The sequence below is a fragment of the Zootoca vivipara genome, chromosome 15 (assembly GCF_965207765.1).
Source record: "Zootoca vivipara chromosome 15, rZooViv2.hap1.1, whole genome shotgun sequence".
Taxonomy (NCBI): Eukaryota; Metazoa; Chordata; class Lepidosauria; order Squamata; family Lacertidae; genus Zootoca; species Zootoca vivipara.
The window spans coordinates 31,429,537-31,501,625 of NC_142598.1; the positions used below are offsets into that span (position 1 = coordinate 31,429,537).

The following is a 72,089-nucleotide window of genomic DNA, read 5'->3' on the forward strand; positions in this document are numbered from 1 at the left end:
TTTTCTTTTCTTTTCTTTTTACAGGCTCCTTCCACTCCCAGGTGCCAAGCCAATGTAGTCACACATCAAAGGGATGAAGCACATTCTGTGGAAAAAGTACAGAGAATGTAAATACCACTTCTGTGAAGGTAAATATGGATTAAGTAGGGGACAAAATGTGTCTTTCATGAGTGGAAAGAGCAAGATTTAAAATGAAAAAGATTTATGAGGTTATAGGAGTGCATTTTATGAGCGTTTCAGAAAAGATATATTTTGCGCTGACGTAGTGAGTGGGGAGGGGGGCGCAACTTTTAATTCCGCTCTCTGGTGCTCAGGGTTTGTGGAACTTGAGGGAGGTGCCTCATTTTTTCTGTTTCAAAGTTGAACTTTTGAAAAAGTTAGAAGTTGCAATGATTCCTTCTGAAGGGACGTGGTTTGGAGAGCTGCCAAACTCAAACCAAAATAGCACCTGAACAGCTTCGCCTCCATTAGCCTCCATGGCTGCTCTTCTCAGGAAGAGACGGGAGGTGAAAGGAACCCAGAAAACATGTTCTTAGCAGTGTTTGCAGATGGATCAGAAAGGAAGGAAGAGGAATCTCACGTTTTAAGGAATGATTATTATTAGATTTCCATTTCACCTTTGCACACTCAAGAGGTCAAGGAAGGGATAATCTCTCAGCCATATTAAACTTTTGATTTGGCCATCATTGTAGGACGGTGGAGATCTTTTGGTTATTAAGGGCCTACCAGGATTGGGAAGAGAAAGAATCATACAAAAGCAATTTGCAGTTGATTCCACTCTCACTTTCCTAAGGTTTCCCATGTGGAGGCATATCTTATACAGTGGTACCTCGGGTTACAAACGCTTCAGGTTACAAACTCCGATAACCCAGAAATAGTACCTCAGGTTAAGAACTTTGCTTCAAGATGAGAACAGAAATTGTGCTCTGCCGGCTCGGTGGCAGCAGGAAGCCCCAAAGTGGTACCTCAGGTTAAGAACAGTTTCAGGTTAAGAACGGACCTCCGGAACAAATTAAGTTCTTAACCAAAGGTGCCACTGTATAAGAAGTAACCATGAAAGAATATGATCTGAGTTCCCTCTTGGGGGGCAGAATAATAAATACTGTACATGCTAAACAGAGGATGTGTGTTATAAAGAATGAAAACCTGTACAGTTCTGTTAGACGCACCCAGAATCTAACAAAGGGGAGTGTTAGATTTACTGTATATTCCTGCGTATAAGACTACTTTTTAACCCAGGAAAATCTTCTCAAAAGTTGGGGGTCGTCTTATATGCCAGATCGTATTTCTTATACGGTGGGTATATCCCAAACTCTATAATTTAACTGGAAAAGTTGGGGGTCGTCTTATACGCCCAGTCGTCTATGTACTAACACGAATTTGCAGCTCTGTTCTCATCAGACACATCTGTGCATTTAGAAATGGAGTAATAAATGCCAAGAGTTGGTTGTACATCCTGTGTGAGTGATATGTGCAATTTGCATAGCAGCTAAAGGTTGGTCCACTGTGCTGTACCTGAGTTTGTAGTGTGTCAGGTTCAATGTCTGTTCTGCATTGACCAGTGTCTTTTTATTCCATGTTCTGTCTCACCATAATTTATAAGCTTAAAGTTCCCTGTTGCACCCTCACATAACAGCTCCACTAGATTAGGCTGCATACTTGCCGCTTACAAAGAAATGATGGTCCTTAATCCATGCTGCTAGATTTTGATTTTGCACTCAGTAGATGAATAACATGTTTATGGTTGGTTTGGCATTTTTGTTCTCAGAGTAAAACACCTACGTAAGTGCAAGCACTGTTCAGAACCTCCTAACCTGCCCCCACAAAATCCAGCTACTTTATTCTGTCTAATTTGACTACAACTGAACCTTTGGGATGAAGGGATATATGTGTTTTATAAATACACAGTGGAATTAGTAAAGTCTTCAACGTTAAGAAAAAACACAGCTGCAATATTCCCCCCCCCCCCCACAGCAAAAATGGCATAAAATATAGCACTCACATTTTTTTAATCTGCTAAGAGCTTGATACTTTAGCCCTTTCTCCCCCATTTTATGGAATCTTAAAAGCCTATATTTAGAAATGGAGTAATCTATCTTTAAAAGATTTGTTTCCTCAGCATACAAATGCAACATTCCTCTTATTTCTTGTTCTTACATGTTTTAGTGCCGCGGAGTTCCCCCTAAAGTTTTGCATTTTTCAGGCACATTCTTGAAAGAATATGACCTATATTACTCAAGAACCATGTTATATCCGCCAGTGGAGATACTAGTAATAAATATAGATGTGCCTTTATTATTGTGCTTTTTTAAAAAATGGGACTGTAAGTTCTTCATAGGCCAAGGCTCTATTCCAGTTTATTCCATGATAGATGAACAGAGGCTATTTCATTAGGGCAATTTCCATGTAATTAAGGCTGTGCTGACTGAGGCTGATGGGAACTGGATTCCAAGAAACCTAGGGGGCGCCAGGTTGGCAAGAAACTGAGTACAGTTCTTAATATCGCGTGCTTGTTGGGCAACCAGATTAGAAGACAGTCATGAAATGAGCATTCACCAAGGTGGACCCCAGACATGATTCTTGTACATCAAACCATGGTTGCAGAGGAAGATCATTCGTATTGTCAGTTTGAATTCAAAATGGCGGTGCAAAGGAATATTTGTGCTCATAGCAAGCACCGATCCCAAGTGTCCTGATTTTCCAGGGACAGTGCTGGAATTATGAAAGCCATCCCAGCTTCTGCTTTGATTCTGAAATGTCCCTGTATCCCCCACCAGTGCTGCTGAGCTTGGGGAGGAGGAAGAGCCTGTGTTTGTTCTGAGCGGCGGCAGCTACGGCGGCAAGGGAGCACCCTGTTGTCTCTCCTTGGCTGCTGCAGCCGTCCTCTCCCCTTGGGCAGCTTGTAGCTGCTGTTGGAGAGTGGGCGAGGAGGAGAAGAGGCTGCCTCTGCCAAGGCCCATCCCCGTGTGATATGCCAGCTATGAGGGGCAGTCAAAGGGCAGGGCTGCCCTGGGCAAGAAGATAGCGGGAGCAGAGTGGAGAGCAGGGAAGAAGAAGAAGAGTTTGGATTTGATATCCTGCTTTATCACTACCCTAAGGAGTCTCAAAGCGGCTAACATTCTCCTTTCCCTTCCTCTCCCACAACAAACACTCTGTGATGTGAGTGAGGCTGATAGACTTCAAAGAAGTGTGACTAGCCTAAGGTCACCCAGCAGCTGCATGTGGAAGAGCGGAGACGTGAACCTGATTCCCAAGGTTATGAGTCTAATGCTCTTAACCACTAGACCACACTAGCTCTTAAGGAGTCTTGATTATTATTATTATTATTATTTATTGCTTTATGCGTCTGCATTTAATCTTGCCCCTTTCTAAAGCTTATTTGTTGGTGTGCATTTTTCTTTTTGTAAATGTACCAAAGAATAAAATAAAATGAGATTGGGATTAAGTTTTTTTTTTAAGACGGTGGAGAGCATGTGTGCTTTGTCACATTGGTGTAGTGGTGGCAACACTTGCCCTTCTTCTGGTAGGAAATTTTCATGGGGGGGACCACAAAAGTGTGGGGGGGGTCAAGGAGAGTCCGTTGGGGGGCAGGTGGGTGAGAAATGTCCCTATATTCATCTGAGGAATGTGGACGGTATGTTATGGGTCAGCCATGTTATGGGGCAGCCATCAATTCACGTCACTCCCAGGGGTAGTTGGCCATTGGCATTGAAAGAACATGGGAGGAAGGAGCCCCTGCTGAGGCTGTGGGATACCTGAAAAGTGGGATGGAAGCAGCCAGTGTGGTGTAGTGGTTAAGAGCGGTAGACTCCTAATCTGGGGAACTGGGTTCGTGTCTCCGCTCCTCCACATGCGGCTGCTGGGTGACCTTGGGCTAGTCACACTTCTCTGAAGTCTCTCAGCCCCACCCACCTCACAGAGTGTTTGTTGTGGGGGGGGGGAGGGAAAGGAGAATGTTAGCCGCTTTGAGACTCCTTAGGGTAGTGATAAAGCAGGATATCAAATCCAAACTCTTCTTCTTCTTGAACCACCTCAAAATCTGCCTTGGAATGAGACAAGACACACTTATCCCTGACCTTTCTTGAGAGGGGACCTTATTGCATCTATCAATTCCTAGGTAGATCACGTCTCACTGGTCTGACTCTGTATAAGCTTCCTGTATAATAATAATAATAATAATAATAATAATAATAATAATAATAATAATAATAATAATACCTTTATTGTCAATGTATAGCCCATGTGCAACAAAATTAACTGAGCCTCCCCCCCCCCAAACACTCAAGTTTCTTACAAGTACCACAGAAAAGGAAAGAAGAGGGCTACTTTTCAACATATTTACTCAGGCTATCTGTGTCTTATGCCTCTCTCCATCCTTTGAGGTTATTCTTTGCTGATCTTATGACTATAATGGTCATGATTATGGACCATGCCTTTCTTGGTATTTTAACAGTGGCCTATTCTCCCTCCTGCAGCATGGTTTCATATCGAAGGAAAGTTTCCTTGCTTTTGCCACCTGCCAGAGGCAAGGGCATTTGAGGGTAAAGGAAAGGGTGATTGTAGCCTTTTAGATGAACATGCGCGAAGAAAACCTGATGGCCTTGCCTGAACTTGCCTCCAGGTCAGAGCAAAGAACGGAGTGGGAGAGTTTGCGTACAGATGCCTGGGGCTGCTGCAATACAGTCAGGAAGAAGAAGCTTTTAAACAAATAATCAGAGCTTTAACAAGATTAAATGAATAAATATTGCTGTTAAGCATTGACAGCTTTGCAAACATAGCAAACCGAAGAATGAACGAGGTGCACTGTACATGAGGTGGCATGTGCCCTTCAGGTATCCTCTTGTTGACATTTGGTGGGAGGCCTGTCTGGCTTCGTAGGTATAGCCACATCATGTTGATGGAAATTGCAGAAGAGGAAGGCAACTGCAGGTCTCAGTGGGATCTGCACAATTCTTGGGTGGACTGTGGACGATAGCATGCTAGAAAAACAACAACAACAACAACAACAACAACAACAACAACAACAACAACAACAACAACAACAACAACACCCTCTACTGTTGCCATGAGAAGATGCTTTCAAGTATACCTGAAGGAGCGTCTTCACCCGCATCGTTCTGCCCGGATACTGAGGTCCAGCTCCGAGGGCCTTCTGGCAGTTCCCTCACTGCGAGAAGTGAGGTTAGAGGGAATCAGGCAGAGGGCCTTCTCGGTAGTGGCGCCCGCCCTGTGGAACGCCCTCCCCTCAGATGTCAAGGAAATAAACAACTATCTGACTTTTAGAAGACACCTGAGGCAACTGTTTAGGGAAGTTTTTAATGTTTGATGTTTTATTGTGTTTTTAATATTCTGTTGGGAGCCGCCCAGAGTGGCTGGCGAAACCCAGCCAGATGGGCGGAGTATAAATAATAATAATAATAATAATAATAATAATAATAATAATAATAATTTGCCATAAATTGCTCTGGAATCTTATAAATGCAGTAAATTATTATTATTAAGATTTATATACTGCCCTTCATCATCAGATCTCAGGGTGGTTCACAGAATATGAAAATGAAAAAAAAAAGTTGCATTTTTAAAATTTGGGTGTACATTAAGCATTTTCTTTCACTCAATGTAAGTTACAGAAATAGGGGGAAAAGAACAGCATGCATGCACACATCCCTTCTGCGAACTTGGATGGACTGAACATTAATGGGTCTGACCATCCTTAGCTTAATGGTATACTGTGTAAGGCAATTACTATGACTAGCATAGTAACTAGGGATGCCAGACTCAATAGAGGACAGGACTTCTGTGCCTTTAATTGCCCTGCTCTCTTTCGAGTCTGGAAACCTTAAAGAGAAACCAGCAGACCCTTTGCTTGGAAATTACAGAAAGGGTCTGCTGGTTTCTCTTTAAGGTTTCCAGACTCAAAAGAGAGCAGGGCAATTAAAGGCACAGAAGTCCTGTCCTCTATTGAGTCTGGCAACCCTAATAGTAACCCCAACCAACCAGAAAAGAACAGAAAAAACCCAAAACACTCTTGGAAGTCCCTTGTGGGAAAGCTATGGACATAATTCTATCACATACTTCAAATAGTTTTAAGAGTTATTCCCACTCCACAGGAAAAACCCTGGAAATAGAGTTCTGTGATCTCTAATATTCTCAATATTATGGTGCTGGAGGAGACTCTTGATCTGTCCTTCCAGTGAGCACTCAGGGCTGATTTCCTGACTCTTGAGAGTCCCATGGACTGCAAGAAGATCAAACCTATCCATTCTGAAGGAAATCAGCCCTGAGTGCTCACTGGAAGGACAGATCATGAAGCTGAGGCTCCAATACTTTGGCCACCTCATGAGAAGAGAAGAATCCTTGGAAAAGACCCTGATGTTGGGAAAGATTGAGGGCACTAGGAGAAGGGGACGGCAGAGGATGAGAGTGTTGGACAGTGTTCCCGAAGCTACGAACATGAGTTTGACCAAACGGCGGGAGGCAGTGGAAGACAGGAGTGCCTGGTGTGCTATGGTCCATGGGGTCACGAAGAGTCGGACACGACTAAACAACTAAACAACAACAACAACAACATTCTCAACACACTCCCTGCGGAAGCCAGGGAATTGAAAGAGGCATAAGAGTGAAAGGCATTTGTAGTTTAGGTGTTCTCCTTGGTACAAGTGGCTGTAGAACTTCACATTGCCATTCTAACTACAGTGTGCAATAAATAAACTTGGTTGAATATATGTAACTAGTAGACTAGAAAGAGACCATAAATGGGTACAAATCTATTATGGCCAAGATGGCTCCCAGCTGGGTTTCCAGGTGTCTTAAGACAGAGCTTAGTGGAACTTCCTTCTGAGTAGATGTAGAGCTTCTCTGCCTCGTCTCTTATGCCCACATGCTACATAATTGAAACGCTGGTGCATTAGCACAGTAACTTCCCAAGGCAAGATATTATATTTTCTAGGCAGACCATAAATATTGCATTTAGTAATTAGTACTAATCACGCAGTAGGTGGTCTATCATAGTAGTTTGGTGTCCTATAGTGAATCTGATTTTATTTTCTTGCATATTTTACTGCTTTTGACATATTCGACTGTGACTAATGTATGATTTTCCTCATAACGTACCATATCAAAATCCCAACCCCAATGCGATTCCACATGATAAAACCATTGTGCCTACTGCTACACAGTGTGGCAGAAATGCCTCCTTTCTTCAACATTTATTTGTGGTTGTGTACGGTATGTGTGGGGTAGAATGGGGGAGAGCTTCACCCCTGGAGAGGAATTGTTCAAAGCCAATGCCGTACAGAGTTTCTGGTTTAGCCGAGCTCTCTGGTAGGCTGAGGCCCACTTTATAAAACTGCCATATTTAATATATCACAACCCAGTTGACACAGTTAACGTCTCTCATTCCCATAGAGAATGCTAAGGCCATGTGGTAATGATCTACTGTCAGCTTAGAGTCACTGACAAGACCAAGTGACAAAACTTACATTATGGCTGTCTGCACCATACCTGAGGCAGCAGAGACTAAACAGAGGAAGTCATTTTAGAGCTGTGTACCTCAGAACTAAGAGCTGAAATGTGTGTGTGTGTGTGTGTGTGCGTGTGTGTGTGTGCATCTATGCTAGAATCAACACAGAGAGGAAACTGATGTGTTTCATTTGACCACAATTTTTTTTAGAATTGCAAGGATCTACTTTTCAAACAGCACCACAAGGCAAAACTCCACCCTACATATGGAGCATGCAAGAATTGTGGTTGTTTTGGTGAATTACGACACATTCAAATATTGAGCTGTTGGAACAAGAAAGTCTTGATTTTGGTCATTAACTTAGTTAAAGAAAGGGGTCCATTTTTCTTGGAAGGCGTCTCTATTCATTATGCCTTTAATTGCCCTCTTGTGTCTGGTGAGATGCTCAGGCTTTGCTGTATTCCAGATATTATTTTCCCATATGTTCAGGGGTATTTCAGTCTGGTTCTTCCATTGGTGATCTATTGCTAATTGTGCTGCGGTCAGTAAGAAGCTTACTAGTTCGCTGTGACACAGGGTGAAGCCTAAGTCAATGTCCAAAGTTAGTAGGGCTAAGGCTGCTTCCCAAATAGTACAGCAATCTATTAGATCATGAAGCGAGGAGTGCTGGAGGCCTTCAAATTGGCCACCCAATTGGAGGTCACAAATGGGAGGGTATCTGGACCACTTCCCCACTCAAAACCATCTCTGCTCGCTTACAGAAGGCCTCTCTCAAGGTCATCTTCCAATGACAATGGAAGCTGGTCAGGCTGGCAAAAATTAAACCCTCCCTTTTCTCTCTATGTTGGAAGGACCGTGGAAAGCTTGGTTCATTTATTCATGTTTGGTGGGAATGCCCTTACGTTAAAAACTTTTGGAATAGAGTATTCTCCATTATATCTGTAATTACGGCTCAACCTCTTTCTCTAAAGAATATACTGTAGTGGTATCTTGGTTTTTGAACGTCTCGGAAGTCGAACGTTTCGGTTTTCGAACGCCGAAAACCCAGAAGTAAATGCTTCTGTTTTCGAAAGCGCTTTGGAGGCCGAACGACTTCCACTGAGTGTTTCTCAATTTTCTCAATTAAATTTGCAGACCACCCTTTGCGCCTTGGTTTGCGAACGTTTGGGAAGTCAAACGGTCTTCTGGAACGGATTACGTTTGCTAACTGTACTTTAAAAAACTTAATGTGGAGCAGAAATACTTTGTACACCTATAAATCTTGAAATGTGAATGTGGGGAGGGGGATATCGCCTTGAAGACAACAAGTACTGGGAGGGTGACAACACACAGGTGGTGATCAGGAATGAACAGTACAGAGCTTTTCTTATAGATTCCTCATAATAGGGGCAATCTGAAGAAGTCTGCTTTGCTTTTCAGTGCTAGTCAGGAGTAGGGAGTGAGTAGTTAAGCAGTAAGTACTTCTAGCAAGCAGTATTCACCTCCATGGGACCCTAACCTCCATGGAAGAGTAACTTGGGACTGTCCTGTGTGTGGACTGCACCCAGAGCTGGTCCTTTCCCGCCCCGTTTTAAAAATCTGAAATGATCCTGCCAACTGGGAAGTTTACATGATGACAGTTTTTGGAACCATAAAACCGGTTTATAATTCCTGTGCAAAGGAATACTTATTACACTTGGGAAATATACGTGCTGTTTGTTTAAACGAAAAAGAAGCAATTTCCATCCTTATTTAGGGAAAAAATAGTTCAAGGATGAGGTGAGCATTCAGCACCAGTTGACAGCTGCGAGAGATGTGTATTCCCCAGCTCAGCTCTGCTCTCCAGATGCGAACGGAGGAGGGCAGTAACAAAGCCACAATTCTAGCTACATCATACCTTTAGAAACCTGTCCTTAATAAATGGCACCAAAATTAGAGGGCTGAGGCAGGTTAGAATAACAAGGCTTTAAAATGTAATGGCCTCTCATTTTCTGCATTAACTGGCTTGAGTTCATGTTTTCTGGGGGGGGGGATGAATTTATTAATATGTTTGAATGGCTGTTATTCTGGGCATAATTTTCCTGCTTAAATCCTACCGAGGGAAGTGGGATTTCATTTACATAGCTTAACGGTGTGCAGGATTGCAGCCAATATCTGTCCAGTTTACAGCTAGAAATGAACAGGCACAAAATGGCAAAAAGTTAATTCAGGAGTTAATTTTAAGTTTTATAAGGGTAATGAAGTGAGAGGCGGTGGAAAATTATTTTGGAACTCTTCCTTTTCAAGAAACTTCTTTTATTTCATTGGGGTTCGTATTCCCTGCTCTAGGACTTCTGATTTTAGTGTCTTTGTGCACAGCATATTGTCTTGGAAATAAGCTGTATAGTTATATTATTACTTTTGAAAACTAGAATTTTAAGGATCATTTCTAATATACAGTATTTTACTTGCCCTTCACCCTAAGGTCTCTGGGTAGATTGCAAGAAGGGAATATTGCTACCTAGCCTCCAATGACAGTGTTGTACCCGACACTCCTTCAAGTCAAGCTGCATGGCACCCAAGCCTTTTCCAGCTCTTTTGACACCTGTGGTATATAAGGTCCCTCTTTTCCTCCCCCCCCCAATAAAACTACAGCAATGATAAATTAGATAAGCATGCAACTTCTAAAACCAGCTGCCCGAGGCGGCTTCCTTACCCTGCCGAACGGTAGGGCCATTGTTCATGAACTTGAGTTCCCTGTGGAGCTACCACACGGTGATCATAAACAGTTAACATGCGGTGAAAATAGTAAGAAAGAAAAGACGACCCATAGTTTCCCTGTTTGGAAGCTTAGAAACACATCTGTTTCCCCCCCCCACCCCCTCCGTCTTTCTGTGCTTTGCACACTCTTGATACAGCAAACGAGTTTTTGCTGGAGGAAAAAAATAATCCCCATTTTGGTGCCTCTCTGCCTGTGTGGATTCATTTAGCTTGCAAGTCAAACAGTGGTAGCAATGGTGTGGGAATTCTTTCTGCCTGTAGCCATAAAACTTTATTTGCACTGAGGAGGAAAGGGGGGGATTGGAAGCAGCGGTTATGCCAGAATCGCTGTTGAATGTTAAATCTGCAGCAGATGCCTCCCTCCACGTCAAATGTGGGATATCTGAATGGAGATGAGGTCAGTACAGGTCCCCCCCCCCCCATCAATAGGATATGTTTTGTTCAGAAATCCCTTGGTTTTGGAGAAGCTGGACTAACGGCAGTGCAGGCATATAATTTCTGTAAGACTTGTTGTCACAGTAATGAAGGAGGCTCCCAGCAAGAAGCGCAGAGACATTATGATGCCCTGGGGGTAGGGGGGAATAAGTTAGAGTTGCAAGATAGTTAGGTAACTCGTGATTATCATTGCTAGGTGATTAAGGTTGTCCTGGAAAAGCTGGAGAATGGCACAGCATTGCAGAGAAAAATCGTTGCCCTGTGTGCTTAATTCATGCAATATTAAAAATCACGGGCAACATTTCTGCTTTTCAGATAGAAGTCGGTCGTGGCAGGCTAGAGACCATTTAGGCTCAGAAGGGCAGGATCATGTGCTTGCATGTATCCAGGGACCATTGCCCTCCAAATGTGGGCCAGAGAATACACAGCGAGCTTTCTGTTGTGCTCAGAGGTCTGGCACTTTTAGGAATAAGAATCTGAATCCAGACTATGGTTAGCAGATTTGGCATGTATAGAGTTCCTTCCTTGCACACAGCTGTATGCAGAATTGCGTTTTTCCTTCCAACATTCTCTTTGTCCCGTCAGTCTGCTGTAAGTTCTGGGCCGGAATGGTCTGTGTTATAGCTCAGGTCATTCCGAAATCCTGGTCTAGATCAAGGAATGGATCAGTCACAAATGTTGCACACCTCCCGGTGTTGATTTCGCTTCAATGCAGAGCGGGACAATTGATAGCAATTCCTCAGTGAAGTTTTCTAAGGCTGCGTACACACTATTAGTGTTATATTTATTAAATCTGTATACTGCCCTCCATCCAAACTGCAGAGATGTCCACATCATAAAAACACAACACATAATAAAATACATAATGAAACCAATAATCTCCCTCCCAGAAGTACATTTAAAAGGCTGCTGAATGGGAATCAGCCCAAAGGCCTGGTTATAGAGGAACAGTTCTGTTTCCCGCCTTATCACTAACCAATGGGATTTTTTTTAGATCAGCACACATTTAAATGAATTCGTGTGTGCAGGTGAGCTACAATCTATCTCTCCTCGTCTAGATGAGCTGGTAGCTCTAGAAACTGTGCGTGTGGCTCCTATCGATTAGGTTCTTCTTTGTGTATTTCTCATCTCAAGATGTCCATTCCTCAGCCAAGGTGACAGGTCTCTCTCTCTCTCTCTCTCTCTCTCTCTCTCTCTCTCTCTCTCTCTCTCTCCACTGAAGAAAAAGTAGGATTGACTTCAGAGTAGAACATGGCTCCCCCCAGTGTTCACAAGCAAAGCTTAAGAAAACGAGAAAGCTCTTCTAAACTATACTACCTATGGAAGTGATGCTCAGTGCCCTGGGATGACTGTCGGCAAATATACTGTGCATGGCTTTTCTATTCAGAGATTCTCAATAAGATTCTCACTAGTCAAGGCTGCCAACCAGGGAGCCAAGCCTCCCTAAAATAAATCTCCAATTGTTGTTTGGCACTTGAACCCCTTCGTACAACCATGTCTTCAAACTGTCTAATGTAGCCAAATATAGTACTGGTGATATACAGGTCCCACCCAGCCTTTTGGATGTTTAAGAGGACTTTTTTAAAAAAAAGTATTTCAAGAAAGTAACAAGAATGGAATAGTGCCATCGCCAACAAAAGCAATGCTATGAATTACCCAGAACTAAGGTCCAGAAAAGAGTGTTGATCCGGCCGTATCATTTCACCGGGGTTGTGCATCATTTGTTACTGTGTACAAATGCTTGGTACAACTGCAGAGGCAGCGGATTTGTGTGCCGAGGTACCAAGACATCCCCCCAATAACTCACACTTCACACAATATTTTTAGTTTAAGGTTTTTGGCATTAATTTTGGCCACAACTTTATTTAAATACAACTGATGTGAGTGGTTGCTTAGGCATTGGTTCCAGCCATCTGTCCCCCGCCTGGGACAGATCTGACTCCCACTAGCCTAGTAGGGGAGCCAGTAGGTAAGCACCCTCTGGGAGAGATCAGGGCAGGGGCCCACACCCTTGACCTCATCCCTCAGATGCTCCCCGAGGCTCATGCGTGGCCCTGGCCCCTAATGGGGATAAACGGACAAACGTGTAGAGCCCCAGGATTCCTTTCGAGCAATACCCCTTAAGGCAGCAGCAACCATGAGGGGCAGGCCCAGCCAAAATCCGTACCCCCCCCCCACCATCCAATTTGAACCAATGCCTAACCGCCAACCTTACAAGTTGTGACTTATTGCTACGCAGTAGGCAAAACCCTCCCAGCACCAGCCAATCAGCCAAGTGGGCAAATTCCTACCAGGCCCCTGATCCAAAATAAGCGACCCCATGAGAGGCGCAGCAAGTTCAATGCAAGAATGCCTAAAATTAGAGGAGGGCGGGTGGGAGATTCGTTGCGAGCAGCGAAGTGGAAACTGAAAGCTGCTTGCTAAGCATATATGGGGCTAAGGCTGTCAATTAATCATTTGCTACATGCAAAATTCCCCAGCTACAGTACACCCACCAATCACACATGTGGCCATCCAAACTGACCCGCCCCTCCAACCCTGGGATGTCTTGTTAACCCTTCCGCAACCCATGTTCTCCTTTAAGGGGAGAACCTGCTTTCTCCACCAAAGGTGCTCATGACATCTAATTTTAACTATATTTTCTAACTAAACCTTTCCAAACATGTCAAGTAAAAAGGAAAAAAGGAACTAGGACATATACCGTAATATGATAGATCCTTACTGTATCTGGAAGTAGCATTGATTACTAAGCTGCCATTTCCTAGTTTGGTGGAGGGGTGTGTGAACTGTTGACCTTTATTATGTCATATGACCCTGCTGTTGCAAGCTATTTCTGGAGGGTCCTGCCTCACAAAGTCTGAGAATGTCTGCATCATGGCTTTGATCCAACTTAAGTTTGTGAGCAATCCAAACCCAAGGATGAGCGGAGACTGGAATCGGATAATCTCCATCTCTGCCAGGTGAGCTCAGCCAGGGCTACACCAGCTGAAGTCCCTCATCCCAGCTCAGTCAGAGATATGATGCCATATGTCCTCCATCCCCAAGGGGGATGTTTTGGAGGGTGGGGAGACTTACCACTATTTCAGACTTTGTTCAATTGAATCATGTGACCTAGTAACTTGGTGGGGGGGGTGAATTCCATTTCGCCGCTTGCCCTGCCACTGCCGCCTTGCTGCCCATCCTGCCGCGTCCACCGCTGGCAGAGAAGCAAATGGCAGCACTGGTGCCAATTTCAGGTGAGATCTCACTGATTTGGGGCAAGTGCTCTCGTGCTGCACAAGAGACCTTCCCTGAAATGGGCAAGAGCTTGCCCCAAACCAGAGCTGCTACTGCTTCTCTGCCAGCAGTGGAAGTTGCAGGACAGGCTCTGCCTTGGGGGCTTCGGCTGCCTGAGGTGGGAGCCTCACTCTGCCTAATGGCTGCATCAGCCCTGGGTGGAGATTGTGTTTTTGTGGAAAACTGAACATGTCCCATTTCTGATCCCAGAGGAACAGTGACAGTGGAGGGTCTTTCTCCTGCTGCCCTGAAGAGCCCCCCCCCCCAGTGCTGGAGCTCACTCTCTGCCCCTGGTTAGGGACGTCCATAGCACCTTCAGTTGCCATTCTAGGGAACATAGGATTGTTTCCTAACCAGGCTGCATCCAACCCACACAAAAAAGTGAAGGCGTCTCCCGGTTCTTGTGCACACCTATTTGTCCAAAAATGTAAAGCATTCCTGATTCTTATCTGCTTTGTACTGTACAATAATAGAAAAAAATAAAAATAAAATAAAAATCTCAACATTTTCTTTTGAGAAAAACAGATGAGGGCTATTTTTCACAGCTGACAGCACCTTATGCATATCTTATTTCCCTTTATACTTGGACACCTTCAGTTCTGCAGTTCTAAGCATGAAGAATTAAGTGGTGTGTCATTAGATGATAAGTCTACTAATTCATATCCCTCCTGGCTCTTGGTTTGCAGCAATGCAGCAAACATCTCCTTGGTGTCCTCTTCAAAGGTTATTCCATGCCTCTTCACGAAGAAGTGAATGGAACTGCATTCATCGTCACTAAATAACATCTCATTCATATAACCCTTAAGATGGAAAAGGTATTCTGTCCCCGTGACTTCTCTTTTGATTTAGAACAGGTGGAGTCATGTCTGATTTGGCTCTCCCTGAGGAATGGCATGCAAGCACTTTTTGATAGAATTCTAGAGACAGTGGGAAATCTAGTTTCATGTCAAAATGGACTGATTGAATGAGAAAGGCCACAGTGTAAATATGCATACCAATTGCTCCATGGCCCAAAGGGCTGCAACCATAATGCATCTCTTTTCCAGTTGCATTGTGGGTTTTCAGGGCTGGATCAGGCATTGCCAGGGAATGGCCTGAAGATGAGGACTGGGGGAATCCATTCTATGGCAGACCAGCTTCTCTCCAATGGACAGCAGGAGGGGGAAGAGTCCCTGCCCCCCCCCCCGGTTCACAGCATGTTTAGAAGCAGAGAGACAGACAGAAGCTGAACAGCTTAGGGAGGAGTTACCCAGTTACGAGATGATGACAACAGAACCAGAAGGGAGGGGGCAGCTAGTTGAGACGTCACTGGAGAGCGTGGGGGACCCCACCACCACCACAGACTCGGAGGTCCGAATGTATCAGAGAGCAAAGGAGTCAGAGGGAGGGAGGAACTTCCCCTTGGCGCCCAAAATGCAGCAGAAGTTGGAAGGAGGATTAACTAGCCAACTGCACTCCTTATGGAGAGCTGTGTATTTGTGCTCACAACATGATGCTGTAATACAAGGACTATAAATCTATCAACTGCTTGTTAATTCTTATCTGGGACGTTACCGAAGGGAGGGGAGGACTCTCCATGCCTGGCAGGCATGTGCAATGGATACTTCCTGGCAACAGTGGTGGTGAGAACATAGGGACAGAAATGGGGCAGGGCCCGACTGGAGATCTGTAGGGTGGCTTCAACCCAGAGTTTCCCTGATCTCATTGCCACCATTTTGTACTGCCCCCATTCTCATCCTGATGATCAAAACACTGCAGCTTGCCCCTTGATTTTTTTTTTGGAGGGGGAGGTTAGGAGTACACATTATCTAGTGTTGCAGTGTTGAAATATATTTGTCTGTGAGTTCTTTAGATGTCATGTAAAATATAGAAAGTGACAGGGAGCAATCCCACTGCTCTGCCCAGTCCTGAGTTTCACTTGTTTGTTGAGTGCGTGAATGGGCTTGGTATAGCATGCGATGATAAAGGAGCTAAAAACATTTCTTGGCTCCTGTAACTATGATTGCTCTTAATATGACATTGCAGGAACTACTTTTGCATGGTTCTCTGTTGTTGGAGATATTTCAGCTTCTGTTACAGCCCGAGTTACTTTGGCTTAGCTGATATGGGTGGGGGATCCCAATTTAGCCAGATGGCACAGCATTGGATTTCAACCAAAAGGTCGTATTATTTTAGAGGAATGTTCATTTTAGTTACTTTTAAACCAAATGCACGTGCAAAATCAAATGATACTGGGCTATTTATCAAAAGTTCAAATTACACCTTTGTGATGAAGGTATGAGTAATGGCTCAGCTTGACTAACATCACTCATGGGCTACTCAGCAGCATATTCAAAGATGTTTGTTTGCAATCATTCAAAGCTAATTTGCTTCAAGACCCTCAAAAAAAAGCTGTCATGACTCTGGTTCAAAATATCCCCACCTGCAGGATTTTAATTACACCCCTAAGCCACTCATTGGCCTGATTCTCATGTTACTTTTTGATGTGCTTACTTTTTCCTGGGACAATTTTAGTGTGTGTCAGTTTTGCATGGTGAGTATTTCAATTCAGCTATGCTCTCACTTGATGGCATTTGGGGTTTGTCATGTTAAGGTGAGTTGTGGATTTCAGTGGATTTTTAACTTTTATAGGAAAGAGCAGGTTTTCCAATCCTAAAACGAGATGTTCACCCTGTAGAAACCGATGCCAAAAAAGTGAAAAAGGAACTATTTCAATAAGTAACATGAGATCTGGGCAAAAGCCTGGCTGCTTGAAAATCAGGTTGAACTTCAAAGCTCCTTACAACACAAAGGAGTAATGAATGAGCAGGCAGCATGATATGCTTGTAGCTAGTTGGCTATAGTTAGCATACCAAGGAGAAGACAATGCCACTAGGTTTTTCCTGGCCTGCACAAGGAGGAAATTTGAGACAAGGGGAAATAATTTAATCACATGACCACACACCCCCAATCTGTATAACGAAGTAATACAGCCCTAGTCAGTGTAGTGAGTTTTTAATATTTGTGTACTCACATTGATTTCTGTCAGGAGTTTCGTGAAGGCATATTGTAAATTGGACTGGATGAAACAAAAACCAGAAGAGGTCGATATTATAATTATGGTTGTGTATGTGTGTGTGCGTGCACGCACACACACACGCAAGCAAGGGAGGTGTAATGTCAGTTCATGAAAACATACCGTATGGTGCTTAAGTGTATATTTCCAGAAGCAGGGAGAAGGAATTAAGAATGAAAGAATCTAAACTTTCAACATCATCACATGACTGAGACCAGTGTCACTTAGGGACATCACAGCAGAGTCCTTCATCTAAAACCATAGCAGCAAAGACTCTGCAATAGTTCCATTCAACCCAATGTGTGCCAAATTAAAATGCGGAGATACAGTATTTAAGAACATTGCAATCTGTTGGCCAACATGATGACAACTTTTGAATTAGGGTGGATTAAAATTTCATTCTATGGACGTAAACATTCGTGCCTGCATAATAACACATATATTGAGCATGGGCAAGTACATGTGAATTTATGGATGAGCATTAGTTAAAGAGCAAGTAGGATCAATATGGATGACACAATCTAAATCCACACAAATGGTCTCTCCTCTCCACCCTTTCTGGTTTAGTGTTAGAGTCACTGAAGGGATGAGTCTAGCTGGACACAGCGCTGATGTCTGTAATACAAGTAAGGTAAAAAGGTAAAAAGTTAAGTCCAGTCAAAGGCAACTATAGGTTTGCAGCGCTAATCTCGCTTTCAGGCAAGTTTGTGGTTTGTCCACAGACAGCTTTCCGGGTCACGTTGTCAGCATGACTAAACCACTTCTGGTGCAACAGGACACTGTGAAGAGTGCCAGAGTGCATGTAAACACCATTTACTTTCCCACCACAGCAGTACCTATTTATCTACTTGCACTGGTGTGCTTTCAAACTGCTAAGTTGGCAGGAGCTGGGACATAGCAACGGGAGCTCACCCCGTCACAGGGATTTGAACCGCCGACCTTCTGATCCGTAAGCCCAAGAGGCTCGTTGGTTTAGAGCACAGTGCCACCCGCATCCTTTGTAATACAAGTAGACATATACAGCACTCATTAAAACATTGTATGGTATTAGGGAGGTTCCATCATACGTATAAGATAACTCAGTATTCACATATTTCAAGGGTAAGGAGTACGCCATGGGGCCAGTGATTTCGCCTTAGAAGCCAGTGATTTCGCTATAGCCATAAGCTCTCATGGAATTTTCCTTTGTCAGAGTGGCTCAGCCAATTTTAATTTTGCCTAACTGCATTTTGGCACAACTGCACATCCTTACTGCTTCTTATAGGACAAGCATTAATCTTCTAGCTGGATTGCAGGAATATGCCAATCGATCCATCTAAAAGTGAACATGCAGTCCTTCTAAAATTGCCTTCAAAAAGCAACGTACAGGCGCTTGTTCATCCACTCCCATTATGAGGCAGAGTGAGGCACTTGCCTGAGGCAGCAGAATTTGCCTGTCTTGGAAGGACAACAATTCATTATTTAATTTGCGATTATTGTGGGTTTTTTTGCTTCCAGGAAGCGGGAGAGGTACTTGTGGGATTTTCTGCCTCAGTTGCCAAAAGAACTTGGTTGGTATTGGGGAATTTTGCACCTTGACTTCTCCAGTGGGAACAGGGTGTCATTTGATCATCAGACTCAAGCAGCAAACTGTCTTGGTCCAGCCAGGCTCATTCATGAAACAGATATCTCTTTTGAATGCTAGCCATGCGGTTCCTAATGCGCTGTTCTCGTACAGGCCAGGACTCCATGGCAGATTTGGCTTGCAATACTTCAGGGTCTTTTATATCAGATACGTAAACTTAAAACAGGATTGGAAAGAAACTGCAATCTTGCTAGGTTATGGGTTTTAAAAAATCAGCCACAGCTCTTTGCCTTTCTGTTGTTGTTAAGTCCTTTAGTCATGTCCGACTCTTCGTGACCCCATGGACCATAGCACGCCAGGCACTCCTGTCTTCCACTGCCTCCCGCAGTTTGGTCAAACTCATGTTCGTAGCTTCGAGAACACTGTCCAACCATCTCGTCCTCTGTCGTCCCTTTCTCCTTGTGCCCTCCATCTTTCCCAATATCAGGGTCTTTTCCAGGGAGTCTTCTCTTCTCATGAGGTGGCCAAAGTATTGGAGCCTCAGCTTCAGGATCTGTCCTTCCAGTGAGCACTCAGGGCTGATTTCCTTCAGGATTGATAGGTTTGATCTTCTTGCAGTCTGTGGGACTCTCAAGAGTCTCCTCCAGCACCATAATTCAAAAGCATAAATTCTTTGGCAATCATCCTTCTTTATGGTACAGCTGTGACTTCCATACATCGCTACTGGGAAAACCATAGCTTTGACTATATGGACCTTTGTCGGCAAGGTGATGCCTTCTGCAAGGTAGATATTTTGGTTATAAAAGCCTTATATCTAGGGATTGTGCTTTAGCCATAGGGAAGCAATTTTAGGCAAAGGCAAATTATATATATATATCCCTCTCTTTTAAGTATTTTTATTATAAAAACCGCATTTGTCAAATACTATATTTAAACTTGCGTGCGAGGATTAGCATTTCCAAGAACAAGTGTGGTCTGGGATTTTTGGATGCAATCCTAGGCACCCTTAATTGGGAGCAAGTCCCATTGAATCACATAAGCCTCTCTCCTAGTGCTCGCACATAAGATCTGGTTGCATGCTTGTAACCCTTAGCACTATTCTTCGGAACTAAACTCCGTCGAAATGAGTGCAGCTTTCAGAACATGCCTGAGAATGCGATGGATTTGGGCACGTCATTCAGTCACAGTTTTGGAAGCCATTGCCATGGAACAAACACTTCAACAGAAACAAAATTACATAAAGCACCAGCTGGAATGCCATAGTCCAGGGTAACCAACATGGTGCTCTCCATTAGCCTCAGCCAACATGGTCAATGGCCAGGGATGAGGGGAGTTACAATCTACAGGAACTGGAGGAACCCATGTTGGCTACCCCTGCCAAAGCTTCTAAGTTAGACCTACCAATGTTTTTAATAAAACAAGAAGATAGCTTCCTAGATGCCACAGCAAGTTGGACTACTGTACAAGCAGTGTAAAAAAATATTATTGGCCAGTTGTTCCACCACTACATCCTGAAGTGTTTGGTCTATATGTTACTTGGGAATATATATTGACCTTTTGGCACCTACCATTTATCGAGGTACAGGTGCTGTTTGATATGATGGTTTTGGTCACATGTTGCTGTTATTAGAGAGTGGGTGCAGGGTCTTCCTTTCCACAATAATGGCAGGTTGGGCCCAAATGGAGAAAAGTACTGTAGCTGTCTTCACACTGCCTACATGCCCTCATGCTCTTCTGGACAGTAAGTAATTGTGGTATGAGCACAGTCTGCCATCTCAAAGACCAAAAGTCACGAACTGATCATAGAATCATAGAGTTGGAAGAGACCACAAGGGCCATCCAGTCCAACCCCCTGCCAAGCAGGAAACACCATCAAAACATTCCCCACAGATGGCTGTCAAGTGCGCACTTCTGCGCATGCGCAAAGCATGCGCGCCACTTCTGCACATGCGCGGGACTCACGCGCGCCGAAAACACTTCCGTGTATGCGGAGTTTGTAACCCGAACTGTTCGCAACCCGAGCGGTTCGTAAACCGAGGTACGACTGTACAGTGCAATTCCCTGAAACGAGAGGTAATCGGAGAGGTATTCACATACGTTACCGTGACTGTCTTGTTTGCTACTGGGCATCTCCAGGTAGAGCTGGGGGCAGGCAGGAATCCCCGTCTGAAGCCCCCGAAAGCTGGTACTAGTCTAGGGTTGCTATATTTCTAGAAGTAAAATTCAGGACATTTTGCCGAAATTCTGGGCGCCTGGCAATCCTGCAGTAGACACTTCTGAGCTAGAGAAGCCACTTGCCTCCGGTGTCCCTAAGTAACAAACAGGTTCCCAAGGATTGTGAAACCTTTAGAGCAAGACAGCTCACAATTATTTGGAGCAGCGGATATAAAATATTGTGGGATTTATTTATTTTTTATTTAAATTGCCCTTTACAATAGAATCCCTTTAAGGTTCAGAAATGTAAAATCACACTTATTTACACTGCACCTAAAGAAGAGGGCTTCAGAATGGTGTGCACTTAATACTCTCTCTCTCTCTCTCTCTCTCTCTCTCTCTCTCTCTCTCTCTCTCTCTCTCTCTCTCTCTGTGTCTGTCTCTCTCTCTGTGTGTGTGTGTGTGTGTGGTGTGTGCATGCATGAAAGACATTATTAAGCCCCCCCCCCCCCCTGCTTAAATAATGTGAAGGGTCTGGCTCAGCCAGACAAAAACCAGGAAATTCACAGTTCTGCCTGGCACTTCATTCTCTTCTCGCCCCTTTGTGCTTTCCTTTCCTCTCAACAATGGGCATGATATGGGATGAAGCATTAGCCTTACCTTTGAATTTCCTGGCTTTTGTCATGTTTAAGCCAGACTGTTGGCGTTATTTAAATGCCGGGTTTCTCCTTGCCCTCCACCCCCTTATTCAATGTTATTTTTAACTGACCTATCTTGTTAACCTTGGGAGGGACATTGCTCTGGAGCTGAACACCATTCAAGTAATAATAGCTCGACAACTCACTCCCTGTGGACAGCTCTGCAGAGGCTGTCTGGATTTTTTTTTCTTCCCCTATTTTATTTTATTTAAAAAAAACACCCATCCCTATTCAGAGCTAGTCCTTTTCTTTGCATCTGTGCGTGGAGTTTCTCTTCTAAGAAGCAGTTTTAGCAGAGGGAGTCCCAGACAATTGAAACACCCAGAGTCAAAAAGAAGGGTCTGCCTCCACACTAATTAAAACAAAGCTCGTTTGTATGAAACCTGGTCCCCTGCTTCCCTCCCTCCCTTCCCACACCCCCAAATGAAAGTGGGCAAACAAACATTAGGCTTTTCTCTCCACACCGGGCCCTATAAGCTGCAGGGAGCTATATTTTTTAAAAAATATATAATTAAAGCAAATGCCCCTTTTGTTTATTATGCTGTGCTTGCCAAAGTTGACTCCGGCAGAACCTGCCAAATGTGAACTTTAAATCTAGTATGACCAGCCCGTTTCCAAATGTTGTCATGCTCTCCTGAGTGGAGGTGGGGGGGGGGGTTGAAGCAAGCTCTGAGTGCCCCACGTCCAAAGCATTAGCAACTCGCACAGCTATGATAACCTTTCCGCAGTTTCTATGTCAGCATTTCGATCAGGCTCGGACAATTTGAGACCAATTTTCGGAGGATGACCTGTAGTTTGACTGTGAAATGCGTTTAAAATAGAGAAAGGCAAAGGAGCCTGAAAATGTCCATTTTAGTAACAATATACCACTTAGCAGATGCGCATGCTTGCTACTAATTCAAACTGTTCTATCAAAGGGATGTGAAATGCACAAACTATGCCTGTGATATATACGTTCTTCTGTTAATAGCATATTGCGTTACAAAGGACAGGTGAGGTTCATTCCATTTATCCAGGCCTCTCTCTCTCTCTCTCTCCAGTCTGATTTACTGGTGTCCATGCTGACTTCTAATTACCTCTTCTTCTTCTTCTTCTTCTTCTTCTTCTTCTTCTTCTTCTTCTTCTTCTTCTTCTTCTTCTTCTTCTTCTTATTTTGTTTTTTTCGTTTTTGTTTCATCTGATTCCTTAATGTAGATTTATTATTTCAGCCCCATTTCTGGTGATCAAGAGGAAGCATAACTCAGTGCAAAAGGGAGCAGAGGCGAAGCCAGGGGCAAAGCATAAAATGAAATTAGAAACTTTAAGGCTGGAATGAAAGGCGCCCCCCCCACATCCCCATTAGGGTTGAAATCATGCTTGCAAAAACTTTGCTTAAACGTGAGTTGGACTCCCACCAGAACTTTGAATTTCAGACTCCTTTGAACTTCTGAGGGGGGCTGAATTTGAATCCCAGGGTCCAAACTTGCCTGGAGTTTCTTTTCATATACGTAACTGGTTTTATTTTCCCCCTCTCCCAGCTGAATTTGATTGTCAAAGACCTCAGGAGTTATCCATCTTTTACGGCATCGCCAGTCCAGGATCCTTCTCTTCCCACAGGGCAATAAATGTTCAGAGAAGCATTGCATTCTTCTCTTTACCTTCCAGAGATGCTTCTGCAAACAACATCCACCTGTGTCTGCACCTTTTCACTCTTCAAAATCAAAATGCAAGATCGCTAGTGTCAAACAGTCGTTTCCTCCTGCACCTGAGGCTTTGTGAAGAGTGGAGGCATTTCAGAAGTCACAGGATAGGGAAGCGCACCTAATAATTTGCTTTTACTTTTCTGTTTTGTTTTCATCCTTTGTTTTTTAATAGGTAGAGGTGGAGAAGAAATTCAATTGAGATCACATTTAAATACAAACCTAGTTTAGACTTCCCAAAACAATATACGAACCAAAACGTAGCCGTCCTTCAAAATTCCCACCAGTCTGAATGCTGCTGTGGATTTCTGCAGCCATCAGATTCATATATTGGGGAGAATTTGCGTTAAAATGCAAATATTAGTAAACAAAACAAAAACCGATGTGTTACATTAGGCATTAAGTAGCAGAAATGTGTTCTTCTTGTTGGTATCCGTCTGTCTCTAATGACAATAGAGTGTCCGTCTGGGGGTGAAGTCAAACTGCTGGAGAATCACGGCGCCTGCTGTGGCTGCAGAGAGCAGTAACTTGTAGCTGCTACCAGCCCTGTTGCTTTTGCTGAATTTGCAGCACCGAAGGAACCTCTCTGGGGTGCAAGCCTGGACGGTATGTATGGAGGTCCTGGGTTCCCCCACCCCTCAACCTCCACCTCAGCCTCGTTGATGTGATCCAAAAGAAACCAGAACAATACATTTGGCACTAGCATGGCTGCAGGAGTTGTCAGAAGGAGGCATACAAGTCACCACCCAAGCTTATATTATTGTTGTTGAAAAATTCACAAACAGTTGGCGAAATGTGGTGAAAAAATGAGAAACTGAGATATACTGAAACTGAAATATTTGTCATCCGTCTCTATTCATTGGGTTGTTTGAGACGTTATTGGGTGAACTTTTCTAACATGGAAGGGGGTCTTTGGAAAGAAGTTGGAATAAATGGACTGTTCTCCAAATACTGAACCCGGAGGGATCTTAGTATAATCCTCCTATGAGCCGTAATGGGACATGTGCTTCTTAACTTGTTCATTCATTACCTAGAATTAGGGCTGAGCAGTAAGCTGGCCAAGTTTGCTGATGATACTTAATTGTTCTACGTGGTTAAAACCAAAAGCGGGGATTGCAAGGAGCTCTAAAAGGATGTCTCCACCTTGGTTGAATGGGCGATAAAATGGTACATGCAATTCAGTGAATGCAAGTGTAAAGTGACGCACACTGTTGGCAAAAAAAATCCTAATTTAGCACATGTACTCACATGGTCTGTTGGTGAATGCTCAAGAGAAAGTTATAGCAGGTAGTTCAATGAAGATGTCAACCGAGTGTGCAGCAGCTAAGAACAAAAAAGGTGAATTCCATGTTAGGGGGCATTAGTTAAAGGGAAAAGTATAGAGCCCCACAAATGTTTTTGGAAATAACTTGAAGAAAAATCATTTCAAGAAGATATCGGTTATTTCCACCCCAGGCCATGTCTGATTGGATCATAAGCATGTTAGGCTACCCGCCAAAATATAGGTAAAGTGTTCTGTTTATTTATGAGTTAATCTAACTTCTGAAATAAGGTACCGAGCAGCTGTGAACACGCAATCCTAATTTCTCTCCAGTCAGAAAAGCAGCCCCATTCTTTCTCACTTCAACATGACCTAGCAACAGCAATGGCGGACCAATGGCAGAAACAAGACATAGGGGGAGAGAGAGAGAGAGAGAGAGAGAGAGAGAGAGAGAATGCAGCCTGGGGAAATGTAGTTTTTGCAAATCCCTTGGACAAACTACATTTCCCATGTAGCAGATGGGAAGCCGGAGAATTGTAGTAATGAGGGACTCTGGGGCCTGGTTCAAATAGGATGGATGACTTTGGCAATTTGTGTTTCTTTCGGTTACTCGTTTTCCCACACTTGAAGATAGTTTGCCACATTTTCAGATCACTTCATGAATTTGCAAAAGAAGTCCCCATGTAAATTCACCCGCATTTTCATGCAGATTTCTTCCCGTACACATGTTTGCATGCAATTTTGCTCCGAACATCTATTCTTGCAAAGAAATTACCCCTAATACATTTAGTATGCTATATTTATTTATAAAAAAATTTATAGACCACCCCTCGTGTAAAATATCAACACCAGTCACCAAGACATGAATTTTTATGCACACTTTCACAGCAGTGTATGCATTTTCGTGCACAGTACTTGATGATAGAATTGCATCGCAAAATTCAGAAAGCTGCAAATTTCGCGGTGCGGCTGTGTTTCAGTTCTTGTATTGCTTGGGAAAGAGTGAAAGTTCACCTTCAAACATGAATTGAATAAAATTTCTTCTCTGTCCTTTAATTCAGGTGTGTGGGGTTGTGTGTGTTAGAGGGGAATTCTCCAAGTTAAAATCCAAGCCGGGGAAGAATTTGGGACCTGTGATGCTCATCTCATAGTTATATTGACTATTGCCAGCAGCTTGGCGCCCAAGCTTGGAATTAAAAGATCAGAAATATCTCTACTTTGAAGGCTCTCTCTCTCCACTTCCCTTCTCATGGTCCATCTACCCAAAGTCACTTCCAAGATTGATGACCTGGTTCTGCCTTAATTACTCCAGCAGGATACCAGTAAATTTGCTGGGGAGCTCTGGTCATTTCTTACCCACAAGTACCTCAATACTGTCACAACAATTCTGGGCCATTTCTGCCGGTACAACTTTGATTTCTTTGGTGTAGGGGAGAACTGCTCTTGCTGTTTTAGCGATTGATTTTATTTAAAATTGATGCCTGCGCAAGTCCATTTAGGAAATTTGTTTCCTTTCAGTGAATTCTCTGAATTATTCCTTTTATGCTAAGCTCACGGTGTACTCTCACTCATGCTGAATAAGCAAGTCTGGGTAGACGGCAGCAGTTTTTCTGTCACTTGGTGATTGATACTTCCAGGCGATGCGGACTTTTCATTGACCTCTGCTAACTTTAGGTACTGGATTTGAATTCTAAGTCACGTCCTGCACCAGCAAGCATTTCAGAGCCTTGAATTATGTAACTGCGGTTGCTGCCGCCTGCATTTAAGGTACCCTCGTGTAGATGGGCTGGGATGTACAAATCCATGCACACTATACACGCACAGAGTGAAGACATTTAATTGATTTGCTGTTCTTTGCCAGTGGCAGGATGTGGTCATGTGTGCACTGCAGGAACCGGATGTGCCCTGAATGCTTGTCAGGCTCCTTTAAGGCCATTGCGTGGGCTCAGGAAAGAGATATTCCTACACTGAGATTTCTGCCATGTAGGGATGGGGTTGGAGAACCCTTTTCATCCCTAGGATGGCATTCCTTCAGGGGCAGCTTTCCAGGGGCTGCATGCCACTGATGGCTGGAGTAGCGCTGGGCAGTATCTGGTTTTCAACATCATGATACTGCACCAGCTAAACATCGTGATATATCGATACATCACAATATCTGAAATAAGGATGGAGCTATGTAGAGGCATTGGCTGGCTTCCCAGTTTTCTCCGCATTGTGATATTTTGCTGGCAGCTGCTCTTGTGATGTGCTGCGCCCCCCCCCCTTGCAGGAGACAGGGGAGAGCTGAGCCAGCAGAGTTAATAGAGGTTGCAGGAATCAAGAGAAGCATTGGCTGGCTTCACGGTTTTTCCCACATGGTGATTTTTTTGCATAGGACCCCCCCCATCATGATTCACGATACATTGCTGTGAGCAGCTGTGAGGTGTTGAGGCCACTCCCTGCAAGGCCCTTTCCACCTGGCCAAAGGGGCAGGGCCCACACTCATTAGTCCTACAAAAGAGGCTCCTCATGAGGCCGGAGGAACTTCGCCCGGCTATTGTTTTATTCATTTATTGATTTAATATGCTGTACACCGCTTTGAAGGGGTACGGGTGGTGCTGTGGGTTAAACCACAGAGCTTAGGGCTTGCCGATCAGAAGGTCGGCGGTTTGAATCCCCGCGCCGGGGTGAGCTCCCGTTGCTCGGTCCCTGCTCCTGCCAACCTAGCAGTTCGAAAGCACGTCAAAGTGCAAGTAGATAAATAGGTAGGAAGGTAAACGGCGTTTCCGTGCGCTGCTCTGATTCGCCAGAAGCGGCTTCGTCATGCTGGCCACATGACCCAGAAGCTGTACACTGGCTCCCTCGGCCAGAAAAGCGAGATGAGCGCCGCAACCCCAGAGTTGTCCGCAACTGGACCTAATGGTCAGAGGTCCCTTTACCTTTACACCACTTTGAGGTTTTTTTTAATTAAAAATATAAAGCGGTATAGAAATTGAAAAATAAATAAATAAATTGCCAGGTCAAAAAATTATGAAACCTATATCGCAATAGGGACTTTAAACCAGTTTGGGATGATATATTGATATATCATCCAGCCGTAGGTCGAAGCCAGAGGCACAAGTGGGCAGTGCAATGGGTGGGACTCTTACTGTTGTAAAGTGTCAGGAATTGGAGTCAAGAGGGCGAGGCGGATGAGGAGTGGTAGAGATCACACACACCCTTCTCCTGGTGTGGCAGGAGAAGAAGAACGCAGCCTTGATTTACAGCAGGGGTTCGAGGGGCCTGAGGAAGGACACAGCTCAGAGAGAGAGAGACGAACAAAATAGTTGGGAAGTGTTAGAAGAAGGGGAGGGGAATTGCGACAGAGTAGCCAGCTGTCACGTTGTCACTGGAGAGTACTTCTGATCCCCCTTCTCCCAGAACTCGGCATTCATTAAGGGCGCAGGAACAACAGAATCAGAGACGTTTGGCCACAAGCAGCCACCGTAAAGGGAGATGCTGTTGCCTACGGGCGGCACAGCACGCCCCCAGAATGCACGCCAGCCCCGCCCCCGCCTGCTCTCCAACCCCAGTGCAGGAGCATGAAGCTCCGCCACTGTGCAGGAGGTTGGACTGAATGACCCTTGGGGGCCCCCTTCCAACTCTTAAGATTCTATGACTCTAAGACTTCACAGAACAGCTTTGCTTTATTTTACAGTGAAGAAAACCACACTGGAATTTTACAGAATGCAGAAGCAAATTAGCTAAAAGAAAATAACTTTAATGAAATTATAGTCATACCTCGGTTTAAGTACGCTTCGGTTTGAGTACTTTCAGTTTAAGTACTCTGCAGACCCGTCTGGAACGGATTAATCCACTTTCCATTACTTTCAATAGGAAAGTTCGCTTCAGGTTAAGTACGGACTTCCGGAACCAATTGTGTACTTAAACCGAGCTACCGCTGTATTGTTATTTTGTTCTGTAAACATATTACGTGACCAGCAGGAAGTGATGCAACACTAAACTGAGTTATCAGCCTCCCAGGGAATTCTCCCAGTGTGAGAAGTGGCCGGTGACAATATCCAGCACTGTGTCCTATGCAGCTTACAGTACAGTTAGGCAAACTTACTTGGTGTGATATCCTCTATAAAACAGTGTCTGCTAGTGGAGTGAAACAAGCTGTGATTTCAGTGCCTCTTGCCCCTCTCCTGAATATGCCTGTCAGCTGCACACACACACACACACACACACACACACACACACACACACCAACATTTAATGAAAACAAGAAAGGAGTTTTGGGGTACCCTCCTATTCCATCAGAGGTGTGAGTGTCAAAGCATCTTGCAACACATTGGCAGGTTTAAAGTAGAAAGCACAGTTTTAATGGACCTGAAGATACGCTGATCACAGACGGTATCTCTTCTGCTCCAGCCAGAATTACTGAGATCCCAGTTCCCATTGCAGCCCTTTAGATTGCAGCCTGTACATTTTGATGTAACCCTACCAGGGTAGCCGAAGATATCTAAAGCTTGAGGATTTATTAGATGTGAATGTACATTTTGTGTGTGTGTGTGTGATGTGTGTGTTTTGTTTTTACTGGTCTGGTGCCAGTAAATAAGCCACCAACCCCCTGGCTGAGTGTCATTTGATAGGAAAAGGCTGGGATCACAAGGAAGCCTTCTGTCTTTTCACAAAAAAAGAGGAAAAAAAGAACAGGAGGGAAAAAAGTGCTGAGGTAAGCAGTGTCAACCCCAGCTGCATCAACATGATGGTGGGAAGACAAATGAGAGCTTTCACTGCTGGATATGGGGGATAGAGAGCCCACAGCTCTGAAAACCCTCTTCATATTCCTGAAACAGCTGTCATAACTGAAACTGCCAGGGACTGCTTTTTAAATGACTCCCTTTGATAAGAATTCTCTCACCAGCCCTTTCTTTCAGCTTATAAACACACTTGCAGCAACACGTAGCTCATCGGAGAGGTAGCTGGAGACTTGAATCGCACTTGGCTCCTCTCTTTCTGCTCTCATCCTGAGCCACAATTATCACTGCCTACTAAAACGGCAGCTCCCGGCTTCATTTCCCAGGGCAGTAATCTTTGGGGCATAAGGTCTAAAATCACATGTCCTAGAAACTAAGCTTTCTTGGGAATCCATCATCCTTATCCTTAAGGCCTATCTTTTGTAGGAGCTGGTTAGCCTTTCTGACTACCTCGCACAGGGCCGACGCGCTAATAAAGGCAAACTAGGCCACTGCCTAGAGCACCGAAATTGAGGGGCGCTGCGCTGGCCAGCCTGCCCACCACCCGCCACTGCCTGCAGGGCCATCCCTAGGCTCGGGCTGGGGGGCGCCAGGGCACCTGGAGAACAGGGGCACTGTGGGGAGGAGGACGTGGGAGGCGATCCTCCTCTGAGGTCGCCGCCACTGTGCGCGCCTTCTGGAGGCTGGCCTGGGCAGCAGACACTGTCTCCGTGCTGCTGCCGGCGTCGCTTCTTTCCTGCTCTTGGCCGCTTCCGGCTGCTTCCTCCCGCTCAGCCCAGAGGCGCCCGCAGCTTCTGATTGGCTGCAGGAGCACCTCTGGGCCGAGCGGGAAGCGGCCAGAAGCGGCCGAGAGCAAGAAGGAAGCGGCGCCGGCAGTGGCACGGAGACAGCGTCTGCTGCCCAGGCCAGCAACATGGGCTCTGTGCCCCTTTTCATCCTTCCTGCCATTCACACTGGGGGAGGGACGCACCAGAAGGTGACCTCGCCTAGGGCGCCAAAAACCCTAGCACCGGCCCTGATCTCACATGTGCCAGCGCTGAGCTGTGACCTTGAAACTTTTAAGGCGACACTCTCCTGCTTACATGAAAACTGTGCTCTCCTGCGGTACATCTAAAATGCCCCCCCCTTTGTGGGAACTGTAAAAGGTAAAGGATCCCTGGATGGTTAAGTCCAGTCAAAGGCGACTATGGGATTGGACTCCTGGATGGTTAAATCCAGTCAAAGGTGACTATGGGATTGTGGCACTCATCTCATTTTCAGGCCGAGGGAGCCGGTGTTTGTCCACAGACAGCTTTCCAGCTCATGTGACCCGCAGGACTAAACCGCTTCTGGTGCAACCAGAGTGCACATAAATGCTGTTTACCTTCCTGCTGCAGCAGTACCTATTTATGTACTTGCACTGGTGTGCTTTCGAACTGCTAGGTTGGCAGGAGCTGGGACAGAGCAAGGGGAGTTCACCCCATCGCACAGATTCACACTGCTGACCTTCCAATCGGCAAGTCCAAGAGGCTCAGTGGTTTAGATCACAGTGCTACCTGCGTCCCCTGCTTTTCACTGGCTGTCTGATAACATACTGTCACAGTTCAGTTGGCTTTCGAACTGCTAGGTTGGCAGGAGCTGGGACAGAGCAACGGGAGTTCACTCTGTCGTGTGGATTCGAACCACCCACCTTCCGATTGGCAAGCCCAAGAGGCTCAGTGTCTTAGACCCTTACGCCACCCATGTCCCCCCTCTGGGAACTGTAGTTTACCCATCACATGTAGTCTGCTATTTCTATCACCCTTAACTAACTACCATTCCCAGGGTTCTTTGCGGGAAGATATGCCCTTTAAATGTATGTTGTATATACCTCCTAAGATCCCGATAGCATCGATTTCTCTCCGGCATCAACCCTACCCTGTGCAGCCTGTCATTAAATGTGTTAAATGAGCTACCATGGCTTTTAAAATTATTATTAAAGGCAGTGACTCATTGAACAGACGACAATGGAATCGTCAAAACGGATAAATGAAAGAAAAAGCAATGGAACTTTTTGCAGAATTAGGTTGGCCTGTCCCAGTGTTCCTTCCTAGGAAGGCATGTGGTGGTTTGCTCAGAAATGCGGTGGTGTTTTCGTTTTGTTCGGTGCCCGTGATCGTGACCCGCTAAGTGGCAAGGAGCGGTGGAGGCAAAGGAAGGTGATGTGCGTCTGGGCAAGCATAGGGAGGTGTTTTGCCAGCGAGACAAACTTGAGACGGGGGCAGCTTTCGTGCCACGGGGCCCGCCAGTTCCTTGTGCCTGTTGCCTGGGCAATGACTGGGGGATTATGAGGAATGTTTGGAGACGATGGCCTTCTTTGGGGCTCATGGATAGGAGCAGAAGGGGGTGGATGGCTTTTGTCTATCTGTTTCTTCTTTTTTTATATTCAACAGATTAGACAGGCGGGTTGCTGTGGCGACGACACGGAGGAGGTCTCCGGCACACCTGCACCACAAACAAGGAGTCCCGCCAACATGGGACTTACAGAGTCCTGGAGGCAATTTTTGAGCTGTGGGAAACACAGACAGGAAAGAAGTGGGAGGAGGAAGGAGAGGTACACAGACAAGAAAAGGGAAACCGGGGCACTGTCTGCTGAGGTCCACAACGTACTCCTTGTTTACAGCACTGCCTTTTGCACACAGACTTTGCACATCCTAAAGCTACTGCCCCAAACAAGTCACAGGTCAGAGCAGCGAATGAGCATCTGCTTGGGCCAATGCTTCCCACAATGTGGTGCTTTCATTTTATTCTTTTAAAGAAGGAAGGAAGGAAGGAAGGAAGAAGTACAATGACCGTGCAGACAGCAAACTGGACACTAGAAAACCAAAAGTGCAGGAGGACTAAAAATGAAAGTGGTTTCCTTTGGAGGGGGCTGCATGTGCGTGTGTGCGTGCACAAATGGCTGTTTCTGAACTTAACTCACATCCTTAAGAAAGTTAATTACATTGTGGTGGGAAAAGGTGAGGTGGGGGATTATAACTCTTTTGAGCTAAAAGCAAAGAAAGCTTGGAGAGAGAGAGAGAGAGAGAGAGAGAGAGAGAGAGAGAGAGAGAGAGAGAGAGAGAGAGAGAGAGAGAGAGAGAACAGGAAAAACGTTAAAACCAGTAAGCACCTAAAGGCAAACATGCCACTCTGGAATGCTCTGGCTCCCCTCCAAATGTTGCTAATGAACCAACCAGCTCTGTACAGTGTCCTTGCCTCACCTCTCCTGGACAGCCCCCCCCCCTGCCTTCCAGGGCTCCCCCTCACCCATCACCTTCCTTCCCCCGCCCTCCCCCTGATGCCATTCATTGTGATCGTGTTTCACTGCAAGCTGAAATTACTTTAAAGGAAGCCCAGGTTGGGGGACAACAACTTGGAGGCAATCACAGACCATTCTATTACTGCCGGGAGCTTACACAACAATATCCTTTGCATAAGACAAGGGTTTGTCGCCTCTTCCCATTCAGTCATTTATGTGGCTCTGTAAAGTTCCCCACCCTTAGGAGTATTAGATGGGAGCACAAGCTCTGCATAGTCCAATGCGATGTTTCTGCTAAGATAGCTGTTGTCGCTCACATGGGTGCAAGGCAGCTGGTGGGTTGTTGTCACTTACGTAGCAGCAACTCAAGGGGACAATGTAAAACATGAATTCTGCAGAAGCAGCCACTATTTCTGCAATGACCATAGCTAGCAAACTGCATCAATAACACTGGTGCCCCCAGATAAGAGCAGGGGCTTTTTTCTTTTTTCTTTCCCAGCCAGAGCTCACTGGAGTTCAAGTCTGGCACCTCTCAGGTGGGTGCCATTGCCATTCTAAGAGAACAAGGGAGAAGTTCATGGTGGGCTCTGGCACCTCTGTTTTTCTAGAAAAATAGCATTGAAAAAGCCCATGGCGCATGGGCGTACCCAGCGAGGGGCGGGGGGCAGCTGCCCCCCGAAGCAACAACAACAACAACAACAACAACAACAACAACAACAATAATAATAATACCGTATTTTACGGACCATAACCTGCACTTTTTTTCTTCCGAAAACTGAAGGGGGAAAGTCACTGCGGGTTATGGAAATCGGGCTGTTTCCACCCCCTCTGCGGCTGCGGCCAGCGACAGGAATGTGGAGGGGGGGGAGGAGCAGCCTGAGCTAGGGGGGCGGGGCGGATGGGAGCTCCATCCTTCCCATCCTTCCCCCCTCTTTCTTCCTTCCTTTTTTTTTCTCTCTCTCCCCCTCCCTCCCTTCCCTCTCTCTCTCACCCCTTCCTTCCTTCCTTCCTTCCTTCTCTCTCACCCCTCCCTCCCTCCCTCCCTCCCTCCCTCTCTCTTCCCCTCTCTTGCCACCCCCTAGTTTTGATCCTGGGTACGCCCCTGCCATGGTGTATCCTATTAATCACTTTGGATTAAGAGTGGGGGAGAAATTTGATTCAGTTTGCCTCTGAATGTGAGCCTACTTCATTTGCCCTTCTCAACACAGCACATGGACTGAAATACAACTATCCTTCAAAACCTGCACTTCTCTGATTTTTGGGGTGCAGTTCTCCAACCAAATGTGGTCACAAAACTGCTTTTAGTAAAGTGTGCTTGTGTGCATGAAAACAACACGTGTGATGCTTGCAGAAATATGTAGATAAAGTAAAATTTCATATAAAAGCATGTATATTTGAAGCAATGAATACCAAATGCTCAAACTGATGTGGAAATGCGGCAAACTGAGCTCAAAGCTAGAAAAGAGAGTGAGAGAGAAATGGACATTGGCAAATGCCTCCCTCCCGTGCAGGTGTGTTTATTTTTTATTTTTTTAAAAAAAAATATGGAACGCTTCACGAATTTGTGTGTCATCCTTGCGCAGGGGCCAAGCTAATCTTCTCTGTATCGTTCCAATTTTAGTATATGTGCTGCCGAAGCTAGCACCGTGCAGGTGTGTTTAGGCAGTCTGGCTACAAACCATCATTGACTAGATTCAAACTAATTTTGTCACCTACAAACCAAACCACTATGTCACTGTGTTAAAGGTGATGGGATATACAGTATGGGTTTCTGGTAAGGCTAGAGCAGAGGTCTGCAACCTAAGGCCCATGGGCTGGAAGCAGCCGATGAGGGTCACTTAACTAGCCCATAAGCCGCCCCCAAACTGAGCTGCCCGCTTGACAAGTCCCCGTGCACTGTGCTAAACCGGCACAGAGCAGCACGGGGACTTTCTTCTGCGGCTCCGGAAATCACTTCTGAGCATGCCCAGATGCTGGAAATCGCATCTGCGCATGTCCGCAGTGCCAGAAATCACTTCTGCGTATGTCCAGATGTCAAAAACCGCTTCTGAGCAGGCACAATTTGGGGTATCTGGGCATGCACAGAAGCGATTTCCGGCAACGCGGACATGTGCAGACGCGATTTCCGGTGTCACGCTGTGCCAGCCTGGCCCACGGAGGATCTCCGTGGGAGCGATCCGGCCCATGCCCGGTAAGCTTTGCTGACCCCTAGGCTAGATTTCCTCTTTAGGGTAAGTGAAGGCAAAGTCTGCTTTACTGTGATGACTGTCAGCAACCGAAATTTCAGCTATATCATGTCACCATTTGATAACCTAACTTTTTGTGCTCCTTCAGAAAGGATAATTTTGGCACAAATCATCATTTACTGATCCTGGTCTGTCCAAGGTGCTAATACAAAATCAATATGCATTTGAAGCTCCTGCTAGCAATGCCCATTTAACATTTCCAGGAGGATGACAGGGCTAAGTGACTGCATATGTTTCATCCTACTTTATAGCAATTCTTAATGTTTCCCTTTCTCGGTGAATCTGGAACAATACGGGCCATTTACATAGGCTGTATTTCCACAGCAGGGGGGCACTAGTTCAATGAATGTCTTCTATTGTGCTGATGTTTAAAGAATATTCCATACCAAATTCTATCACGAAGGGCCAAACTACATGCAAGGCGAGATCAGATGTCCCATCTTTTTGATTTTTTGCTTAAAACAGCTGTTTGTGTTTCCAAATTTGACTGAAGCAAAATCACTGGGGAAGGCAGGCTAAACACTCATGCCTGAGTGGAGATAGGTTTATCATAACCAAAACCCCAACTCCACAAGACGTCCAGAGTCATTTATGACTAATACTCACCTAAACCCATGGAACAAATTAGTCATGATTAACCTGAAGTCCCTTTTTGCTTGCACAGAAATTAGTCACAACTAAATTTAGCTGTATTTCGATCAATGGGCTTTCTAAGGGCTTCCAAAGTTTAGCTTAATGGATGCTTAGTCAGACTGTGAACTTGCACCATGACATTCCCAAAGGTTAGTCTGGCAACGAGGCTATGCATTTTGGCAGGTCTTACTTCTTCTCTGGGATGAAAATTTGGAAATGTGATCTAGGTGGGGAAATTAGGCACACATCCCTGTGTAGTGGACAAAAAAAGAAGAGTGGCAAAGAGCTATGAATGTTTTGCAAAGAGCTAGATTGTGGCATTAGATATTTGTGGAACCTTATTCTAAATGTGCAGCATATTCAATAAGAATGCTGGGTCATGGTCTGCGGCACGAGGCTAGAGTTATTACAACGTGTTTTTTTCTTTTTATATGACTGACATTGAAATATTTGAAATGTGGTTTTTTTAAGAGAGAGAGAGAGAGAGAGAGAATATTAACTGTTGCCAAAGAATTAGAGGTAGAAATCCAACACTTCACTATACTTCATGAAGTATAATTATTGGTTTCTTAAAGGAACCCTGCCCGCTAGGTCCAGTTGCGGACGACTCTGGGGTTGCGGTGCTCATCTCGCTTTACTGGCTGAGGGAGCCGGCGTACAGCTTCCGGGTCATGTGGCCAGCATGATTAAGCCACTTCTGGAGAACCAGAGCAGCGCACAGAAACGCCGTTTACCTTCCCGCCGGAGCGGTCCCTATTTATCTACTTGCACTTTGGTGTGCTTTCGAACTGCTAGGTGGGCAGGAGCTGGGACCGAGCAACGGGAGCTCACCCCGTTGCAGGGATTCGAACCGCCGACCTTCTGATCGGCAAGCCCTAGGCTCAGTGGTTTAACCCACAGCGCCAGGAAATGAGTTAATTCTTTTTAAAAGGTTTAACTTTTCCCCATCCCACGTTCTCTTGAAGAAACTGAAGACGTGAATTGCTGCAGGAAGGAGGGAATCAGTAAAGGATGATTGGTGCCTTGAGATTCTAACCATGTGCTAAAGTGAGGTTTCATGGAGGCCACTGCAGAATATTGCAATCTACTATCGGATCATTTTAAAAACTCCAGGCATGGTACTTGTAAGGCTTGGGTCTCTCCCCCACACACGAGACACCGCCGGCAGTTAATTATCTAAAATTTATTGGTTCAACAAAAAGCCCCGGTTGGAGCTCTGCTAATTTCAGTTTTCCTCCGATGACACAGTTGCCGGAGCTAAGCTCTGCCCCCCTTTTTTTCCCAACAGGAAAAACGCCACCTCCTCTTCCTGTCCATTTCGCGCTTCAGGACTAATCTTGTGAGTCTGCGAGATCAGGGGAATTGCCCCCCGCCCCGGTATTTCTGTGTCTGTGTCACTATCTGAGCTTTGCAACTGAATTCCTGCTCTCTGTGTCTCTCCGTTTTTCTGTGTACAAAGGTTGAATTCCTGTGGCTAACTTCTTCTCCCCCCCCCCTTAGGAATTCTCTCTCTCCAGATGGGTGGGGTATAAATAATAAAATATTACCGTGTTTCCCCTTTTTTAAGACACCGTCTTATAACTTTTTTCCCTCAAAAAAACACACAGTGGCTTATTTTCAGGGGGTGTCTTTTTTTAAAAAAAGTGCTGGTACAACTGGGACCCACTGGCTCAGGACGCTCGGTGCTCTCTTCTGCGCGCTGCTGGGCGCGTTGTTGGCGCTGCCAGTTCCGAGCGCCTGCAGGGTGGGGTGGGGGTGGCAGTGCTTTAAACCCCCAACCCTGTAGAAAGCAATGGAAGTTATGGACCGTAACAATCCTTAAGAGGCGCAGGTCTTAAAAAACCCCTGGTATCACCCTTGAAGCACAGCCTTCCAAAGTCAGGGGGGAAGAGGTCTGTTTAGACAAAGGAAAGGATCGGGGGTGATTCTGCACCCTGGGACCCACAGAACTACTTTAAAAATCCCAACCTGGGGGGGGGGGTCAAATAGTGAAGCCCCATAGCCCTGTAGCAACAGAAGGCACATTCTGAAGCACCCAAGCTGTTCGGTTCCATAAAAAATCCAGGAATTGTAAAATTAACAACAATAATGGGGGGGGGGCACTCTATCCAAAGAGTTAAGAAGGAATGGGAAAGTGTTGAGTTATATATGGAAAAATATGGAAAGGAAAGTTAGTTAAAGATAAAAAATAAATAATTATCGCAAGGGAAAAAAAAACATCATAAAGGGTAATAATATTAAATATAAAATAGACAACACAACAGAAAAAGCAAGTATATGACTAAATGAGATCGCACAGGAGTGAGGGAAGTGGGGAGAGAGGGAGGGGGGTAAGGAATGGAAGGAGGCAATGGTTGGAGGAGGGTATAGGGGGATGAATTAAAGGAAAATTAAGACTGAGAAGCGCATGGTTTTTGTTTTTTAAAGATGCAAAGGCTTGCAATCAGCCAAAGTATAGAGCCCAACTTCCAGGAGACTGCGATCTACTTGCGGATTTATAAACTGGAGGTGATCTACCCCCGTTTTATTGGTGTTCAGGTCAGAGTTGTTTTTAGAGAGAGGAAATATCCCATTTTTGAGGTTAAAGTAAAAGTTCCTGACCTTTTTTTTATAATGAGGAAATGCTGCTAAAACTCCGTTCTTCATTCCACGAAGGGGAGAGGGGGCGGGGCCGGGTGCTCAAAGACAAAAGAAATAGAAAAGGAGATAGCGATCAAATGCAGCCTCCTGGGGATCGATGCAGCCGCCGGGAGAGGCAGGGGCTGCAGCCGAGTGCTGCTTCGCAAACAAACGGGGGAAAGTGCTTAGAACCCAGAGAATCCAGCTGAAAAACACGAAGCAGCAACAGCAATTGCACACACACCATCCCAAGCCAGCACAGTAACCAAGTCCCAAAAGCAAGAAAGGACTCAGCAAACACTGCTGCGGCCGGCGTTGCTGCTGCTGACTCGGGGAGCTCAGTGCTCTCTTCCACACAGCGCCTATCACTATGGCTTATTTTCGGGGTACGGTTTATATTTCTCAAATGCTTAGAAATGCTGCTATGGCTTATTTTATGACTACGCCTTAAAAAGGGGGAAACACGGTATTATAATTATTATATTATTATGGTAGGTGAATTGCGCTGGGTGGCGCTGTTTTCTAAACCACTGAGCCTCTTGGGCTTGCCGATCAGAAGGTCAGCGGTTTGAATCCCCACGGCGGGGTGAGCTACCGTTGCTGTGTAGATTGTGCCTGCCAATCTAGCAGTTCAAAAGCTCGCCAGTGCAAGTAGATAAATAGGTATCACTGCAGCAGGAAGGTAAACGGCGTTTCCGTGCGCTCTGGTTTCCGTCACGGTGTTCCGTTATGCCAGAAGCAGTTTAGTCATGTTGGCCACATGACTGGGAAAGCTGTCTGTGGACAAACGCCGGCTCCCTTGGCCAGAAAGCGAGATGAGTGCCGCACCCCATAGTCACCTTTGACTGGACTTAACCGTCCACGGGTCCTTTACCTACCTTGCCTTTTTACCTGTCTACATGGACTGGCAGGAACTCTCAAAGGTCCTAGTGAGGGAATCTTTCTCAGCCCTACCTGGAGATATAAGGGCTTGAATCTGGGACTTCTGCTCTGCCACTGCGCCCATCGCCCGAGAACCAGAAGAGTTGCTTTTCATGGTGTTCATGGGAAATGATGTCTAACCAAATGAACCCTGCTTTGTGGAGGAGAAGACAGGTGTTTGAGTTTGGAAATGAATATAACAAGAACCTGAGACTCTCAATCTCAGGGTCGTGGGTTCCAGCCCCATGTTGGGCAAAAGATTCCTGCATTGCAGGGGGCTGGACTAGAGGACCCTTGTGGTCCCTTCCAGTTCTACAATTCTATGATTCTATGTGAGAATCTGAATGATATCCTATTTTTAATAACCCGTTTTTGTTTATTTATAGACAAATCTCTACCCTGCTCTTCTAGTCACAGTGCACCATACAGCGGTACCTTGGTGCTCGAATGGCTTGGCTCCCTAACAAATTGGCTCCCGAACGCTGCTAACCCAGAAGTGAGTCTTCCAGTTTACGAATGTTTTTGGGAAGCCAAGCGTCCGACAGGGCTTCCACTTGAGTGCATAAAGCTCCTGCAGCCAATCAGAAGCCATGCCTTGGTTTTCGAACAGTTTCGGGAGTGGAATGGACTTCTGGAACGGATTAAGTTCAAGAACCAAGGTACCTCTCTCTCTCTCTCTCTCTCTCTCTCTCTCTCTCTCTCTCTCTCTCTCTCTCTCTCGTGTGTGTGTGTGTGTGTAAAATGCACAATAAATGCACAATGGATAGAATATGCAGTATTAAAATTAATTTAAAAGCAACAACCAATCAGACAGCACAAGTCAAAATGAAGTTAGCAGGGGGAAGTCTGCCAGAATAAAAAACTTTTTTAGTAGCTAGTGAAATACAGGCTGAGAAACACTAGCTAGCTAGCTAGCGAAATACAGCTTTCCAGGGGCCCCAGGAAGGTGACATAAAAAAGGCAACCCCTCTGACACCCATGGCCCAAAAGACTTTTTTTCCTATAATTTTTATTAAATTGTCTATTTTACATTTTTGAACAGGCTACTCATTTCAACAACCTTAAAATATCAATGACTTCCCTTCTTTTCTTTCCATGGTTCATTTCGCATAACATAAAGCCCTGCATATTTTATATACTAAACCATTCAGTATTCCATGATTACATCCACCTAAACTTATTTACACTGTTGAATTTATCTCAATACTGCCCATGTTTTCAAATATACACAATTTCCCTCCATATATTCAATAAACATTTTCCAGTCTTCTTTAAACGTACCGGTATGTTCTACTCGTTCTCTTATTCCATTTCAGGGGTCGGCAAGGTTTACCTCGCCTGGGCCAGTTCGCTCCAGTGGAGATCCCTCTGTGGGCCGGATCGCATGTGCCCGCAATTTCCGGCCTCTGCGCATGCGCAGGTGCAATTTCGGGCGCCGCAGAAGCGAGTCCCCGTGCCGTGATGCGCCATTTAGCGCAGTGCACAGGGACTCACCGAGCAGGTGGCTCAGTTCGGGGGTGGCTTGTGGACTGGTTAAATTACCCCCGTGGGCCGCTTGTGGCCCATGGGCCTTAGGTTGCCGATCCCTGTTCTATATATTAGGTCCGCAAGCTGCGCATATTCCATCAGTTTAAGTTGCCATTCTTCTTTGGTTGTGACTTTGCTTGTTTTCCATTTTTGGGCTAACAAAACACGAGCCACAGTAGTGGCATACGTAAATAACCTTTTCTGATAACTGGGAATTTCTGTCTGATTATCCCCAACAAAAAAAGGATTCTGGTGTTTGTTTTTTAAGTCCTTTTTTCCAATTCATTATGAATTATTTCCCAATACTCTTTTACCCTTTTACAGGTCCGCCAAATATGATAGAACATACCCTCAGTCTCATTGCATCTCTCCAACACTTATCTAATTCAGTCTTATACATCTTAACAAGTCTACTTGGTGTTAGATACCATTGGCCCCAAAGATTTCAAAGGCGATCACCAACACTTTGAATTGCACCTGGAAGCAAACGGGCAGCCGATGCAGATGTTGCCATCCAATCAAGGATCTGTTTATGTGTGCACATTTCCTCCAAGAAATACCCAAGGCTCCACTGCAGGGAGGAATGTGGATCCTTTGGGATAGGTGTTGAAGACAGTGTACACAGCACAAGCCATATGGTTTTCTCTGGGCTGACAAAAAGCACAGCAACATTCTGCCTCTCTTCTCCCTTCTAAGAAAGAGCTGCTCTCCCACGGAGGTGTGAGAATGAGAGTCTACAGAAATACCCTGCCTTGCAAGGGGAGTTCAGAGATAGTTCACCGAGTTAGGGAAAACTCTGCCTTTACTCTTGTACCAGGTTTTATGGAAGGAAATTAAAATATATATACTGTCTGACACCACGGTGGAATGCTTGGAATCTGAAATATATAAAGTCTAATAGGATTTTGGCCAAAGCCTAGTGCATGGTCCTATATAATGGTTTTTCAGATTCTTTTTCTTTCTTTTGCTATGCTTTACTACAGGTTAAAGAGGCTTACTGCTGTTTGGTTTCCAGAACAATGGCTGTATAACTTCTGATTTGTGTGGATATTGTGAACTGCACTTGTTTCCTGCATGTTTGAAAACCCCGACATTCATTACCGTCCTTCCTCAATAACCTCCTGACTTCTCTTACACAAGGCTGTATAGCAATGCAAGCTCGCTTTAAGCACACATTTATATACTGAGAGCAGCTCTGCTCGTTTTTATATCTTTGAATGCCATCTATTTGTGCCGTGCCTTGGAGATGTAAAATGCAGTGTGCGGTAAGTGCTAAGTTATTATAGATTCCCTCTTTCTCCAAAGCACTTTGGGAAATCAATATGTTACTCAGAAAGGCTGCATTGTCTCAGGCTGATCTGCTCTCTCTTACAGCTGAATGATGTAGGACTAAGGGCTTGCCATACCACCCTGACTTTCCAGATAATACAAATGGCAAATGGGTCTAATTTATATATATTTTCCTGGGTTAGCTCAAGAGCATAATTAAGGGCTGCCTATCCGTTCATTTGCTTTTTTTTTTAAGAGCCTATCATCATCTGAAATTATGCAAAAAATAAAACAGTAAAACCCCACCTAGGATTTATCTCTAGGTGAGACCAGCAACATGGGAAATGGGTTCTGCAATCTGGTTATATATGAGCTGTCTCTTGGTGATAGGTGGTGCATAGTTTTCTCCACGACTATTTCCACCTATATATTTCTCAAATAGCATGTAGCAGACCCTCCAAGTGTCCCTGTTTTCCAGGGACAGTCCCGGAATTACAGATGGCGTCCGAGTTTCTGATTTGATCCCATAATGTTTCCACTCCCTGCTCTTCTGTATCATAACCTCCAACATTTCTTCAGTGGAAATAGGGACGTGGTATCTCTCATTAAAAGGAAAGCTCTCACTAAAATAAACGGATAAATGTGGGTATAAATAACACACACTGAAAAGAATGATGGGCTTTTTGTCTGACAGGAGTCCAGTGACTCAAAGAACAAAACCCAAGAAAGTGCCTGTCAGCAAGCCACTGACAAGCTGAGCCGGCCTTGTAAATTTCAAAATGTTGTGGTTGTCAGATTTCTGCCTCTTATACATTTTAATGCCACACAGGAACTTTTAAAGAAGGCGGGTTACAAAAGAAAGGCACCGCTTCCTTCGTTGTTTTTGGTTTCTGTCCATGCAGATTGGTCTGAGATGAGGGTGAGAATCTTCTTCTGCCAGGTTTATTCCCCCCCCCTCACAGATAACAAAACAATTATCATTAACATGCATAAACAAAATAGGTGAGGATCTGTGTTCGTTCGATGAGGGTGGGGATTGGCTGCGAAGTCTGATGATGTCATCCTTGCACTGGTTTTATTCAACTAGCACGGCGATGATGACGGCATGAATTGGCTGCTCAGTGCATTGAGATAGCTGGAATTGTGCTCAGCAAGCCGCCTGCTATTCTGAAATGTAGGGAGATTTCAGGCCTGTGTTCATTTTGCTTTTACAAACTTTCTGAATCCCTAAAATGTTTGAATGCTCTCACCGTGGTCAGAGTCCTGAGTTTTTTTACTCTGAGCTGGTAACTGCAGGCTGGGTCAAAGTCTTGAGATTTATGAAGCTGCTCTCCTCGTGGAGCTTGTGAAAATTGCAATCTAAATCAGCTCCCCAGATGGTAGATCATTAACAACGCAGGAGGACAGAATGCATGGCCACTGGTGTGCGACACCATGGATATAAACTCCATTGCCTGAGAGGGAGATGCAAATAGTTTTTCCTCTGTCTTGTGAACCTACAGCCTGCTGCCACCCATTTATTCGTTTGTGGCACCATTTGCACTTCATCATATGTCCGTTGAAAGATCCCCGAAGAATTACCTTAATGTACGAGAGGAGGGAACCAAAGTTGCCAACAGCAGTATGGAAGGCACACACTTGCAGTACATACTGGCGGTGAATGCCACAGTCTCAATTGAATCATAGAATTGTAGAGCTGGAAGATACCACAAGGGCCATCCAGTCCAACCCCCTGCCAAGCAGGAAACACCATCAAAGCATTCTTGACATATGCCTGTCAAGCCTCTGCTTAAAGACCTCCAAAGAAGGAGACTCCACCACACTCCTTGGCAGCAAATTCCACAGTTGAACAGCTCTTACTGCCAGGAAGTTCTTCCTAATGTTTAGGTGGAATCTTCTTTCTTGTAGTTTGAATCCATTGCTCCGTGTTCCGCTTCTCTGGAGCAGCAGAAAACAACCTTTCTCCCTCCTCTATATGACATCCTTTTATATATTTGAACATGGCTATCATATCACCCGTTAACCTTCTGTTCTCCAGGCTAAACATACCCAGCTCCCTAAGCCGTTCCTCATAAGGCATCGTTTCCAGGCCTTTGACCATTTTCGTTGCCCTCTTCTGGACACGTTCCAGCTTGTCAGTATCCTTCTTGAACTGTGGTGCCCAGAACTGGACACAGTACTCCAGGTGAGGTCTGACCAGAGCAGAATACAGTGGTACTATTACTTCGCTTGATCTAGATGCTATACTTCTATTGATGCAGCCCAGAATTGCATTGGCTTTTTAGCTGCTGCATCACACTGTTGTCTCATGTCAAGTCTACCAAGACTCCTAGATCCTTTTCACATGTACTGCTCTCAAGCCAGGTGTCACCCATCCTGTATTTGTACCTTTCATACCCCCCCCCAAGTGTAGTACTTTACATTTCTCCTTGTTGAAATTCATCTTGTTTGCTTTGGTCCAGTTGTCTAATCTGTTAAGGTCATTCTGAAGTGTGATCCTGTCCTCCCTCCCAATTTGGTGTCATCTGCAAACTTGCTCAAAATGCCCTCAAGCCCATCATCCAAGTCATTGATAAAGATGTTGAATAAGACTGGGCCCAAAACAGAACCCTGTGGCACCCAAATGGATGGGCTCCATTTCAAAGCTCTACCTGGCAGCCCAAATTCATGAAGCATTGTGTGGCAAGGCATCCCCCCTAGTATTTACTGACAGCACAACTTTATTGACAATGGATGTGAGAGGTTCCGGCCCTCCTGCCAGAAGAACTTGCGTTCTGGGGTCAATGAGGGAATCCCTGGGCTACATCAAGGGGTAACTGCCCCACTGGATTGCACCCGGGGAGTGCTGTGCCCTCGTCCAGACAGAAGCATCTCCCATGGTTCCCTTAAATGGGATACCCCATTTCGGAGGGGCCAGACAGAGGCTACAAACTCCCCTCCAATCAAGAGACGACACCTATCTAATGCCTAAACCACCAAAGTTGTGACAATTGCTATGAGGATGGCGAGCAGAGCCAGATGGAGCCAATTTGCCAACTGGGAAAATTCCAACCTGGTGTCAGGAACTGGGCAGAGGAGGGGGAGTGGTGGAGGAGGGTGGCGGGGTAATGTCAGAGGCTGGGCAGAGGAGGAATGGTGGAGACGGCCTCCCCATCCTGACCCTTCCAGGGAGGAGGAGGAGAAAGACAGTATAGATTTACAACAGGGGTTTGTGGGAGGTCACAGCTCAGAGGCAGATGAGGGGGAAAGTTGGGAAACAATGGGAGAGGAGGAGCAGGCAGAACTGGAGCGGCAGCTGGCTGATACGTCGTCACTAGAAAGCATTCCAGACCCTCCACCTCCTAGAACCCGGCAAGCCTTAAAAGTAGGATCTGTAGGTGCTGTTTCCAAGTGACTGGCCAAGTGGAGAAGGAGGAACCAAAGGAGAAGGGAGAGTGTGGATGGTGGAGATTCGAGACTCACCAACACCTCCTACTTTTCTTTCCAGGTAAACTGGCCCCTTTTAGCCTCCCATCACTTGTTTTCAAACGGTTGCTGGAAAACAGAGCAGTGGACACACCATGGAGCTGCTGTCTTCTGAGTATGTGGTGTGCAGATTCCTGCTGCCTGGACCTTGCCTCCCTCCCCCATCTGAATTTGAGCTGCGCCTCAGCTCACCTGGGGGATATGGGGCAAGCAGAAAGTATGCTTCCTCGGAGAATTCCTCTGAGAACATTCCTTTGCATGCTCTGGTTATCCTAGTACATTTCCAGGCACAATTCAAAGTGTTTGTGCTGACCTTTAAAGCCCTAAACGGCCTTGGTCCTGTATACCTGAAGGAGCATCTCCACCCCCATCATTCTGCCCGGACACTGAGGTCCAGCTCTGAGGGCCTTCTGTCAGATCCCTCACTGCGAAAGCAAAGTTACAGGGAACCTGGCAGAGGGCCTTCTCGGTAGTGGCCCCCGCCCTGTGGAACGCCCTCCCACCAGATGTCAAAGAAATAAAAAACGATCTGCCTTTTAGAAGACATCTGAAGGCAGCCCTGTTTAGGGAAGCTTTTAATATTTGATGAATTATTGTATTTTAATATTTTGCTGGAAGCTGCCCAAAGTGGCTGGGGAAATCTAGCCAGATGGGCGGGGTATAAATAATTTATTATTATTATTATTATTATTATTATTAGCCTAGGGTGGGCAGTACACCAGCACTGTGACCTCACACCTGATGTTTGAAAGAGCTCCCAATGTGAAAATTCCATTTTAAGAACAACTACATAGCATGTCTGAAAAAACCCCTTGAATGCTTCCAAGCACAACAACAAATCTGTTCCCTAAGTATTTCCCTTTAGCATTGCGAGTGCTGCCCAGCTCCCAAAGAGCCGAGATAGAAAAGAAGTGCAGTGAATGCAGAAAGCGTCACTTATCCCACCATCTGCTGAGCGAACCCCTTTGCCATCCAATAGCAATCAAGAAGAAACGGCATTCTGGTTTTATGTACCCTGTAATGTCATCGGGACGAGGCAACAGCAGCGGTGGCAGCCGTACTGCCACCGCCGCCACCGGTGAACAGATATGGCCCAGGTCTTAAGATAAGCCACCGCTTGAATCATTTGCTGCCGTTTCGGAAGGCGAACCTCAGCGATGCTAAGAGATAGCGAGAAAGTCCTTGCATTAAGCTGGCATGTGCCAGTGGATTAAAGGCTGGCGCTTGTGACGCTGCATTGCAGGGGAGCTTTTAGCTGTTCGAAGCTGCCAGCTGATGTCTCTTCTAAGCATCATTGCCAAGAAGCCAAAACTGGAAGCAGGTGCTGCCGTGGGGGTAGAGGAACTGAATGTGGTGCTTGGGAGAGCACGCGGGGGGTGGGGGGTGGCGGGGAAGGGGGGTGGAATGGATGAACAGAACTTCTGTTGTTAAAATTCTGTTGCCTTCATTAAGGCCTAAACAATGCTTTGCTTTAAACTTGGGGAATATTTTTAGCCTGATAGACTACTGCAAACCCAGTCTGACAATCCTCTTACATTTATGCACTGAACTAAAAGGCGCCCTCCGCCCCCCACTCCTCCAGCAGAGCCACGGATTGTCTAGCAGAATGTTGTATGCTGATTACAGAAGCTTTGCTCGGGAGACGGAGAGCATCTGCTTCTTAATGTGCCCCCATCGTCCCAGCCACCCACCCCCAACTAAACTGCGCTTTGCGAACTTCCACCTCCCTTAGCCCAGGGCCTGGGAAAAGAGCCTCTCCCCAACTCAAGTCTCCGTCTTCACCGTGCCATGTCACCAGTTCAGCCATCGTAGCATACCACCTCCTGATAAGAAAGAAGGCAGGCACCAGCAATGCCAAGAATTTGCATTGCTTTCAGAGGCAGAAACAAGATGTGCCACTCATGTTTGCAGCCAGAGAGATTCTCTATTCTCCCTTACGCTCAGCTCAACGGCACTCACATGGGGTGGGGGGTGGGGGGAGGCGAGGGAAAAGGACAGGTATATACAGGTGAAACTCGGAAAATTAGAATATCGTCGAAAAGTGCATTTATTTCAGTAATGCAACTTATTATTTTTTCTTTTTCTTTTAATTTTTACAAATGCTTTCTTTTGGAAATTCCACAGTAATAAAACAAATAGTTACAATAATACAAAAATAAACATCGCTATTACATTTCATTAATTACATTCCATTTATAATTGACCCACCTAACGACAAATAATTACAATTACAAGAAATAAAGGCTTGACATATCTTGCTTTGCATGTCATGTATCTATCTCATATATTGGTTTCACCTTTTAAGTTGTGTTACAGAAATAAATGCACTTTTCGACGATATTCTAATTTTTCGAGTTTCACCTGTATGTGTAATGATAGCAATTGTACTAGACAAGTAGTACCTGCAGCAGAATGTTGCAGTACAGAGGGCTTGTGTTCAGCATTGCAGCCAACCTCCATTCTAACCTTTGCCCCCTTTTCATACCCACTTCTTAACAATCAGCATCCTATGACCACTTGGGTTGCCCAGTCCTCACTGAGCTATTTCCCCACCTGAATTTTGATTTTAATGATTTGTGTGTGTGTGTGTGTGTGTGTGCTTCTGCAAACCTCCAGTTTCTCCCAAACCTGCTAACGCTTCTCCTGTGTGCATGGGTGCTGCCATTTTCGTTAGATAAGGATCCATACTGACAGGAATGCATAACGTATATTAGTAGGGAATCTACCACTGCAAGTGGCCAATGTATTTCCTAAGCTTCGTGCCCATCACTTCTTAGTAAGTGACTGTGGAGGCCAATTCTGGATCCACACATCCTTCCACAGTGGGGACATAGGTTTCCGGGTGGGAGTTGATCATGGTGACGGTTTGCCAAGCGTGCCTTCCTCTTAGCACGTTTCTCCCTTTCACCCTGAGTTTGAGCGTCTTCAAAGCCCATTACTGTACACCTTTGGAGCACTTGCAATGCATATGGGGATTGAACCTGCAACCTTGGCATTATCAGCACCATTCTCTAACCAACTGAGCTATTCAGTGGTTGGGGCTCTGTAATATGGGGGGGGGGGACAAGTAACAGACCTTCTCTGGATGCTCCTAGTGGTTGAGCAGGGATATAAGGCTTCAGGTTGTCCTTAACGCTATCCTGAACCCAAGCTAATTACAAGCAGGCGAAGCTCTTGAATCCCTTGTGATAACGGGAGCGGGATTCCATATTCTAATACCGTTCTTTTAATATTCTTTCATGGGCAAGGGTTTTTGGCTGAGTGACCGAGTCTACGAACCACTGTGCAAAAGGGTTAACCTGTACAATGTCTGCAAATGGGACCATGTGCTTTTAAATGCTAGTCTTTTCTTTCACGGCACTCAAGGAAGCATTCGAAAAGCTGAGCACTTTGCAAGGGTGTCCCCCCCCCCCGCCCAGTGCACACAAATGAGGTTGATTAAAAGCTTCAAACAATGAGTGTTCCAATATATTTTTTCATATATAAAATTTAAAACCTCAGCAAAGTACAATAGCTCGGTAATAAAGTCATGAAACTGCTAATGGGATAGGTTTTCTACAAATGAACTGACTACCAAGCACAGTAATAAGAAGGCAAATAATATAGTTATAAAAGAGAGAGGGGGGTAATGTAGCCAGGGCCTATTAAGTGAAACTGTAGATGAAGAGGACTTATGTCATCAGTCTTTGAATTTTGTACATTTTGAACATCATCCAAAAATTATAATCCACCGTTTGAAATATTATAGCAGTGACGAGGGAGAAGTGGTCCCCCCTATTACAACCTTATGGCCTCAAACATTCACATCCTACTGTAAATATATCATGTTCCTTATGAAGAACCTTTTAATTTCCCCCACCCCCCTAGTTCTTTTTGGTTTTAAAGGGTCTCTTGCTAAAAGGTTAGTGTCTGGGCAAAGGAAGCCTCCGTCTGATCAATGTGCGCTATTCCGCACTAAGGTCCTGATTGTGTTCAACTGGACTTTCTCCCTTGTATGAGTTTCTACCCTGAGCTGTTTGGTATACAATCAATATCTCCCAAACACACTGCAGAATAGGTATTTCATCATTTGAACAACCCGCACCTTTTGAAGATTTCGAAGGAATCGTGCTTCTGTTTGTCATCATGCAGAGCTACGTCACTGTCATGTAATGGGCTCTGGAAATAGCATCTGAAAGCATTGCTCCATGACTTGGGACTCTGTAGTTGGAAGGGGATTTCACTGCATGGAGTCTTGCATCCTTGTCATTCATGTGCAATGCAGTATCTGCCTTGACTCTGATCAGTGGCGCAGGTTACAGGAGATAATACTGCATTGCACAGGTTACAGGAGATAATACTGCATTGCCTTAGGTGGGTTGAAGGGATTGTATATGTCAGGGGCTGGGCTGGATCGGAAGATTGGGGAATGCAGGAAGATCAGTTCCTAACAGAACTTGATTGATGCCCCCCTGTTTCCAGAGTTTCCAGAAGCAGAGAGACAGGCAGACACAGAGGCTGCACAGTTGAGAGAGGAGCTACCCAGCTATGAGATAGTAGCTAAGCAACCACAAGGGAGGGAGCAGCTGGGTGATACATCAATCAAGAGTGGTGGTGGGGAAATCCCCTCCCTTCCCCTGAACTCAGAGGTCCGAGCATGTCAGAGAACAAAGGAGAGGTGGGGAGGGGGAAGGAACTTCCAGTTGGCAGGCTTCTTGCTGTGGAAGTGGGGAAGGAGACAGAGTAGGCAACTGATATCACTGATATCACTTCCGCCTTGGCAAGGAGGTGGTGTTGCTGGCAGTCATGAGCCTTCCATGTGCACAGGGGGTGGTGCCTAGCCCCTGTGCAATTGGGGGAATCCCGCCTGCATCACTAGCCAGGTTGGCCAATCCGGTCAGACTGGGGGTGTGGCCTGCTACATTTAAGCAGGCGCGCAGCCGGGGATCTCACAATTGCTTCCTCACTTCCAGCTGCTCCGGTTTTCCCACCCTTTAGGTTTTTCCTTTTCCTGACTCCAGTTGGTCGCCGTTGAGGGGCCTAGTAGGAATTTTTCCACTTGGCTAATTGGCTCTGGCCATTTGGTTTTCACCTAACTCGTAGCAATTCGTCACAACTTTGGTTTGGATGGTTAAGCATTGGAATATTTCTGCTAGGCTGCAGGGGGAGGTAGCACCATCACCTCCCCCAAATATTGAAGGGTATCCCGTTAAAGGAATCCAGGGGGTGTGGCCCTGTCCAAAGCCTAGGGAGGTTAGGGCCTAAGGTACGCGCCCTATCGGTGGCCCCAGGGAGAGTTCCTAGTCAATGTGCATCACTGGGCTCCTTGGCTGGTGGTTAACCCTTCCCGGACTTCCAACAAAACGGGCTGGAGTCAGCTATAGTCGGTTAAATCCAATGTCTAAGCCAATACTGCTCATCATCTGTAACCAATAAAGTTGTGGCCTTTTTATGCCCATTAACCTTAATTACCATGTCATGTGTCTTTATTATACCACGTGGGGGGTCGGGACATTGCCATACAATATATGACACTTAGTTGTAGCATGCTATGATTGCTTACTGAAAGAAGAGGCCTGCCCTGTTCTTGCAGACCCTCCAAGTGCCCCTGATTTGCAGAAGCTGCCCAGGTTTCTGATTTGATCCCGGAATGTCAAGGCAGCGACTGGTTATCTCGTTCTCTAAAGCAGAAAAAGGAGCTACCACCACTTGGGCTGGATCTAAACACATTTTTAAAAAGGGGTTTCAGGAAAGCGCGTTGTAAACTTTATTGTGGAAAATCACGTTGGCGAAAGATGGGACTCCACAGCGCCATGGCTTCAAGTTGCAAGAAAGGAGATTCCAACGAAACATTTGGAAAAACTTTCTGACAGTAAGAGCTGTCCTGCAGTGGAACAGACTCCCACGAGAGGTGGTGGACTCTCCTTCCTTGGAGGGTTTTAAGCAGAGCTTAGATGGCCACCTGTCATGGATGCTTTAGCTGAGATTCCTGCATTGGAGGGGGTTGAACTAGATAACCCTTGGGTCCCTTCCAACTCTATGATTCCATCTGGTGTTGCAGTGCTATTATGCATATAAAACGCATTTTCTTTACTAATGTAGCGGAGTCCTCAGTGTGGCTGCAGAGCTGTGTATGCTCCATAGAATCTCTGATTGAGACCGACATTAGTCTGCTGTCCTCTTTAGTGTTCTGCCTGCATATAGAACCTACATGCAAGAAAAGAGAGCAGGGGCAACCATGCTAAGCTCTGCCCTTTCACCTGCCCATTGCCATCCAACTTATGGAGAGGGAAGGCATGAAGCCAGCAGCTTCCTATTTTCGTAGGGTCCGTACATTGCACACAGAGCCTCCATGAATACAGGAGGCTCCCTGCTTTAGATCTTCACCCATGAGTTGCAGGGCTACATGGATGGAGACTGGAGGGGGAAGGGGAAGGACTTTTTAACATGGTCAGCCCTGCTCTCACCCTGCTCATGAGTAGATTTTTAAAAATAACAGAATGCCCAGATAGGGTTGGTGTCACGGCAGTGTGCCATTTCCAGGGTCATTGTTTGATCTGTGGAAACGTAAGGCAGAATTTGGGTGTGATATATATGTGGTAAGTGGGGTGAATATTGTGTTTTGTGAGTCAGTATGTCCCTTGGCAGGGGCGCGGGTGGCTCTGTGGTCTAAACCACAGAGCCTAGGGCTTGCCGATCGGAAGGTCGGCAGTTCAAATCCCCGCGACGGGGTGAGGTCCTGTTGCTCGGTCCCAGCTCCTGCCAACCTAGCAGTTCGAAAGCAACATCAAAGTGCAAGTAGCTAAATAGGTACTGCTCCAACGGGAAGGTAAACGGCGTTTCCATGCGCTGCTCTGGTTTGCCAGAAGCGGCTTAGTCATGCTGGCCACATGACCCGGAAGCTGTACGCCAGGTCCCTTGGCCAGTAAAGCGAGAAGAGTGCCGCAACCCCAGAGTCGGTCACTACTGGACCTAATGGTCAGGGGTCCCTTTACCTTTAACCTGTGTCCCTCAGCAAGATGAAGGCTGAAGAGGGAATGGATCTCCGACTTTGAGGGTGTTTGAAAATGTGCAGCTATATTTTTGTGTTTGGAGATTTTATTTAATATTGCATTGCATTGCATTACATGGTAGTTTCTCAGTTCCGTTGTTTTTCATATATACATTTTGCATATGGTATTTTGTAAACCACTTAAAGACTCTGTGAAGCATTAAGCAATATATAAATATATGATATAATAACAATTGTTGGTTTAAAAAAGATGGCAGATTGTGACATATTTAAAATTTCCTGTTTGTGTCCAGAAATAGCTACGTCCATGAGGTTTAGCCCATCTTACTCTTTTCTGGGGAAAAATGTGAAAGTAGATATCAGTATATATAAATGTTCTGAACCCTTTTCTTCCTTTTTATAGTCCGGATAAGCCTCCAACTATGAGTTATTCAGAAATATTAGACGAAAGAGAGCAACTCTCCTTCTCTAACAGGGTCTGACTTCATATTTATTGAGACAATGGAAGGCAATATTAAAGTTTTTACAGTACTGAACATTTCTTCTTGGCTCCTAACCAAAGGAAAATGTGGCTTTAATTCTGTACATTTTGTACAATGGGCCTAGCTAGCATTGCACGTCATGTTTCCTGCAAAAATGCTTTGTGTTACTTTTACATCATTAAGAATTTACTTTTGTCCTTCCACAGTCCATGGAATTCCATCAACACCTGGTGTTTGTTCATCACATTTTATGGAATGATTGGAGGGGGGAGGCAGCGGCGAGAAACAAGGTATATTCTATAAGCAAACAAAAGAGATATGGACAAAGTAAAGGAATGCAAACAGGATGTATAAATTCTAAAGCCAGAATTTCCTGTTAGCAAAGATATATAGAACTAGAGTCATAGTTTCAACTGGGAAGAAGCCAAAAGGAAATAAATAACGGCATTTCAGATTAGTGCATTAATGAAAGTGGCAGCCAAAATCAGTAAGGTTACATAACTCTTTGCTGGAACATAAATAAGAGCTTCAAGGTAATGTGGATTCACAAAGAGTCCTCTCGTTTAGATGTGCGATGGGATGTTCTCAAAGGACTCTGGCATTTAAATTTTAAGACTGTACATTTAAAAGAAGTATGTGACAATAAGTGGCAGGCCCTTGTTCAGTTTCCACATTGTACTGTGGCAACTCTCCCAAAAGGGTTTTTTTTAAAACTGTTAAAAATTGGTCAATGTTATGTTTCTCTGTTTCTAAACTTAAGTTCCATTCTCCACATTTCTGCATCTTCTTTTTTAAGCCCCCATGAAAATTCATCTGAATTTTAATGTGAATATCCCCTAATATTGCAGTTTTCCCCAAATATAATACATTTTTGCAATCGTTTCCCCATATCCTAATGCATTTCTGTATGCCATTTTCACTACTGTAATGCATTTTCTATGTCGTTTTCGTGAATATATGCATTTTTGTGCACCCATTCTCCAATACACACATTTCTGTCAACATTATTTGGCTGGAGAATTGCATTGCAAAATTTGGAGAAGTGTGCATTTTGAAGGACGGTTCACATATTTGAGAAGGGTTTTGGGACGTGTGAATAGCAGACCCTTCAGTTTCCCCTATTTTCCAGAAACAGTCCCGGATTTACAGAGAAGAAGAAGAGAAGAGGAAGAATTTGGATTTGATATCCCACTTTATCACTACCCGAAGGAGTAGGCTAACAATCTCCTTTCCCCTCCTCCCCCACAACAGACACCCTGTGAGGTGGGTGGGGCTGAGAGACTTCAGAGAAGTGTGACTAGCCCAAGGTCACCCAGCAGCTGCATGTGGAGGAGCGGAGACGCGAACCCGGTTCCCCAGATTATGAGTCTACCGCTCTTAACCACTACAGCACGCTGGCTCCCAAAAGTCTTTCCCAGTTTTCTATACGATCCCAGAATGTCCTATCCATTTTCCATATGATCCCAAAATGTCCTGCTTTTCCTTAGGATGTCCCTATTTTCATCAGAGAAATATTGGCCGGTATGATAGGACGTCCCTACCTTCATTGGCAAAATGTTGAAGGTTATGGACCCTCGGGCCCAGGAGATAAGTAACGAGAAACCTTTAGAAGACACATGAAGGCAGCCCTGTATAGTTTTATTATGTTTTCATATATGTTGGAAGCCGCCCAGAGTGGTTGGGACAACTCAGTCAGATGGGCTGGGTATAAATAGTAAATAGTAAAATTATTGTTATCTTTATGGATTAGGATGTCCTTATTTTCATCAGAGAAATGTTGGAGGGTATGGAATTGTGGAGAGGAGGGAGTGCATTAAAAGGTGAACTGATCTGGATTTTTCTCCCATGACTTATTGTCCTCAGTTTGGCAGTTTGAAGCTATAGCTTCAACCACATTACGTTAGCTGCCCGCAAAGTCAATTTGATTAAGAGTAAAGCCAGACATGCAGGCACAGTCTCAGATTGCTTGGGGGGAAACCTGGGAGAGGAGGAGACTTAGGACTCAGCTACAATTGTAAAGATTTGAATGTGCTATACACATGCAACACCAGATGGTGCCAGAGAGCAGGAAATTTTAAAACACGGTTTTTCATAGAGATTTTTTTCTTTTGTTATAACTATCAAATTACTGATTTATTTATAGCGGGGCTTTTTCTGTGTTTAGATCTACTCTTAGGCAGTTGTGGGAAGGCAAGGACCTTCTTGCAACTGCCTCATAGAAGCAAGACCTACCGAAGAACAGTTGCTGTCCTCATCCCCTGTACAGATCCTGGTTTTTCCTCCCTAATAAAGAGTTAACTTCACCTGCTCTGTGTGATTTACTGCTGGGTTCCTACTGACAGCGATCAAAATACACCTGAACACAATGCAACCCCACCCCCAGCTTCTTCACGCTGATTCTTGAAACTCAGCGCCCATATGGCTAACTTTCCAAACTGATTAAAGCGGAACAGAAATATCTGTTCTGTAAGGAATCAATAGTCAGGGCCGGCCCTAAGGCAAGGCTGGGTGGTGCAATGCGCCAGGGGGCGCCACGCTGCGGGGGGGCGGGGCGCCGGAGGGATCTTCACACCACGGCACCAGGGCGCCAGATATGCTTAAGATGGCCCTGTCAATAGTTGTAGTAGATCCTTCACAATATCACAGATAGATCACACATTCTACACTTGCTCAGGTCCTCTGAGAGCTTCTGGCCTTTAGTACTGTGCATATATCTGATTATCTTGTTCGTCTTAGTATTTTCATTGTTAGAAGCCCCACTGCTGATATCATCCATTTCAGATATTCAGTCTTGTCCATGTCTTCCAGAAACTGTTTCTTCTCTGTTTCAAACTTCTTTCACTCCAATGATTAATATAGTCTTGAAAAGCTTTCCTTCCTCAGTTCCTAGTAAATGAGAAAATAGGGGAAGGAATTGGTGAGATACGGTATTCACTGTATCCGACCCAGACTAATTAGCAAGGCAACCACAGATTCAATACAGATGAAAATATGTCAGAAATTTTGAACCAGTATCAAGACCTTTACCACATTTGCAGAGGGTTCCAACATATAGTGGGGTTTTTTAAACACAGTTTGATCCAATTCTGAGGGATGGTGAAAAAAATATGCTCATTTGTTTCAGGGGAATTCGGTCCATATACAGTCTAGAGATCAGATCTCCATATGGATAAGTCTTCACCTAACATGGTGTCCTTCAGATGTTATTCAACTTTGGCTGCAACCCTTCACTCCATGTTTCTTCTAGCCCAGGTCATAAAGGAGATTTACTCTTACACATTCCAGTTCCCACCACCCCAGCCATCTTGGCAATGGTCAGATACGCTGAGAGAAGCTGCTGTTGTTGTTACATAAAACTTGAATCCTCCCAAAGGAGCTCATGGTGGCTAACAAGATGTAATTCCAGTCACAGATACAGACTGGGGAAGATCTCAGCTTAAAAGGCTTGTTGGAAGAGAAAGGTCTTCAGTAGGTGCCCAGAAGGCGGCAGAGTGGTGTCCGCCTAATATTCAAAGGAATTACATTCCAAAGGTGCCACAACACTGAACACCCAGTTGCTACATTGTGCAGAACGGACCTTCTGATAAGAAGGTATCTGCAGGAGGCCCCCACCAGCAGAGCACAGTGAAGACACAATCTTTCAGGTATCCTGGTCCCGAGGCGTGTAGAGCTTTATTCACCCCAAACCAGCACCTTGAACTTATAGCCTGGTAGCTAATTGGCAGCCAATGAAATTTTTTTTTTAACTAAAGGGTAACTTGTTGGCATTTGAGCCGCTGCATTTTGCCTGAGCTGCAGCTTCTAGACCAACCTTAAGGGCAGCCCCACACAGAGGGCATTGGAGTAATCCAAGCCATGGATAGCAGTGGCCAGGTTATCCCGGTCCAACTAAGTTATAGTCAGGGTAGACCCACTGCAATTAATGAATCTAAGTTACTCATGTCCATTATTTTCAGTGGGAGGAATTGAACGTTGCACTATGGTGATTGTTCCATCATGCCAGCGCAAGCTTTTCATCTTGTAAGATGGAACACCCCCCTCCCTCCCATTCACTATTCAAGAGGTTCTCTCAACCTGCCAGCTAATTTTTTTGGGGGGGAGGCATGGAGCAAAAAAAGAGAGAAGGGAGGGGAAGACTCATTGCACTAAGGGGACGTCCTTGTGTGGACTTTCACTAGCAGGACTAGCTAGCTGAATTTCACCCAATGAGATAACCAGAGGCAGTAAATTTTATGTCTACCCGCCATAATTTTTCCCATTGTTTCATGTAAATATTATAACTCAGGTCTTGTGCCCATCTCACCATTACCGCTTTCACTTGTTCTTCCTTTACCTCCCATTCTAATAGGAGATCATATACCCACAAGATATATCTTCCTTTTGGGGGGGGGGGACCCCTGACCATTAGGTCCAGTCGTGACCGACTCTAAGGTTGCGGCGCTCATCTCGCGTTATTGGCTGAGGGAGCCGGCGTACAGCTTCCAGGTCATGTGGCCAGCATGACAAAGCTGCTTCTGGTGAACCAGAGCAGCACACGGAAACACCGTTTACCTTCCTGCTATTTATCTACTTGCACTTTGATGTGCTTTCGAACTGCTAGGTTGGCAGGAGCTGGGACCAAGCAACGGGAGCTCACCCCGTCGTGGGGATTCGAATTGCCGACCTTCTGATCAGCAAGCCCTAGGCTCAGTGGTTTAACAAAGTAAATCTTCCTTTACTTTGTATCAATTCTTTTTCAAATTTTGATGTTTCTTTTGCAAGACCTGTTTTCTTATCAATGAATAATCTTTGATATATTTGAAAATATTGCAGCCAGTCTGTCAAGTACCCTTTAATTTAGGCATCCCCAAACTTTGGCCCTCCAGATGTTTTGGACTACAATTCCCATCATCCCTGACCACTGGTCCTGTTAGCTAGGGATCATGGGAGTTTTAGGCCAAAACATATGGAGGGCTGCAGTTTGGGGATGCCTGCTTAATTTCTTCATATTTTTTCAGCATGGGCTCGTCCTGTTGTCCTTCTAATAATAATCGGTATGTGGCCCATTCCTCTTCCATATTCTTTTTCTTAACTGCTAGTGCTTCTGCAGGCGAGGTCCACAGGGGAATCTTGGGTTCTAATATTCCTTTATACTTCAACCAGATCTTATATAATGATTTCCTTATTAAGTGATTCAAGAAGCCCCTGTGGACCTTTACCTTCTCATATATTAAATTGGCATGCCACCCATACTGATTATCATATCCCTCCAAGTCGAGTACATCCAATCTATTGTTATCCAATCTTTAAGCCATAGTAGTCCTGCAGCTCCATGATATAACTCTAGGTTGGGGAGCGCGAAATCTCCCCTCTCTCTTTTATCTATTATCATTTGGTGTTTTATTCTCGGTCTTATTCCATTCCATATGAATTTCGCCATATCTTTCTTCCACTCTTGGAAACATTTCACACACACCCCCATATCGGTATAGTTTGAAAAACAAAAATCATTTTGGGGAGTATGTTCATCTTAACCACCGAGATTCTGCCCCATAGAGAGGTGTAGCTTATTCCAATTTTCCATATTTTTCTTAACCTCCTTCCACGCTTTGACATAATTGTCTTCGTATAGGTTAATACCCTTTGTTGATACACAGATCCCTCGATATTTTACCTTGTTCTTAATCTCTAAACCCACCAGCTGGTAGAGTTCTTTATTCTCCTCTATATTTAAATTTTTAGTTAATAACTTAGTTAAGATTTTTGTTGTTGTTAAAAACAAGCAAGGGATTTCAACACTGGTGACTTAATTCAGTTTTCTTGGACGCTGTCAATATTTCTCATAGCAAGAGAGAAATGGATTTCCATACTGTCTTTGCACTGAAAGGGAGTTTTTTAAAAAAAGGATTCCAAGAGCTGTCCAGTACAAAATTGTTTTTGGCTCTTCCCTAGCCACAAAAAGGCTGGCCAAACCAATTTCATTCACATTTTATTTTAATAAGACCCAAACAACAACAAAAAAGTCCCTCTGAGGCTCACAAGTTGTGGGCAAATATCTAACCTGAAGATGATTGAAAATGCCTGGTTTATTGCTATCCCCAACTGGGAGTTTCAGAATGGGAAATACTGCTTTGAAAGCAACAGAATAAGAGTTGGCTTTGTTATGTATTCCTTTTGGAGCTTATTCCCACTCACTATGTTTCTACTTCCTTGCAGTTGGCTGTGGGCAAAGGCCTAAATTTTATTTAAACTCAGTAGGCCTGAGCTTAACCTGTATCTAATTAGGCAGCATACTCTAATACAGTGGAACCTCGGTTTCCGAGTGTCTCGGAAGCCGAATGTTTCGGTTTTAGAACGCCGAAAACCCAGAAGTAATTGCTTCCGTTTTTGAACGCTCCTCGGAAATTGAACGGCTACTGAGGTGTGTTTTTCCATTTTTCTCCATTGAACTTGCTGACAGGCCTTTGCGCCTCGGTTTTCAAATGTTTCGGAAGTTGAACGGTCTTCCGGAAAGGATTGCGTTCAAGAACCGCAGTTCCACTGTAATGGCCTGGTTTTTGGTATTGTTGAGAAGGAACCAAATCCCTCAGGTTTTCTTCACTTATCCCCTGGTCAGAAAAGGAATAAAGGGAAGAAATGTTTTTCCCTGTCCTTCAGTGTGGACCCATAGGTTACAAATTGACTGGGGTGAGAGGCAGAGACTGTTTACCCCCATTTCTTTTAAATAGAAAAGACCCTGGTTGGCTTTATATTTAAGGGTACGAATGCTCTCTCCCTGATAATTCTGAGAATTTGCCACTCTTCAAATGCCACTGAAAGCCCCCACTTTCATAGGGGGTGAATTGGCCCAGTTTAAGCATAGGCACCAAAGTTCTATTTTGAGTATGAAATGGAAGTATGGGAAGGGACCAGGAAGCACAAAGACCTTGTACTGTTTCCCCACATTTTGTAATGTTGAGAGTGACTAAAGGATACAGGTTCTTTTCCTGTAGCCTCCAAATCTTCAGTCTTCCCGAGAATTATCCTCAGGAACAAGAACCGCAGTTCCACTGTAATGGCCTGGTTTTTGGTATTGTTGAGAAGGAACCAAATCCCTCAGGTTTTCTTCACTTATCCCCTGGTCAGAAAAGGAATAAAGGGAAGAAATGTTTTTCCCTGTCCTTCAGTGTGGACCCATAGGTTACAAATTGACTGGGGTGAGAGGCAGAGACTGTTTACCCCCATTTCTTTTAAATAGAAAAGACCCTGGTTGGCTTTATATTTAAGGGTACGAATGCTCTCTCCCTGATAATTCTGAGAATTTGCCACTCTTCAAATGCCACTGAAAGCCCCCACTTTCATAGGGGGTGAATTGGCCCAGTTTAAGCATAGGCACCAAAGTTCTATTTTGAGTATGAAATGGAAGTATGGGAAGGGACCAGGAAGCACAAAGACCTTGTACTGTTTCCCCACATTTTGTAATGTTGAGAGTGACTAAAGGATACAGGTTCTTTTCCTGTAGCCTCCAAATCTTCAGTCTTCCCGAGAATTATCCTCAGGAACAAGAAGCACTGGGAATATTGCAGTGGGCTGTGGATTAAATCTCTGGTTAGCGCACAAATACATATCCATAATAAAAATGTATTAATTTCAACCAATGATAAACTAAATTTATATTGGCGAATTATTTTTGCAAATACAAGAAAAGTTTGTACATAGTAGCAGATTTGTGTTCCCATTTTAATGCCAATAATTAGAATTAAGCTTTCAGGCATTTCTTCAAGGTCGCTACCCTGCCGTATATTTCCCAGTTCTGCATGACACCATTGAGTTGCACTGATGAATTTAACCTTCCTTGGAAAACTGCCTCTATGAGACAATCAATAATACTAATTATACATAGACCACACACAATAAGAATCCTACTGGGATAAATGTATATATTAATAGAGGTCGTGTAATTAAATCTCCCCAACATAGGCTAGAAATGTACCCAATTAAAATGGGGAAACTTAATCAGGAGTGGCATTAGTAATTGGAAGAGAAGATAAACGCTAATTCCGGATTGTGGGTGAAAACTATTGTGTATTTGTTGCCATAAAGAGCACTTCACATTGTGACATTTCACAATGATCTTCTTCTTCTTCTTGGTGCTATTCATTGTTGAATGAAATGAGGAGTATTGCTTTTAATACTACATCTGTAAATTGGTCTTGAACTTACAGTATATTGCTTTTTTTGAATGAAACTTGCTTCAACCCCAAAAGCAATCTACTTCCAGCCAACAAGGCAATCCAATATTTTGCTAAGTGCCACATGCACAAAATAGATTGAATTAAATTCTGCTGCCCATCTCTTAGCCATGGTTAATTGATCTGAAGTGGGCTACAAGTTTGTGCACTCACTTTTCATTGCCCTTCCTCCTCTCTTTTCCATGGGAATTTTGCCACCCATTGGCTTTTCTGCATTAGGTTCAACACTTCCTTTTTTTAAAAAAAAATATTTTTATTAATCTTTCAAACAATAAAATACAACAAACATAACATATTAATCATCACATAACTTCCATCTCGTCCTCCCGGGCACCGACTTCCTGCCATCCCGCCCTCCGGTTTTCTCATCTCAATCTATTTTTCGCAGTCCCTTCTTTTAATATCCAGCCTATGTTGTAGGGTTTATCTCAGTCCTGCTAGTGTCTTCAACCCTTTACAGTTCATATTCATATATCCTACAAATTTACTCCAGTCTCTTAGGAATTTTGCTTCATCTTGATTTCTGATCCTGCAAGTCAGTTTTGCCAGTTCCACATACTCTATCATCTTCATCTGCCACTCCTCCAACGTTGGCAATTCCTGTAATTTCCCCTTTTGGGCTATTAAAGTTCTTGCTGCTGTGGTTGTATACATAAACAATCTTTTATCTATTTTAGCATTAGGTTCAAGACTTCCGATATGAGTTGCCATATGGACATCTTCACGATTTTCAGGAAGCAGGTTCTCCCATAAAGGAGAACATGGGTTGCAGAAGGGTTAACAAGACATCCCAGGGTGGGAGAGGCGGGTCAGTTTGGATGGCCACATGTGTGATTGGTGGGCGTGCTGTTGCTGGGGAAATTTGCTTGTAGCAAGTGATTGATTGACAGCCTTACCCTATATATGCTTAGAGAGCAGCTTTCAGTTCCACTTTGGCTGCTCGCAACGAATCTCCCGCCCGCCCTCCTCTAATTTTAGGTGTTCTTGCATTGACCTTGCTGCGCCTCTCATGGGGTCGCCTGTTTTGGTTCAGGGACCCGGTAGGAATTTTGCCACTTGGCTGATTGGCTGGTGCCAGGTGGTTTTTGCCTACCACACTGCAATAAGTCACAACTTGTAAGGTTGGCGGTTAGGCATTGGTTCAAATTGGATAGTTGAGGGGTACGGATTTGGTTGGGCCTGCCCCTCATGGTTGCTGCTGCCTTTAGGGGTATTCCTTTAAAGGAATCCTGGGGCTCTACATGTTTGTCCATTTATCCCCGGTAGGGGCCAGGACCGCGCATGAGCCTCTGGGAGTATCTGAGGGATGAGGTCAAGGGTGTGGGCCCCTGCCCCGATCTCTCCCAGATGGTGCTTACCTACTGGCTCCCCTACTAGGCTAGTGGGAGTCAGATCTGTCCCAGGCAGGGGGCAGATGGCAAGAACCAATGCCTAAGCAACCACTCACATTCAGTTGTATTTAAATAAAGTCGTGGCCAAATTAATGCCAAAAACCTTAAACTTAAAATATTGTGTGAGGTGTGAGTTATTGGGGGGATGTCTTGGTACCTCGGCACGCAAATTCTGCCCGGACGTTATTTCCGACGGACAAATCCCAGATATGTCCTGGAAAACCTGGACTTACGGCAGCCTTGGAAAGAAACCAGAGGCATATCCATAGGGATAACTTGCCATCCATTTATGTGTGCATATCAACGTGAATGTGAAGAGGAAAACAGAAGGGGAACAAATAATTTGAAAGGTGGGAAGTACTATGCTCTGGTTATGTTAACTCGACAGGTACATTTTTATTTCCCCCCCGTTACATATTTGACTTGAAAATGCTGTAGTTTTTTGTTTTTTAAAAAAACAAGGCAGGCATTTTGTGCACTAAAGTAATTCTAGCTAAAGCAATCCTGACAAATTCATTGTAAACATAACAGGTTTCTGACAGGTCTTGTTTAAGACTAACAATTCAGAAAATTACTGCAGTCACTGTTTCGGTAAAAATACAGATTATATCATGGTTAAGACATACAACTTTAAGAAGGAGAATACGCTGAGGATCTTCAGAAATGGATATTAATTCACTGAATATTCATTGGATGTACAAAAGAGACCACTTAATGGCTTGATACCCAGGTGACGAGCAACTGAATAGTGCAAAGATTATCTTCCTTGTCAACTATATTTAGGCTTTTATTATATTACTCCTCTGAGTGCTGACTCATCAGAGCAAGCTAAAGATTCCTCTCCTTTTTTGCAGTCTAACTGTGGAATGCTAAGAATTGGGTGTATATGCTTTACTGCCCAGTAAGTAAAATTGTGCTTCTTGAAGGCAGAACTGGCTCCAGGTATGGACTGACATGCTATCTACCTACCATGGCTAGACCCACCTGCCATTTAAATTTACCACAATTCCCTGGAGCAGTGCAAAGCCAAGGGCATTCTGTGTAATTCAAATGGGGGGGGTCGGCTTACAGACCCAGGCACACTTTCAGGGACCCCAGGAATGGGGCCAGTGGCAGCCCCTTCTAGAATTCAGAGGCCCCGGTAGCTTCCTGAGGATCCCAGGTGTTGACTCCAGCCCTCCTTGAAGACAGACAAAGGTTATAAGTTGAAGCTTGCACTCTCTTGAAGCTGTGGTGCCCACCTCTTTAGGCCTCTAAGACTGTATCACGGTGTGCCCTAGGTCAGTGATGGCCAACCGGCAAATAGTGCCTGTGTGATAATCTCCTCATGATCTTGATTTCCTGATGATAGCTGTATACTGGCAAACTTGAACTTCACAATATCTTTATTAGGCTGGGGTCCTGAATACAGTCATACCTCGGTTTAAGTACGCTTCGGTTTGAGTACTTTCAGTTTAAGTACTCCGCGGACCATCTGGAACGGATTAATCCACTTTTCATTATTTTCAAGGGGAAAGTTCGCTTCAAGTTAAGTACACTTCAGGTTAAGTACAGTCGTACCTCGGGTTACGAACACCTCGGTTTACGAACAGTTCGGGTTACGAACTGCGCAAACCCGGAAGTGTTTTCGGCGCACGCGGTCTGCACATGCACAAAGCGCGAAAATTGCGCTTTGCGCATGCGCAAAAGGCGCATTGCACAGTGTTCGGCTTACAAACTTTTCGGGTTACGAACTGCGATCCGAAACAGATCGCGTTCTTAACCCGAGGTATTACTGTACAGACTTCCGGAACCAATTGTGTACTTAAACGGAGGTACCACTGTACTCACATATTCTGGGGTTTTCTCTTCAGATGCAATCCCTTATGTTTGAGATACTGCTACAAAGAAATCCCCAGCTTTCCAAAGCTGCTTTTCAGGCAGTTCAAGAAATTTCAGTATGATGTGAAGACCCTGGAAATATTCACCTTTCTATACCCTCTTGTTTCCTATGCTTCTTACACTTTTAACAGGATATGAATGATTAAGAAGGTTACATGCAAGAGAACTGGGTGGGTTATAATGGAATGTGTTGACAGATACCCATTGAAGGAAAATTGGTACCTCTCTCACATTATGATCTGCATATAATTTTTCTACGTAGATATCCTATCTGAAGGGACATTGAGAATATAGACCTGTGGAAACTGGATTGTTGGTCTGTGTTTCAGGGCCATCTCTAGGCCTGGGTGGCGCAAGGCACCTGGCCACCAGGGGCGCGGAAGGGACACCGAACAGCTGGTGTCTGGGAGCAGCTGCTGCTGGCACCTCCCCCCCCCCACGGCGGCAGTAGCGTGCAGCCATTGAGCTTCCTCCATGAAGCAGAATCAGCGAGAATCCTGCCTAGAGTGGCACCACACGCCTCCTGCCACTCTAGGCAGGAGTCTCACTGATTCTGCTTCATGGAGGAAGCTCAATGGCCGCGCGCCACCGCCGTGGCGACAAGGGAGGTGACAAGGAGGGGCCGGTCCAGGGCAGGAGGCCGAGCAGCCCCCTCTGCGGGAGGTGGGCTCTGCGCCCAGGCCAGCCCCCTGCAAGGTGGTGCGCGCCACCCAGGCTCTGCCACCCTCCATCTCCGCCCCTCAGCCATGCGCTACTGCCACCGTGGGGAGGGGACGCCGGAGGATTCTTGAACCACGGTGTCGGATACCCTTAAGACGTTACTGCTGTGTTGTTCTACTCAGAAGAAATGCCTCATAGTGCAAATACCTTAGGTACAATTACCCATTCTGTGTGATCCTTCATTTTGTGTGCCTAATGTTCTAACCACATGCAGACCTGACAGCCAAGTAAGATGCTGTAGGGTGGGCCTTGACAAACTGCATTCATATGGACTTGTATGTTTCCCATTATATACCCTCTCATTTCATCCTTTCTTCTCAATTTGCAATGCCTTGCACTCTATGCTCAATATTTAGCATCAATAATGAATTGATGCTAAACGCAGGGTTTCCTTTATTATTCACTTACCAACTGGTAGCTGTTCTGTACGTAAACACTGCCATTTCAAATGAACGGCAATTCCAGCAGTTAATACACCTACGGCCAATCACCTCTGAACCATCTAATCCCTGCTTGGTATTTGGTCAGTATTTGTGGAGCTAGTTGGATACAGTCACACTTTCCTGTTTAAGTTGCATTGTCGAGAGAGAACTGAGGGTGCATACATTTTGTTTAAATGAATAATAAAATAGATGTGGTGAAATAAGGGAGAAGGCCAGACTAGGAAGGACTCTTCCCTGTTTTCTGTGTGCAGGGAGGATATTTATGATAAATACGTGATCCCCCTCCTGCCTGAATTCTGAAGTGGTACAGCCCAACAACAGCCACACGACGTTTGTTCTACTGACTCTGTATAGACTTTGCAAACAGCTTAGAGACTTCTGTAGTTAAGTGGTACATGCATTGTTTAAATAAAAATAAAACAGATAAGCTCTAAAAGGAGACAGGAGGTGGGGAATGCATTGAAAATTGCTATTTGCTGCAAAAGATGAGAATATAATACATGAGAAAAGTGCAACACAAAAATATGAGAATATAATATGTGAGAAAAGTACAACATAAAAGAAATCAAGAAAAATGTACTACCACAAAGCTAGGACTTTGACAGGAATATATTTGCGGCCAAATAATGGACTGAACACTTTTTGCATTTTTGGTAAAAGGAGGGAAAATATGATGAACGAGATCAGCTGTAAATATGACAGCACAATGAGAAGCGGAAAGTTCTATTTGATATTTTGTGGAAAACAGAATTGTGGAAATTAGCACCTGACTGTATCAGGACACTGGTGTATCTGAAGAAGTGTGCATGCACACGAAAGCTCATACCAATGACAAACTTAGTTGGTCTCTAAGGTGCTACTGGAAATAATAATTTTATTATTTATACTCTACCCATCTGGCTGTGTTGTCTCAGCCACTCTAATAAGATTTTACTTCCTAGTAGATATGGAGGATGGATGGATGGCGGCTGACAGATTGAGGTTGAATCCTGACAAGACAGAAGTACTGTTCTTGGGAGACAGGAAGGGGGCGGGTGTGGAGGACTCCCTGGTCCTGAATGGGGTAACTGTGCCCCTGAAGGACCAGGTGTGCAGCCTGGGAGTCATTTTGGATCAGTATTTGTGGATTCAATTCTGTGTCCAGAGCAACTGTCTACCAGCTCCATCTGGTACGCAGACTGAGTCCCTACCTGCTCGAAGACTGTCTTGCCGGAGTGGTGCATGCTGTAGTCATCTTCCTCTTGGACTACTGCAATGCACTCTATGTGGGGGTGCCTTTGAAGGTGACTCAGAAACTGCAATTAATCCAGAATGTGGCAGCTAGACTGGTGACTGGGTGCGGCCGCCAAGACCACATAACACCGGTCCTGAAAGACCTACATTGGCTTCCAGTACATTTCCGAACACAATTCAAAGTGTTGGTGCTGACCTTTAAAGCCCTAAATAGCCTCGGCCCAGTATACCTGAAGGAGTGTCTCCACCCTCATTGTTCAACCCAGACACTGAGGTCCAACGCCGAGGAACTTCTGGCGGTTCCCTCACTGCGAGAAGTGAAGTTACAGGGAACCAGGCAGAGGGCCTTCTCGGTAGTGGCCCCCATCCTGTGGAACGCCCTCCCATCAGATGTCAAGGAAATAAGCAACTATCTGACTTTTAGAAGACATCTGAAGGCAGCCCTGTTTAGGGAAGTTTTTAATTCTTAGTGCTATATTGTGTTTTTTACATTTGGTTGGGAACTGCCCAGATAAGCGGGGTATAAATTATATTATATTATATTATATTATATTATATTATATTATATTATATTATATTATATTAGACTAAACCCTTGATTTGTGACCCTGGCCTGCAGCAGTTTTATAGGCCCTACTATTCATCTCAAGCGTTCACATTCTTGCAGCCCACTGCCATTGACAACTGACCTATTCTTGGAAGATGACAAAGAGCTCTTTATTTAGCCATCCCGACAGGTGAAATACTTCTGCATTCCTTTCCCATTATGTCTTAAGCCACTGCTGGGAACAGGAAAGGTGCTGAGTTGCTTACATACCTGGCCAACGCCGTGCAATTTTGAACCTTGACAAGCTAGTTTAGGGCTTCAGCTAAGCAGCTGAAGAATAATGCCTCCCTTGTAAGCCACAGAGAAGAAGCCTGCAGCTGCTTAGTAAACGCAAGGGAGATTGTATGCGCCGGGGGGAAAGTGCTCGTTCATGTGCCCCTGCCATTCCTAGTACAGTCACGTCAAACTGCACATGACATTGTGGAAGAGGGGTTGGGAAGAGTAGTGCAGATTTCAATTTTGGTAATGTATATGCAGCTGGAATAGAGCAGGGGAGCATGACCGTGACAATCTATCTCCTGTAGATTAATGTCGGGAGCAGGCAGGTATGTCATAAAGCACGGCTTAATAATGCAAAGGAACCCTCTCAGTGTTTCCCCCGTTTCCATTAATGCTTTGTGCCTGCCTGCAAGAGATTCTCAGGAGACGTAAGGGCCTATTGCTTTCAAATGTTCCCTCTGACCCAGAGAGTGTCAAAAAACGTCTGAACGCATGCAATGCTCTTGTGGTTTTTTGTTTTTTTTAAAGAGAGAGAGAGAGCACCCTTAATGCAATGCAAATGCAGATTGCAGGGGAATTCCAGCTGAGAAAATGGGCCTCGTATTTCTAAAACCATATACATGTCAATGGGCCATTATTCTCCAGTTTTAAATGTAATTGCAGCACGGCTTGGAATGGGTTCCCGAAATCATAAAATATACCAAGGAGCAATGACTGAATCTTCCAGAATATTTTATATTTCCCTCCCTGTTCCACATCCTCCCCCCCCCCCAGCAGAAGAATAAAAAATGGAAGAAGCAAGGGGGGGGGGCAAAGATAAAAATGAAAATCATATCCTTTCATTCAACTTTCAAGGGAAATACATATTGGTTTGTTTCAGCCATTTCATTGTCAGGGGTTCTGAAGTCTTTCTTCAAAAAATAAATCTGTCTTGGTGCAGTTCTGTATGACAAATTATTTCCAGGCAATTAGGAATATTTATAATTGTTTTCTTTCCTAGATGCTTTCTTCCATTTCCAAATTTTCTTTTCAAGCTGATGTTTCCTATAAAGCCTGTGCAACATTCATTTTGAAAGGATTTTCTTTCTTTTTTAAGTCATGTGAACCACGGCTGCAGCCACCTTTTTTTGATAAATTTAACATGTCCGTAGTGCAGCCTTTATCACCAGAACTGGTACATTTTAAGGTATCATTATTTCATTGTGGCTGCCTCCCTCCCTGCTCAGTCTTTCTTGGGAGAACTCCAAGAAACCGCTCCTATGATTAAAAACAATGTAGATTAATACTGCGGTAGTGTTGAGCGATGGTATCCTTTCTGTTTTGCTCCCTTCTTCCCTCTCCCGCCCATCTCTCCCAAACCCATTCCTTTCTGCAAATAAATATGCTTGGTTTGGTTTTGTACTTGAGCCTCTAAGATGGAGAATGCAAAAAACAGAAAATTTGTCGAAGGTGAATATTTGGCAATGACCAGTTTGGAGTAAGGATAATCAGATGGCCTATATTCTTCACTTAAACTCAAGCTATAATTTTTTATTATTATTTTATTTATTAGATTTATTTACCACCCTTCATCACAAGAACTCAAGGCAGTTCACAGGATAAAAAATACAAGGCAAGAGCACAAGTAAATAGTTAAAAACAGAAACAACAAAACAACCAGCCCTCTGCTCCCCCAAAAGGCTGTAGGATATTAATCAGATATAAAACAAAAAAAATGCTAAAACAAAATACAAATTAACATAACACTTAAGAACAATGTGAAACACCCCCACAAAAAAACCCCCAACACCCACCCAAGTTTAAAACCTTATTAAAACCATAATTTTAGCAAAAGGGGGCTGTGGCCCATGCCTTCGTTCCACTCCCATTGTTGCCCCCAAAGGAATGGACCCCCTTGGTTTCTCCCCTTTCCAAATAGTCATTTCACTGTTTAAAAACATGACGGTGTGTAAACAATGCACACTTTGTGGAGAGTTGGGTTCCAAAATGCTTGTTTACTTTACAAAGCTATTGTATGCTTACTGTATGCTTGTGAAATATGGACCACTTATAAATGCCATCTCCAACTCCTTGGAAGATTCCAGCAATGTCTCCAAAATATTTTACCCATCACTTGGGTTGGGAAGACAGGCTGACTGATGCCAGTGTACTGGAAGAAGCAAAGATCAATGGTGTTGAAGCAATGATTCTTCAACATCAACTTCGTTGGACTGGTCATGTTGTGCGGATGCCTGTCTATCGTCTTCCAAAGCAACTACTCTATTCTGAACTTAAAAATGGGAAATGGTCAACAAAAGAGGTTTAAAGACTGTCTCAAGGCAAATCTTTAAAAAGTAGTATAAACACCAATAATTGGGAAACACTGGCCTGTGAGTGCTCCAATTGGAGAACAGCCTTTACCAAAGGTGTCATGGGCTTTGAAGACACTCAAACTCAGGATGCAAGGGAGAAACGTGCTAAGAGGAAGGCACCCTTGGCAAATCCAACTCCTGCCCGGAAACCAATGTCCCCACTGTGGAAGGATGTGTGGATCCAGAATTGGCCTCCACAGTCATTTACAGACTCATTGTTAAAACCATGTTTATGGAAGACAATCTTACTCAGCCATGAGTGATCGCCAAAGAAGAGAAGAAGGGTTCAATAACCCAGAGGGTAGTACTGTGGCTAATTTTGGCTTTTACCAGAGGGGGTGGTTTTATAGAAATACACTAGTGTTTCGCGAAAACCTTGCCCAGTTTCGTAGATAATAGCAGCAGCATAGGTGAGACGGATTAATTGCATTAGGGTAGGTATACCTCACCTTTTGTTGCTTGACTGAGGAGAATATGGGGTCAACCCTACGCTGCTTTCAGAAGGGCTGTTAACTACCTGGAACTTTCATCTTCCTTTAATTTATATCATAGCATAAGCATAAATTCCAACCTTATCTGTTTTTCATCGAATTAAATTTCTGTCACTGTAACCCTGAGGACAGACAAAACTATGAAATGAACTTCACTCTAGTCTTTGAACGTGTTTTTTTTCTCCTTTTTTAAAAGCATACAGATAAAAACAGTCTCCTCAGGACTTAGAGCCCTGTGGTAGTTGATTAGTCCCTGCAGTAGGGAAAATTAAATTCTGTGGTTGAGACCCAGCATGCTTGGCTGGTTTAATAATGCAATGGCCACCATCCAATGGCTGACAACCAAGAACTGAGGTACTTTCTGTTCTTTACTCCCTCGTGCAACACCTGAAAATCCCGGGGCGAATCAAACAGCAAATTAAATCTTTCTTTTAAAAAAAACACACACACACAAACCACCCTCACCTGCAGAGCATGTATAAGGAACTAATTTTAATGCTTTCAAGCTGAAGTCATTGGGATAGAAGCCCAAAAAACAATGACAAAGGTAAGTTCTTAAAGCACCTTTCCAGGTTTTTTTTCTTTTTAAGTCAAAAACAAAAAAAACCCCACACACACCTCCCAATGGCTCTTTACAGTTTAGCTTGTTTATTTCTGCTTCCTGCTCTGCAGAAGCCAAGAAACTCACTAAAAGCAATCAAATCCCACTTTAAAAAAAAGAAAAGAAAAAAAGTCAGTCTTCGTTTATGAATGGAAGTCTGTTGCTGCTCAAATAGGATCTGTAATGTTTTTATTAGCTGAAACTTCCCTTATCCCCTTTAAATATCTTGTGCTCCTTCTACATCAAGTGTTGACAATGAAAAGTCCATGGGCCAAACCCAACTCGCTTCCCCCAGAAAAAAACCTTTCCCCATTATCTTGTTGAACAGCTATGTGACTTGGTTGCTGTAAAAAGCCTTTGGCCTGGGAAGACAGACTCGGTGGTCTGGATACATCTTACCAGCCTTAAACTGTTGATCTGCCTCACTGCATCCCACTGCAACCATGTATATTAATAAACCCCGGTACAAATACGGTGCATAACTGAATTGCTTTATGCTAATGTTCAGTCTCAGGAACAATCACTTCCATTCGTTGGTATCTAAAACATGCCTTGTACAAACTAGGGGAATGATGGGGAAATGAAATTTCCAGCTACTCGCTGTATGAAAACATGCAGACATGTGGGTTATAGAAATGGGGTTCGGTCTAAATGCTGGTTGGAGATGTGTGGAAAACATTTGCTCAACATTTTTGTGGCTTCCTTAATATTTATTTATTTATTTATTTATTTTGCGAAATGCTTCATTTCAAATCCAAGGCAGATTTCTTAGGGGGGAAACTCCCACTCTGACTCAGGAACTATTTTATGTTCCTGAGAAAATAGAGTATTACTTCCTAAGGAAAACATGCTTGTTGTTTGGTCTACGGCATAGTAATTTGCCTCCTTTTTGAAGGAAAGTCATGTTCTTGAATGGAAATGGGAACATTTTGTTCTGGGTATCATATGCTTCCTCAGAGAACTGGAAATTTGTGGCGGTGTGATTAAGTGCACTGTTAATTGTTGCGAAGGTTCCGCTGTTGTGTTATGATGTTGGACTATGATATGTTTTGTAAAATTGTTCTGTGACTGAGAATGTGCCGAGCACCTTCCAACTTCTAAATTCGGAAATGAGGAGCAGAAACTTCCCAACTGCAGAGTGCTAGTCATTGTAAAAGATCACAGACATTTCCCATTTAACCCTCCAAGCTGGTCCCATAATAGGATATACCTTTTACAAATATTGTATATTGTATTACTGCTGTATTGTTTAAATATTTGATTGGGAGCCGTCCAGAGTGGCTGGGGAGACTCAGCCAGATGGGCGGGGTACAAATAATTAATTAATTAATTATTATTATTATTCACAAAGGTCTCAGAGTCTTCCACACATCCCTCAAATGTTTTGTTTTCTCTGCATTCAACTTGTCTATCCAGCCTCTTAATAAACATATTCATTTCTTATTTATTTGTATAAGTACCCCCCAGTGGGAGCTTGGGAGAGTTA

General features: G+C 44.5%; 2 long non-coding RNA genes and 1 other non-coding gene across 5 annotated transcripts; 1 reads left to right on the forward strand and 2 right to left on the reverse strand.

Moving 5' to 3' along the window:
- Positions 1–17,094: 17,094 nt before the first annotated feature.
- LOC148683434 (uncharacterized) lies at positions 17,095–38,276 on the reverse strand. Its single transcript, XR_015947181.1, has 3 exons — positions 37,784–38,276; positions 24,311–24,385; positions 17,095–17,582 (listed from the first exon to the last, which is right to left on the reverse strand). It is a non-coding gene; the product is annotated as an uncharacterized LOC148683434 (long non-coding RNA).
- LOC148683435 (uncharacterized) lies at positions 30,961–41,106 on the forward strand. 3 transcript variants are annotated; one of them, XR_015947182.1, is made up of 3 exons: positions 30,961–31,221; positions 39,109–39,381; positions 40,039–40,174. It is a non-coding gene; the product is annotated as an uncharacterized LOC148683435 (long non-coding RNA). The 3 variants fall into 3 exon arrangements; XR_015947184.1 differs by lacking the exons at positions 30,961–31,221; positions 40,039–40,174 and adding exons at positions 36,410–36,521; positions 40,574–41,106; XR_015947183.1 differs by lacking the exon at positions 30,961–31,221 and adding an exon at positions 36,429–36,521.
- Positions 33,842–33,948, reverse strand: LOC118075516 (U6 spliceosomal RNA). Its single transcript, XR_004691393.1, has one exon. It is a non-coding gene; the product is annotated as a U6 spliceosomal RNA (small nuclear RNA).
- Positions 41,107–72,089: the final 30,983 nt, after the last annotated feature.